Source organism: Phaethon lepturus, unplaced genomic scaffold, assembly GCF_000687285.1.
Source record: "Phaethon lepturus isolate BGI_N335 unplaced genomic scaffold, ASM68728v1 scaffold52736, whole genome shotgun sequence".
In the NCBI taxonomy this organism is placed as follows: Eukaryota; Metazoa; Chordata; class Aves; order Phaethontiformes; family Phaethontidae; genus Phaethon; species Phaethon lepturus.
The window spans coordinates 1841-65042 of NW_010546529.1; the positions used below are offsets into that span (position 1 = coordinate 1841).

Genomic DNA, 63202 nt, shown 5'->3' on the forward strand with positions numbered 1-63202 from the left:
TGTTCTAGATTATTTGTATGCATGAGATGTTACTTACTTTAGAAAATAGGTCTCAGAGCCTTATATCAATGAGAGCTTTTGAAAATCTCAGCAAGTCTTTTAACTTCCTGTAACTGTAAACTGGAATGTTTACACAGATAGGTAAATTAATTTGATTGGTTTAAATCTGAGTTTCTTCAGCCTAGCTTGTACCCTGCTGAAAGCTCAAAAGTATTCCTTCAGGAAGTCACTTGCTCCTTAGGGCCTAAAAATACTACCTATAGTGCCTATAATAAGCCTATAAGCTTATATATATACAAATTTTTCAGATTGCTGAACACAGCATGCATGAGAAGAGGAAGAGAAACCAGTCTAGTATGTTCTCCCCCAAACCTCTAATTCCAGAAAAATACTTTCGGTTTCTCAGATTATACACATTAAGGCTTTTTAACTAAACATTTTAAGGAGTGCGATTTATGACTGAATTGCTTGTCTATCCTTGAATTTGCTTTAAAACTACCGTTCAGCAACTGAAGCTTCAAATTAAGTTATCAAAAATGCTGAGTTTCTTTGAGCCATTAAATGAAGTTGATTAATTTTTTTTATGGCAAAAACTTCCTGTTGGATTTTATTATGGAATATTGATGTGCATCTTGCAGAATAAAAGGCTCATTTGTTGTGCAGGGTTTAATGAATTTGAAAATGAGTTGCTGTCTAGAGCATTCATAAAGAGGATCCTTCAGAGAGCCAGAAACTCTTCATTTTTAAGAACATGATGATGTTTTTCAGAGGTTGGAAAGGGCCTCAATACATGGATGCAAGGAATTTTAGATGTGGCTAGACAAATAGGGTTTGACATTAATTATTAAAAATAAGAGTAAAAATGGACACCTCAGCAAGCCATCTTTCCTGTTTTTGTAACTAGCTTCCCATTTAAAAATGAAAAAGCTTCCTTTCCTGTTCTGCAGGGCAAAACCCTTTCTTTGCAACTGGAGAAAACAGCATGTCTCACAGGAATGGACGCTGACAGTAAACACCACAGTGTAAAATGCCAAAGCAAAAATATGGAAGTTACTTCACTCCTGACTGTTGCTTTTGCCATGTTGGTGGTTACCTAGAAAGCCAAAGGGGAAGTGAAACAAAGGACAAACAACTTAGCAGTTGTACATAGGCATCTTTATCAATATGATGAGAGAAATCTAGTGCTGCAAGGTAATATTAAATCCGTTCTGCGAACTGGCCAAAACTCTGGGTCTCCTGGCTCTAGCTTGCAAGGCAAAGAGCCAGAAGAGGTCTGGCGAGTGTCCTGCCTCTCTGGGCTCCACTGCCCCAGGTTGTTCAGTATGCCTTTACCAGGTTTACTGTCCTTGCATTACTTTACCTTTTAAGGCTGATGTTACATATGACAGCCTAGAAGGATTCACAGAGTAATCCATTTGCTTTCTCATACCAGTTCGCAGTGCTGTGGATTTTTCCACAATAAGAAAATGGTGTAGGAAAATGACATTTTTCTATGAAGCACCGTAAGAAATCAGTGTGCCTCTTTGTATGCTAGTAAACAGCTTTACAGTATCAACCTCTCGGTGCTTTGACTTCTGCTTAACACTGGATTTTTTAATTCTATTTTGATGCATTTGAAAGTTGCTACTAGTATGGCCAGGTGTGATGTGGTTAGGAAGAGTTTTACTCTTGGAGAATACAAGATGTGATGAATAAATATTTCAGGCTGCCTGGAAGTTTTTGGACAGAATCTGAACTGAAGGCTTGCAGCTTATAGAATGCCAGATGGTTTGGGACTGGCTTCACAAAACCTGTTTTGTATCACCGCAGTTGAGATTAGCTGAATTCCTTGCTTCTCTATTTTTTAGGGTGGCTTAAAGGATTTTGTTTGTTTGTGTTTTGCTTGGTTTTGACTGTTTGGTTTTTTTGTTGTTGTTTTGTTTGGGTTTTTTTAAGGTATTCCCTTTATTTGCATTTCAAAGCTCATTCTGTTAGGCTTCAGTCTCCATTATTTTCCCCTCTGCAAGACTGCTGTGTGTAGGTAGTCCTTCTGTCCATGTCTGTGCTGTAATTCTTAATTAGATAGGCAGCCAGAACATTGACTAAGTATCTCCTAATGTATTTTAAATAATTAAACAACAACAATGTTGTCCATTGTTCTTCTAAAATATATTTCTTCCCATAATGCTTGTATGTTGCAGATCAGCTTTGACTTTTTTCTGCCTTCTCTAATAGTTTAAAAAGAAATTAAATATGCCAGATAAAAGTTTCTGTGATAATGAGGAAAGCTGAACTAGGTAACTGTGTAAGTTACTATTTTACGTAGTATATAGAGGCCATAGAGCTGGCCTGGTGGTTGGTTTGGCATGGGCCAGATTCTGAAAGAATTGAGAGCATTTCACTCCAGAGGAAGGAATGTCTCTCTTTTTTGTTAAATGGGAAGTGCATGACACCTTTCTCCTACAAAAAGGTCTTGTATTCTGCTAGCAAGTGACTGCAAACCTTTTATCAATTATTATTTAGGTTGTTATCTCTATGAATGAAGCTGGAAGCTATAAAAATAGCCACACTTCACAGCCAGCATGTAAAAATATACTTTATATATTTGTGTTACTTAAAGATGATGCTCATGGATGTAGTCCTGAGCCTCCTCTCTCGCTTGTCAATGCCACATGAGCAGTGTTGTCCTTAGCTACCATACAACAAACTTGTGCTTTCTTACAGTAGCTTGCAGTGATTCTTATTTTCAATCAAGTCGTGCTAATGAAGATAATGTCTTTGTTCAAGTCTGTTCTTGTAGATACAGTTGCTAAAACATGATCTTTGCTGTCTGTTATGTTGTCTTTTTATTTCACAGATCTGCATCTTGTCTTCGTCTTTCTTCTCCCTTTGCCCTTGTGCTTTCCAAGACTGTTACCTGAATTCTTTGTTTGCTTTGTCAGTAGACAGCAATTTCTTTTTACACTTAGTGTATTAAATGGAACATGCATGTTTTCTTAATTGTGTGTTTCTGCCTATGGAGAAATTTACTTTCTGTGTAGGAAGACTGGCTTTTTGATTAGTCACTAGTCCTTTTGATTGAGGTTTGTTATTGCTGACTAAATTCCATAACTGGAACATGTTGAGCTTCTATTTATGGTTACTAAAATTGAAAAATCTATATGCTGGCTTGACAAAATACATCTTTGCTGGGTGAGACTTTTTCAAGAATTGTTTCCTATTGGTGGAGTCTAACCACTGATTATGAAGAGGCCTTGGAACCAGTCTCTGTGGGACACCTAGGGCAAATTACTCCTCGTGTCATTGCTCATTGCAGACTGACAGCTGTACAAAAACAGGATCAGATGGAAGAGAACTAAGTTACCTCTTGCTCTTCCCAGATGCTGTGAGCCAGCTGTGATGTTCCTGCTGGAAAGGGAAAATTTAAGTTGTTGCTGAAAGTAGATGATTGCTCCCTGCTGTATGAACCATGTTTTGTTTAATTGGCATGGATTTATTTAAGTAGCAAGAGAGTTTTCAAAGATGACTGCTTCTTATACTCTCTGGCTGCTGGGAAATAACCCCTCAGGAAGGGTGCTGTGCCCAGTTGCCTCTTGGTTGGTATTCTTCATGAAGGCTGGTTCCTGCATTGCAAATGATGCTTTTAATTTTTTTGCTGTGATCACTCTGTGCGTGGATGTGATTGCCCTTTTACCTGGTTCCAGGGTGCCTGCTTTAGATTAAATGAGACACTAGTCTGTGATGTTTTCAGCTACGTGCCTGGAAGTTTTGGGGTTTGTTTTATTCCTACTCCCTCCCCACCTAAACTTCAAAGTATTCTAGGTCCTATTAAAGGCTTTTGATTCTCAAATATTTTTAGATGTAGGCACCTTTATTGCTATAGCAATCCATCAATTCTGCTTTTAACTACAGGATCCTTTTAAAAAAATTTTGATTAATGAAAGAGGAGTAAGAGCAGTTAGAGCTTATTCTAACTTAAGTGGCTAGTGACTATCACCAAAAAGGGGAGGAAGGAGACAAATTACTGTAAGTACCACAGAAGTATTTTCTTTCTACTGGAAGTCTCTGGCAGTTGTTACCTTAGACTCTGTTTTGAACTTGCATATGTTTTAAATTAAATATATATAAATAAATGTTGGAAGGACACGTTATCTTTAGTACTTTCTGTTCTGCAGTTGAAAAAGCCTAAGCCTTTTGCTGTACATAATTTTAGTATGTAACTAGAGTTCTAAAAACATTAAAAATGAAAACAAAGCATGAGCTGAAAATTTTACTGTAAGTGGAAACTATTGAAAAAAATGGTGAGGTGGCTGCTTACTGTAAGAACTCCAGTACTTTGGGGAAATCCAATTTCCTGTCTCAGAGACATGGTCTGGAACTGTCAGAAGCTCCTGATTTCCCAAATGATAGACTCTGGTAGCTTTTACAGATTGCGAGGAGTGAGTCTTTCTATGAATTTTGTGCTTTCATGGGAGGCTTGAGCATGTTAGAGAGAGTGTAGATTGGGACCTGTAATCTTATGCCATTAGTCCAATGAAGTTATTGTGAGCTATACTAAACTGAATGTGTGCAGGTCTAGACTATGCAGTGCAGTAGAATGTGTGCAGTACTATTTGTCTCTGCTGCCTCTTAAACACTCGCTCTTATTTTCAAATGAAATAGCTATTCTATCTGTGATTTTTCTACTTTGTGTGAACTATATTGGATGAGGGAAGGCTTTCACTGAAGTTCCAGTGGTCATAAAAAAGGAAGTTTGTTCATATAAATTAAAGGGATGTTCCAGGTACTGCCTGTCCAATTTTATTCATCATCATTGATGTTGTATTGTCCCATTTTGGTTAAATGCTCTCATTTTCTTAGCATGAACAAAGAAAGGACAGTTTTCTGTGACAAATCTGACAATACCGGGTTTATGTGTGTATGAGAGTAACAGAGATGAAATTCAGGTGAGTAAGAGATTCTGCCGACGCCTATAGTAAAACCACAAAGGGATAATTTCTGCACATGGAGTTTTTTCTCACCCTGTATCTGTAGGAGGCAATTCAGTGAGCTTGTGTGCTCTTTTGTTTACACAGAGTAAAGGTAGATTTTAACCTACCTTTATCAGGTAGATTATCAGCAAGCTTGTATCCCCCTGCTACTTTATTCATAGAGCATCAACCTATAGTGTTCTGTCTTCTTGCCAGAGTGAATGTTAAAGTAGTGTTTGTACAGAGATGCTTTTCTTATAAAAATGTACTTTGAAGAGACTGAAGATGATAACTGAAGTCAAATACTCAAACTGATTTAGCTTTTATTTATTTCCCTCTTCCTGTAGGCTACAGTTCTGCATTAGTCATTTATCATGGAATGAAACTGTGGTTGCCACCATGGGGTTGGGGTTAAAGTAGAGGAGACTTTGGAGAAGAGGAATTGATATAAATTTGTAAGATATTGCTTGCATAAATAACAGAAAACAATAGTATTTATACCCTCTCATAGCACAGTTACCTAGAATAATACATACAGTAATACTATGGTATAGACATGGTTGCCATTCCACTATACATAGCTGACTTGTTCTTCTGTTTTATCAACTTCATTCTCTGTGAGCAGCAATGTATCCAACAGAATGGCCGATGATGCTTGTATGGGTGAGCTCCTCAGCCTCATTGGGCTCTGGTACATAATGGGGTTAATCCCATTTCTCATCCCATGCATGACAAAAAGCTTGGAATTTTCTGCCACAGAGCTTCTGAAACAGATCCTGCTGGAGCGCTTCCGAAGGGCCTTGATAGGCTTTGATGTCCAATAGTTGCAAGTGATATACCTGCTGAAAGCCTCCCTAAATGTTTTGTTGAAGAGTGTATAGACAAGAGGGTTCACTCCTGAGGATACATATCCTATCCAAACAAATATCTCCATAAGCTTTTGAAAAACCTTCTTGTTGCAGGAGTTGCACAGAACCGAACTTACGTTTGTTATGAAAAATGGGCACCACATCAACAAGAAAAGAAAAAATACGATCCCCAAAACTTTTGACGCCCTTTGTTCGTTGGTTATCGTTTGCATGGACTTCCTCCCAATCATAGACGTTCTGCACATTGGCATATCATCCTTTCTGGAGCCGTTTAACATGGCCACCTTTTCTGGTGAGGAGGCAGGTGTTGTGTCACGCTGAAATACTGTGGACACCGTTGACCAAGTGAAACGTGGAGGTGGCTTGTTGATCAAATAGGCCTTCTTGCGTAGCACTTTGATTGTTAGAAAATAAGTGACTATCATGATAGTGAGGGGAATGAAGAACGCAGCCACTGATCCGTACAGAATGAAGTCATGAAAACGATCAGGCATCAGGACACACGTGATGTTTGTAAAGTTGCCATTTCCATCTTCAATGCCTCTGATAGGGATCGGAATAGCAATGCCTACAGGAGAAAAACCAGGTACTTCAGCATATGGTAATCACTTGCCATCTCCTTTTTTGGGGCCTGAAGCCTCAGGGTCTCTAAAGAAAAATAGTTCCTGAGCTCTGGAACAGGCACAGTGTGATGGAGAGAACATGAATTGTTGAAGGCATCACGTGGGTAATTGGGCAAATAGTACTTTGTGAGACTTGGCAAGCTCAGCTTTAACGGAGTGCCCTTTCTAAGGAGACTGGGCCTAACCCTTAGTGATTGAGGAAGCAGTATAAAGTTGCCAACTTCTCAAGTGTAGAACACATGAATTGCTTTGACTCTACTTGTTAGAATTAGTATGACTTTTCCTCCAGTGAAATGTGTTTCCCTAATGCCATCTGCTTTTTCTTTTTTTTTTTCCTCTGGGGTAACCTTTGCACTTTTTGGAGAGTGGTTCTGTAAATACATAAAAAGGATCTTTCCCTCTTAACTTAACCACATCAAGTGACTGGATACAGCTGATTTTTTTCAGCCTGCTTCATGCTCTCATATATACAAGTAGTTAAATAGATGCCAGAATTGTGCAATGTGTTTGAGATGGATTTGTTGTTTAAAGTCTCTTGCATATTTAAGAGTGTTTAAATGAGGCTGGCTAGCTCTGTAATTCACCACTCGTTTAAAAAAATGTTCACAGTCTTGTCTTCTAAATGAATTTTTTATAACCACTACGTTACAGTCAGCACTTCATTTGCCGGCAGTCTGACATGACAACAAAAACAACAGGTTCCTTGCTGTCTGGTGAAGGTTATTTGTGCTGTGTTTCCTGATACCACTTAATGAGATCTAGGGATTTACTGTATTCTTCTGCTACTCTGCTTACTGAAGTTGGTTGAAGTTGGTTGAAGCAGCAAGGGCAAAACGGTTTACCCTTCAGCCACTTGATCCCTTTCTTAATAAGGGGTACACCTTCAGATATGGCAAACATTTAAAATGAGGATTGAACCAAATTAACCTTTGATTTGAAGAACCCTGGCTCAGCTGCAGAGTACTTGTGTTAGATAAAAAAAAAAAAGAAAAAAGTACAGCACTGATTAATAACAATAAATCGGGCATTAAAAGGTCAACTTGTAAGTGTCTTGTCATGCTAATAGTTTCCTTTGTGATAAAATAGAGATAGCATCTTTTCTCCTATCACATCACTTCTAGAATTTTTTTCAGGTTGGAATTTTTGGGTTTAGGCATGTGTGCCTTGGCCAAGAAGTTGGATGTGCCCATTCTCCTATGCGTTGTTGGCCTTAGTAATCTAGAATAATTTTGTTCTTTCTCTTGTACACAGGGCATACATCACTATGCCTATGGCTGCCTGTAGCACACCTTAAGTTATTTGAATTAAATGTTTTCACCTCCTTAGCTCATTTAACACATTTTTTTTAAAGCATTAAAGACAGGTGAGGTGCCTCCTGCATACCACAGAGGTGCTAGTATAAAAGTTTATACATTGGCATCCTTTATTAAAACTGATCAGAGTTTGGGGTTGGTTTTTTTTGTTTGGAAATTAGCTTTTCTATATGGCCAGTGCATCTCAGTTTTCAGTGTGAATGTTACCAGCCACTCACCTTTAAATTTTTGATGTAAGTAATTAACCTTTTTTTACATGCTTCATGGGTCAATTGTAAGGCACAGATTTTAGCAGCTTAAAATTGTGTTTGGGACAGACTATACCACCACAGGAACATGAAATCTTGCTTTACCCAGGGGACATGCTATGCATGCAGATGTTGTCTTCTGATTTTTGGAGTTTTAGGACCATGAAGAAGAGTGATGATTATCCCGACTCAATCTTTGCCCTTTCTGGTAAGCCTGATAAGGACCGGCAGTTCAGGCAGATTTTTATTATGTAGTTATGTATGATCCAAGAGGTGGACTTAGACCAGCCCAGGTGTTAGGGTCTGCTAACCAATAGTACTTGGCCAGATTTTTCATTTTGCTCAGCTTTCACCTAATGTTTTGGACATGAAAAGCTTCTGCATTCCTTTTACAGTCTCAGTGTCTCACATACCTATTGAAATGAGCCAAACCACGATGATTTTGATGATTGTTGTAGCCCATGAATTGTACTGACTAGCCTGGATTGGCTTTTTAATCGCAATATAGCGGTCTAGTGAGATGGCGCAGAGGTGCATGATGGAAGCTGTGGAAAAGAGGACGTCAAGGAACAGCCAGATAGGACACAAGGCAGCTGGAAAAGGCCAGGCATTGTCTGAAAGAGAACAGAAAACTCGTTAGAATCTAAGCTTTTTGAGAGTTTTCAGTGTGTGGTTTTCCCCTGGCATCAGTACCTTTGAGAAGTTTGTAATACTACAGGAACCAAGCTTTTCCACTGCTTCAGCTGGATTCTGTCTTACATTTTAGTTAGCTCCTAACTGGCATGGTTGTTGCCATTCTACTGATGAGGCTGTTTGTGTGTTATAAATCTTTCTCTGTTTTTTTGTCCTTTTTAGATCATAAGCTCTTTGTGGCAAGAGCTCTGGATAAAAAAAGATACCTAAAAATGGGCCATGACTGTGCTTGGTCCTTGTGCCCTGCTGTTAAATGATTTTTTGCAGCTATGTCTCCTTGATAGTCCTGTGATTCAAGGTTGTATTAAATGGAGGAGATAATGGGGCAGAACCACAGATGAATCTTGGTGGTGGTCTTGAAGAATCTAGACAGTTTTAAAATGAGTTTACTCTGTCACTTGGCCAGATGCAGTTGAGCACTAAAAAATTAAAGGGCTTTCATGTGCGTCTTAATTTCCCTCTGCCCCAAGAGCAATGGCTTGGATTTTAAGTCTGGCATCCTGTTTCTTACATTAGTTATCTGTCCTAATGCTAGTCTTTATAGCGAACATGGGGTCTGTCAACCGCATTGTAGCCAAGATAAAAGTTTTGTAATGTTCAGCTCTTCAAAAAGGCTCGTATTTTTGTGATCTGTGTGTCCCCTATTAACGTTTACAATACCAAACCAAATGAACTTTAATGAAACTCCGATTATTTTTTCTCTTAACTGCTTTATTTTCACTCACAAGTAGTTTATATTGTCATCCAGTGCTAGCAGTGTTCAGTTTGAGATTCATCTTAGTGTTGTGTGTCTGTAAGAATGTTCTGTAGTCCTAGGGAAGAATGTGTGAACATTTTTTTTGTTTTTCTGTTTCTAATGGTAGAAGCTGATGTACTAAACATATTCTTCCGTATAAAATTCAGATGCACTCAATCAGTAGGCACATTAATAGTATTGCCAGAAAAATCAGTTCTTCATTGAATGATGATTGAGGGGGTGGGGGGGAAGACATTTCTAACAAATCAGAATGGTTTTAATCTCGTTGCTCTCAATAAATAGATCTGCGTGCTGAGAATCCCAGACGAGCTGGACTGTTGTAATGCCCAGTCTTATCAATGTAGTAATGTTGCAGTAGTTTGAGATAAAAACTTTTTTTTCATAATGTGAATGGTAGGTGGAAATGATAACGGTGCTGCCTTGACTTGAATTATAAACTCCAGAGGATGGAAAATTTTGTAAAGTCAGACATAGTACGTACTTGTCTGCACTCTTACCTGTGTTGGGAAACCTCCCCTGTTAAAGAGAACAGATGGATGGAGGCCTGAACTGAACCTCACCTATCCCCAAAGCAGTGGACCCCAGGTGAGGATGATACAGGCTGTGAGGCAGAAGGAAAAGAGGGGGTCTCTTTTCAGATCATTAACCAGCAAATTTTAGTATCCAGCTGCATATTTCCTAAAATAGATGTCATGATTGAAAATATGCTTCAAAAAATTACTCTGTCAGGCAGGTATGAGAAAGTTGTAATTAGTATATTATGAAGCTTGCGGCTCATGGAACCAGCTGGGGGGGGAACTGAGAAAAAAATACGGTTAAAAGAAATAATTTACTTGATGGGCTTTAAATATTTTTGTTTGCTTCAGAAGAATAAGACCACTTCTTTTGACTCTGTGATGAAGGATTTAGTTCAGCTAAAACATGAACAACAGAAAGTGTATTCTACATTCTGAAGCTTGGCAGGTAACACCGCTGGATTTCAAGTCTTTTGAGAGTATTTACGTGCTGCTCTCTGGATTATAACTTCTTTGCTTTCTGGAGAATTGCAGTGTGATAAATTCTTCCCTTTTGTAGTTAATTTACTGTTTGCAGAAGAAAATCCTCAGATATTTTGCAACAAAAAGCTCTTTCAATGCATTTAAACAGCTATTTGATGCAAAGCAACCTTGTATATTTTTGAGTTGTAAGAGGTTTTGTTAGTTGATGAGTGCAACTGAATGGAGGAAGCTTTGTCTTTATTTTTGTCTTATTTTGAACTGGCTGCAGAAGGCAGTAAGTTATCACATTCATGATTATGGTGTTATGTACTATTATATTTGTGTATGTGAGGTGAAGTTTTTTATCCAAACAAAATCAGAGTAGAGTTTAAATGCAGTAGCTGATAAGAATTGAAGAATATGGTTATTATTTAAACAAAACAAATATTGTGAAACTGATACTTTACAGAAGAGTTGTGTAGTTGTATAGGCTTCATACTGTGGTGCATTTTGCTTTTACTTATTTTGATTTGTTGGTTACACCTGTGTTAGAAGCTCTGTGCCTAGTGTTTGAGGGACTGCTCTGGGCTGAGATTTTGTGCTTTCCTGGTGGTAGTGGTGGTGTGTATTCTGTTGGTTTGTGAGTACAGAAAAATGGAGTATTTCCCCTCAGGAGTCAGAAAGCATCTCTGGCCCTTGAACCTGATGGTGACCTGCTGGTTTGTTGTCCTGCTTTATAATTCGGACTGAAGGTAAAATGAGTGTGTTCTGCCAAGCGGTAATACAAACCCATTAGTCGATCATGCTTAGTTTGGATGGTTACAAGATCTGATTATCCCAGTGTAGATCCACATCGGTGGAGCAGACCAGAGCATTTACCGGGATGACTGAGATTGCCCACCGTTTTTTCCCTTGGGAGTTAAAATGCTGATTTAAACAAGCTAGCAGATTGGATTTTTAATTTTTCTTTTTTAAATGCCTAGGTTACATGACAAACGTGCCTGCCTGAAAACTTGTCTGGTTTCTCCAGCTGTCAGGTGGTATAAGATAAAAAGGTATTCCTCCTTCCTACAAACCTTGCCTCGGATCTTCCCAGCACTGCAGTAGTGCTGCTGTTGCAGATTGTTTTCCTTATTTTGAGTGAATACAAGATAAAATACATGTTTTAAGGTTTGTCTTGCACCCCAAGAGAAGCAAGATGAGCTTTTACCACAACTGTCTACCCTTGATTAGTGTTTATTTAAGAAAAGCTTTATTTATAGGAAATACCTTGGAATTGTGTAGTCTTTAAAACAAAGTACAGTATAGAAGAGCTGCTCTTGCTGTAAACCAAAAAGTTTTTTGAAAGCTTGGGAGAAAGTACTGCTTGTGTACATGTGTAAGCATGATTGAGAGAGATCTTTAAATAGGTTTGGAAACCATTTGTTCTTGTGCTATAAGGGCTGCTGAAATGTGTTGCCCGTAAAGAATTTTGTTGCTCTTAGATAATGGTGCTTTTACTGAGATGGAAATTGGGTATTTTTAATCACTGGCTGACTTCAGCTGAGGTTTCAATCTTCAGACTGGTGTGTGTGTGTCTGTAGCCTGCGTGTGTGGTGTCCAGCTTCATGGACTGCCCAGACCTGGCGTTTCCAGGCTGCTGGCTTGCTGTTTCACTCCTGTGGCTGCATGCCTTTATTTCCCTGCTACAATTATAGTTTCAACAGTAGTTGTATGCTGCCATGTAGGTTTTTTTAATTTAGCAAAAGGAATTTTTTTTTTTTTTTAATTAAAGTTGCTTTGCAAGGAATAAACCTTTGTTCTAGATTTTGAGATTTTTGGAAAGTAGCCCTCAATTAAAGCAGTTTTCTCTGGTAGTTTTCACAAGCAAGAAGGGAAGATTTGCTGTGGTTCGTAATCAGTGATGGGGGAAGATTAAGACTGCAATTGCATATGATAGATTTTAAAAATAATGGTTTGCAGCCTAGGACAATCAGCATTACTTTCTGATTTTATGTGGATGAATATCAGGGATAGAGAATATATTTTAAAAGATGGTACATGCACTGTCTGGAAGTAAGTGCTTGCCCACCAAGCCGTGGACAACAGACTTCTTCCTGCTGCAGGCTTTGCAAATGCAGGGATCTCTCTTAAGTTTATTTGCTAATCTCACTATCTGCTGAACAGCAACATTTTTGCTTTCCTTCAGTATTTGAGTGTTAGAAATTTGGATGACTCTTTTGAAAGCTAGATTTCAGAGAATGCAATTATTTGCTAACGTGCCCTCCTGTTTTTTGGAAGAAATGACAAGAATTTAGCAAGCCATAAAAGCAATTACTTGTTTGTATATTCTCACACTAGCGCTCCTAAATGAAAACTGCAGTGTATATTTATACTAGAGTACATTTTGGTCGCTCTGCTGAGAATAAATAATCTGCTTGTGGTATTATACCTGCGAGTTACAGATTTATTGATTTATTTATTTGTTTAAAAAAAGGGGCAGCTCTTTATTACATAAACAGTCTACTTCTGAAGATTTTTGTGTAAGCATACCATCAGGGCATGGAGCCAGTATCTGTGGTAGGTTTTTAACTTTGAACGCTCTGTGACACATCAGTTTTTACAGTCAGGATCATTTAATATGACTGCACCTTAGTTCACACCTTTTCCCTCAAATATTCTCCAGATAATTACATATCGGTCCCAAATCGGAAGCATAATATTTGTATTCTGTATCTAGAAGCTGCACCCAGCTATTTCATCGTTATGCAAACATTCCTGTGTGGAAATGCCAGGAGGCTGGATTTAATTGTCTCTCTGGCTATCAATGATTATTCTATGTTCAAGCAGTTATCTGCCTAATGTAGCTTCAAGATTTAGACTTGTTATATATTTAAATATCTGTTCCAGCTTCATTCCAGTAACTCCTCATGTTTTGCTCATGCTTTGAACTTTATCTATAAACACCTCAGCATCTTCTCGCGGTCAGTGAAGAGGCAAAGCAGTTTTTCTGGGTGCCTGCCAGAGAGAGACTTGCATGCAGGAAATTTCAGTTTTAACCACTACTATGTGAAAGACTGGTTGCAATCTCAGTTAATTATAACTAATTTTGGTACTTTCTTGTAAATTTCTTGCAACATGAAAGATGCTTTTGTTTGACTTTGAAATTAAGATTCCTAGCATTCCTGACTGTTGTAACCAGGGTTTAGCACTGGATTAATGGAGAGATTAAGGAGCAATAGCCTCTTTGTAAAGTTAAAAAGAAAATATTTATTAGTCTAGTAAAATGAAAAAAATTTAAAAATCCAAAACAAAAAACCACCACCACCACCAAGAAACAACTCCACAAAATCCAGAACTTGGCTTCCCTTTGTATTGATTGCTATTCCAATACTAGTAGTTTTTATGGTTAGTAATTTCATTTTTATTATTAATGTGGCCTTTGGCAGGAACTAAGCAGTTGCAGTATTTGTGTGTAAGTATGTATATACATATGTTTCTTCCCTTTACACACAGGTGCACATATGTGACATACCAACTTTTTTTTTATAAGTGACTGTAGTGTTTTTTCAAGTTAGAAATCACTGTCCTGGTCACATATGTTCATTCTTTTTAGAAAATGTTGCTTGAAAAAGACTATATTATGATCTCAACACTGAATTCTGACTTCCAATTCATGCTTCTGTTTAGGGAGAAGCAGTCTGTAATATACAGAAATTAAGTCTCAAGGCATTTAGTGAATAAACGCATTTGTTAATAAAGTGATACCAGTCTTCTGCAGCAAACAAAAACTACTGATGGCCTTTCTGAAATAAAGTTTATGATTGTGTTTGCTTGTTGCTCGGGCAACTCTTAAAGATCTAGCATAGGAAAAATGAACTGCAGCCTTTCACTATACAGGGCCCAATGGTAGCTATACCTTAAAGATAATTGTGTAAATCCGTAAGTATTGAAAAAACAGTCTCCTTGATTTTTTTCCCCATTTGTATGATACAAAAGTAGACCCTTTAAAATGTGTTCTTAAAGAAACTTCAGGAGTAAAAGAGACTTTCCTGCAGAGCTGCCTCTGATTAGTTGTCAAAAGCAATATCTGAAATAAAGCTGGGCATGAGGGAATATGCTTGTTCTGTAAGGACTTAACCAGAAAGAAAATGTCGCACACAGTATATGTTCATGTAAAAATATCTATTTTATTCCATATGAACTAGACTAAATGATAAATCTGAGTCTCAAACATTAGGCACATGGATTGAGGCTCCCTTGGCTTGACAGATGAGTTAATTCTTTGGGATGCTTTATGAATCTGCTGCTTTCCCCAGGGTGGGAGAAAATCAGTTTCTCTGAAAGTTTGTTGTCACTAGTGCCAGGGACCACCTCTGACTGTTCATGGAGCTTGGAGTCAATACTAAGGTAAAATCAGGTGTCTGACTCTTAGTAAGTTCAAAACCTGGTCAGTGTACTGAACAGATACCAAGTTTTTCTTTCACCTTTTTTTAAGAGAAGACTGCCTGCAATTAGCATAATAACCAATAGAACAGATACCAACATTGTGCTGATGTTGTTAAAATAATGTTACACTGTACAAAATGTAATTTCCCATGTCCAGCTCCAGTTTAGTACCAGTTCTAAGTCTCAGGTGATTTTTGAATGGTCTGTTTCAAAGGAATGAATATCTGCAGTGGGTATACTTCCCATAAAGACATTAAGCTATATTAAGGTGAGAAGGAGAGAAGATTTAGCAGCCCTCATACAAGTGATTTTTAAAATTGGAATGGTGGAAAGCAAACCGTTTTTCTGTTTAAATTAGACCTCCCCAAATTAAACCTCTCATGCTAGCCTGATGAAACAAACACGCTGTACTTACCAAATAATATTATGAGAAGGGCAATCGGCATCACAAACAGACCCACAAGCAAATCTGCCACCGCCAAGGACGTCAAAAAGTAGTTGGTAGCATATTGCAACTTTTTCTCCAGAGACACTGCCAATATGACAAGTATGTTCCCCCCAATGGTGGGGATTATCACCAGGAGGATCAGTAAAGCTGCCCAACGCACTTTGTTTCCTTGTTCGTCACCTGAGTAGTCCTCCTTGGGCTCTCCTGTTACTGAGAGAGGCGACAAAGATCCATTGCCAACTCCAGACCCGTTCAGGGAATGTAAAGGATAGGACATTTTTGTGTCCAGCAGTATGTATTCAGGAGCTGTATTTTGTGCAGGAATTGCGTATGGTGTGAGAGTTCACTGTTCGTCTCTGGTTCAGGATGGTCCTGAAGAAAGGCCAGCATGGTCAGTATGGTAAACTGGTCATCTGCTATTTTGAGATACAGTAACCATGTCTGAGCTGGTATCCAATTTTTTTATCCTGTGCCTTGCTGGGCGTAATTAGGTCTTAAAAATGAAAGTCCTGTCTTGTGTCCATCTCTGGTTGGTAAGGTTCAGTGGTCTGGTCTCCCCTTTATAGCGAGGTTCAGGTTTCAGGAGATTGTAGGAGACAATTCAATAGAAGTGATAAGCAGTGCATTAGCTTCCTTTGGGGTTTTTTTGGTTTTTCTTCTTTCTACAGCAGTAAAAAGTGATAGATTAATTTGGATGCCAAATGGTTCCTTTTTAGATACAGTGTACGTAGATTTGTTCTTTGTAAGTACAAACTGATGCAAAGGCAGATGCTCGCGTTGTGTATATGCAACTCCTCCTCTCCCGAGTGTCTGGTCTCCAGCAGCGTGTGCGTAGGCAGACGGCAGTTCCCATATTTCCCCTTATTAAGAATCCTATTTCTCTGCAGAGGGTCACCCCAAAAATATCTTCAGAAATGATGTATGAGGTTTCCGTTTTAATGTCTACAGTTGGTGAGGGTCAGGAAGCTGTAGACAATAAAACACTGGTGACAGTCTCAAGGGGACCATAAAGATTTATGGAACTGATACATCTAAATTTACCCATTACTGGGTGGGTGGGGGGGGGAAGGGGGTGAGTAAACCGATTGTTTTTATAATCTGAGCAGGGCTTTTATTAAGCACAGCCTTTTCTCTCCCTCTCTTTCCGTCTCTCTCTGTCTTTATCTCTCTGGACTCTGCTGAAGACTTAACACTTACATTTCCCCCTTCAAGCAGAGACTAAAACAGCTGTCACAGCATTAAGCTGAACGACTGCTCAGTTACTGAGAAGATTTGATGGGTTACAATTTTCAGGTCAAGAAAGCCTTACCTTTTTCTCTTGCATTTTAGTAGACTTCACTTTGCATCCAGGAAGATCCTTTGCAATTTTCTTTTTCATCACATGATGGGTTTTAAGATACAATTTTTCACTACTTTCTGGAAAGCAAGTTGTTAATTTGGTTTTGCTTTTATAATTTTTCTAAAGCTTGTCTCTGTGTGTGCTTTTGTTCAGCACTTAACGTTTCTTCTAACACCAAGATTAAGAATTTCTATTTTGGGAAAACGATATTTCTTACCCAGGTATTTTCTCCAACTCTTGAATGGAGGAGAAGAATCATTCTTGCCACCTTTAAAAGAATGTAGAAATAAGGTTGTGGTGTTCTTTCGCTGTCCTTTCTCTTCCATTCTTTTGATTATTTTACTTAAGTAATTAGCAGAGTCTGTGCAGTTTTCTCTCTGTTCATTAGCAAAGCTTGCAGTCTGCTGCTACCCTTGTTTGCTGATTTGACTCATTCCAGTGTATCCAGCTTCAGTGCTTGAAAAGCAGGGAAGTAAATGAGTGGGGGTTTGGCTGGAAAAGAGCCAGAGAGGGTTAGTTGATTCAGTGCTCCAGTACTATAATGTGTGCTCCTTGTAGCTGTATCAGTGTGTGCAGATCCTGTAAATGACCCTTCATGCTGCAGTGTTGTAGGTATACGCACCATAGTGTGTGTATGCCTGTGCGCTCGCTCTTGCTCGCTTGCTGTCTGGACGGAAGCACGGTTAACCCTAAAAAGTTCTGCTTCCCTGTAAACACTCCAATTTTTTCTTGACTAATTTTATAGAAGTATTGTCTAGCACACTATTTTAAGTGTGTGCACTGTTGCTTTAAATCTTTCTTCATGCAGCTGGTTTTTATTATTATGAGTGTTCTCTTCTATTACCTTCCAATTTTGTCAGATGCCTGTATGTCTTATAGTTTCACATTAAAATGGAAATAGAGTTCACTTCCAAGGACTTTAGCTGGACAAGCGTGTAATAGTCCTTGAGTTTCAGACCGGAAGAGCCCCTGAGATCATGGTCTGACCCCCTGTGTGTCACCATACATTCCATGAATTGCTAGTGCTTACCAGGCTTGAGCTGGGAATGAGGTCTTCACTGAACTGTGAATCAATTTATATGTTTTAAAAAATTAAAAAAACCTTCATATCTTTACGATACAGCTACTTTGGGTCCAAAGAGAGAAAGCTATTGCCAGGAATTTATAGAAATACTTGACTTAAAAGTGTGTTCAGATCATACAACAGAATTTCCAACAAAGTAGTTTTCACTTGTTCCTTATTGTTCCTATTTAAAGGAAACTTTCGGTAAGATTCTATGCCGTTCTCATTTGCAATGGCTTTTGATATCTTTATTCTTCATAAAAGTATATATTAGGAAATAAAGATTAACCCAGTTATGGTAATTCTGTTTCCTTATCTGACCACCTCCCCATTGTCACCCCTGACGGTACTGAGTAGAGCACATGAAAACATACAAAAAGCAGAAACCAACAGAGTATGGGCTAATGAGCATTTGGATTCTGTTCTCCTTAAGCTCAACTATGTCTAATCAACTTCTGTTTTATTTTATAAACCTTGAAGGCTCTCCTGGCATTAATCTAACTGTACTTGAAGTCTTTACCGAAATTTCTGTTGGATTAAACGCAGCCAGTGTTCACTCTTTCTGATTGTACAGACGAAGCTTGTTTTCCTTCATCATTGACACTTGAGCTATTTTTTTCCTTATTGAAAGGTGGCTTAAATTATTACCGCTTTCTGGAGATAGAACTATTGGCAATATGTCTGAATCATAAATGGGGGAAAAAAAAAGTTCCAGAGTAAAACTACCAAAGTATAGTAAAAGATAGATTAATCCTTTAACTTCAGTGGTCTACTTGTGGGTGTATGCCATATGCAGATCTTCATGTCACAGAAGAAAAGAACAAAATGAAAGCTGGGGGTGGGGGGAGATAGACAGTGCATCTGTAAGAACCATCTGCTAATCATCAGCATCAGTTACTGATCAAGCCTGTGTTGGAGCTGAAGCATTATCTTGAAAGAGGTTTTTGGTATTTTTTTCTTTTTCCACTTTTCACATTATCTCTTTCACAGCACGGTAGGCACTATACCTCAATCACTTCAGTGTGTGGGAAGTATCAGAGTTATAGAAGTGTAATTTTGTCAACTTGAGTTCTGTATTACCTCTTCATAAATCTTCACGGATCTTACTATCTGAGAAGCATCACTGTTGGTTACTGCAGTAAAGAGTTGTTTTAGTCAAAGTAAAAAACAAGTGTTCCCACTTCTCTGGAATGCCTCAGTGGATGTTATTATGTAATTTATATGACAAAGTCATCTCTTTAGCCACTCAAATGGCTCAAATAAATTGGGAGGGGGGAGGTACCTTGATGAAGCACCAGCTGAAGGCTGTACTGTTGCCTGCAGATTGCTCTGATGAAGGCTGTGTAAACACATTCATATCTAAATGAAAACGAAATTGGTTTTTTTTAAATACAGATAAAACCAGAGTTTTCTAAGGAACTCATAGAGGAAGATAGGAGTTCTGTTGCACGTAGGCTTGCATAGTGTATATTCCTGCTTGGTGCATTGTTTCATTTCAGATGGCTAGAAAACTTATCTGCCTCTTGTGATATTTTTTGAACTTCCCTACATTTGAATCATTTCTGAGAAACACACCCTCCTGTATATCTATTGCAGATCTGCAGCAGGTTCTTCACTGCATGCTTCTGGTCAGGCTTTTTGTGCAGGCCACTGCCCTGCCCATGTCCAGCTCTGCTCCTGTGTTAATGGGTGTTAAACCTTAAATCTTGCTAGACCCCGCTCCTGGTCCACCGTAACCGGAATATTTGAACCACGCATAGATTTTTTTTTTTTACCCCCTACCCCTGGCTGTTATTTCTGTTTTGAAATTGCCAATAGTATTTTATTTGAATGGAGCCATGTCTACATTACACGTGAGCTGACACTGGTGACAGTGTTGTTCAGTTGGTGCTTATCCCTCAAGTTCCTCCGCCGTGCCTGTTGGCAGCACTCATGCTCATCCTCCTGACAGTGGGAGGCCTCCTAGAAGTTCGCATTCTTCAGCAAGTCTTGCTTAGGCAACCAGGAGGCATTTCAGACAAAAACACTGGGGAGAAGGAGGCTGTGTTGCACATGAGAGAGTTGCAGGACATTCCTGGCATGGGAATAGCTTGGATCCTTTTCGTTGAGAAAGAGATGGGCTTTGCACCCCTGCTTAGTCTGCTGAAATATGTCAGTTTGTTGCGTTTTCTCTGCAGGTCTTCCATCTTTGATGTTTTCCCCCCTCTGCTACACACCCCCCCTTCAGAAATGGTTGCAAGTTGTGCAATAGGTATCTGCATTCTTCCTTTATTAACTCATTCATGGATGAAATTAAACTTCGGTTAAGCTTTTCTCTTTTTTTTTCATCTGTCACTGCACTACCAAAGCAACTGGTGAACATAGTTCTGTATCAGATGATTAATTCATGTCTAATAGTTTAGAAAGTCATAAATATTTAGAATCTTTTGAAATATGACTGGGGAGACTTAATGAGGAATTTAAAAGATATATTTGACATTGTTCTTTAATAATCTGACATTTCATTTTTCAATGAAAAGTCCTTAAATATTTAGACTAAAAAATAAGTGTATGTTAGTGATGCTTCAGACACTTCCATTTTTAGTCTCAATCATAAGAACAGTGTGGTGGTTTATTTTCAGTATTCTGTTTATTTACTTGTTGAGGCTACCTTATATACATATACGAGGTTCATGTTTAAATATTGAAATATAAGGAGAAAGTCCTCTAACTTTGACGATGTGCAACTTAGAGAATTGGAGATAAACTGCGCAAAGGTATTTGGATGTGATTCGAACTGGGCTGTGATCTAAGAAACTTAAGTGGAATGTGCTTCAAGACATGGCAATCTGAGTTTTTAATTTGTCTTGTGGTGGTGTTGCATACCTCTTGGGGGAAAAAAAGTGGATTGTTAAACAGAGTCAATGTACCTAACAGTGTTCCTTGACTTTCAGTAGCTCAGTAAGACTCTTGCAGGCACAGCCTACTAAGAATGCAACATCTACAGATGTTGCAGTTGTAATTATCTACGGAAAAAAAGCCCAGTTTTAGGTTCCTTACAGATTCCTAATAATACTGCTGTAAGAAATGTTTCATGGTGAAAAGGAAATACAATTTCAGGGTTCTCTGACTGTGGAAGGTTCTCCATAGTTTGCAACATCATGGATTGAAAGGAAAACTCACCACTTTCTGTGTCCAGCTGAGCTGGGTGGTTTTGTTCATATTAGTTTGTGTTGGTAACAATTGACATCCTGGTTTTTTTGTGAATTTTTGCACTGGAGGCTTAAGAAAAACTTTCTTTCCTCTCTTTTTGGAAGTAATGAAGAATCCAAAACTTTCTTTGATTTCTCAGAAATTCTAGGGCACTTACAAGCTAAGTATCAACTTTTGTATAGAGAATATAGCATTTATACTTATATAAATGTCACTTTAATTATATCCAGGAAATTAACATCCACAGGAATGAGATCAAAGTTGAGGCTAAGGCTAAGGTAATTGGGCAGGAGTTAGGCAGCTCCTTTGTGTTCTCTCTGGTTCTGGTTTCCATGAAGATTCAAAATCCTTAGCCACGTAAGGTGTTTGTTTCTCGTGGAGGTTTTGAGAGCAACCAGGTGGTGAGTAAAACTAATAAAATGCTAGCTATTATGTTTTGCTGAGAATCTCTCATTATTGTCTTGGTGCGTTTTTATTTTTCTTTACATTTTTTTTAATGACTTCTGAAACGAACCAAACTGGATCTTGAAGGAAGTCCTTCATCTGCAGCCCATATACCACAACAGTAAAATTTATCCTGGTGTAGGGTGGAAACAAAGCTGTAGCTGACTACTGTGTTCAAGTCCTATGGAAGAAACTTCTAGGGTTTTTTGGGCTTCTCGATTAATTTAGTTTCCTGGTAACAGAATAAAGTTGAACCTAGTTGTGATGTTGTTTGGGGTTTTTTTTGTACATGGGTTTGGGTTCACTGACGTCTGTGTTTTGATCACTTATGTAGGAGCAGCTGAGCAATTTTCAGATGAAAATGAAGGAAATAATCAGGCTATTCTTTTGTCGTCGTTTTGCTGTTGTAGTAAAATGTAATTTCAAAAGCAAACTGCTTGATCAAAACCAGTGTTAGGGAAAAAGGAAGGAACCAGTGCAATAAAGATAATTTGCTTTTTAAAAATAGACATTGCCTATCTTTCTAAGATATACAGCCCAGTTTAGAGACATGCCTTAGGCTTTAATGTAGGAATTTTTAGATGAAATTACTGGACTGTGTTATGGGAAGGTCAGACTAGCGGACTACAGCACATTGCTTCTGTCCTCAAAATATACTAAATATATGCCAGGCTTAAAATTTTTTCTATGACTTTTAAGCGGGGAGGGGAGCAGAATTGTGTCTGGAAATGAAACTTCTGCCCGCTAAATCTCCAGATGTTAACTTCCCATGAAATACCAGGATATCTTCTGTGTCTAACTTGTAGTAATAACAGATGTCCATTTTAGGACTGACTAGTCATAGCCTGTTGCCAAGTGTGACTTCTGATAAATCATTTCTCTTTTTTTAGTAACGTTTTTAAGTTTTCTTACAGTCTTCATTTCTTCTCTCCCTCTCTGACCAGAGGTTTCAATTCAGTAACCACATTGATTCACATCAGCACAACAGAATGGTGGAGGTCTCCAGCAGGGAGCCAGGGGGTGGACTTGGTTTGGGAATCTGTGTGGGGCTTGGTACCAGTGGAGTGGAAACTTCCTCCGTCAGCAGCAGGACTGCCCCTCCGTTGTGCTGAATGTTGTCAGCAACTCGTGTGGCTATGCTCAACCTGAAGACTGAAAGCCTCAGGCCTGGGGGAGGAGATGTTCATGTGGTCATGGTTTAAACATATTCCCCAACTGGATTACCAGTTGGAAGTAAGCCACAGGAGCATCATTGCAGCCTGTAACTGCTTATGAGGACTTTCTAATTTTTCTTCTGATCACTTGACAGAATTGTTTTGCCTTTTATGAATTTTATTAAGCGTGGGTTTGGGCTTGTATGGGCTAACCTTTGGCAACAGCGTGTAGGACTTTGTAAAGCATCTCAGCAGTAAAGCAAGCAAGCAAATGTTATTGCTTAAGCATTGATGCCAACAGTACTCTTGTGTACTGAAGTCCTGTTCCTCTGATAACCATTTTTACAAGACACTTTCGTTTCCTGAACCCACTTGTGGTTCTGCCTTCTAGGTCTCCATTATGTGGGAAGATGCTTTTTGAAGATTGCGTGTTCAAGAAGTCTGAGTTACTGAGGAAAGCAGTGGGACCCGTTAAGTAGCTTTAACTCCCAAAGTGGATTTAAAGAAGGCCCCCATCAAAATGTTTGACTGTTTTAAGGATAGATTTGAGATAAGAGCATTTAAAGTAATGGCCACAAATAATGTAAATCTGGCTAAGAATTCTATAATCAATTAGTGTACATTAATCCTGATTTTATACTAAAAACTGTGTTGGAACTTCTAAGCCTGCAGACACAAAGAGGTTAATGATTCTATAAAACCCAGCTTTCTGAACAGGAATTTAATGATTAATGCTTCAAAGTGCATAATCACATCTTTGCCAGAAGATGTTTTTCTCTTCTTTGGCTCACAATCTGCCTGTTTAACATTTGCTGAAGTAAAGCAAACACAAAGGTGTTAAGAGTCTTTGTGCAAGAGCTGAAGTCTTCTGTGCAGCTGAATGCTTGGGCTCATTTATTATAGGATTTGTGACTCCTTATCTACACATCAGCTCATTTAAAAAAAAAAAACAAAACAAAAAACCCCAACAACAGCAAAAAAAACGTTGCCAGCATCCAAGCTGTTACTTGAGCAAGAGACTGACAGGTAGTTTTAAATGTGTCTTTTAGTTTATAGTCTTCATTTCTACTGCTTCCTTGCAGGACAGAATCGTTCCACTTCCCAGCTCTTTCATCTTTCTTAACACTTGTGATTATTGCTTCATCTTAGAGGCAGCAGAGTTTCCAGCAACTTTGTGTTTGTTCCTCTCTTCTTTTACGTGTTGGGTTTTGCTGCTGTTTGGGGGTGCGGTGGGGGGGGTTTGTAAGGTGGTGGTGGTGATAGATGGGATTCTTTCCCCATGCAGGTATTTTAAGAAAAATTGTAAAGAAACAGGCTGTTGGAAGCAGGGGTGAGGTAGGAGATCTGGGTACTTGCTGCCATTACTGCTGAGGAGTTGAGTAGCCTCTGAAAGGTCTTTTTTACTTTTGTTTTCTATGGTTCAGGTATTCATTTAAATAAAACCAGTGCTGGATCATACTCTGTAATGTTTTTTCTGTCTCTTGAGTTGAGTGCTTTGATAGACACTTAATAATCCTACATGATGCTATAATTCCTGTGTACAACAGGTACTGTTGCCACCGTCCAACCTCCATCTTTCAGTACAGCAAATGTAAGAAGGGAAGCTAAAACTAAGGTGTTCTTGGTTCTTCCTTTCTATGTTTCAATCTGAAATCAGTTTATAGTCAAAGTAAGTGGCTTGCAAGACTGCTTTTAGGATTGTGAATGTGACAATTAAAAAGCTAGTCTGAGCTGCAGGACACAGTGAGGTGGAGTGTATAACCAGATGATGTGCACTTTGAAAACAGGCATAATAATCACTTGCAATTTATACTTTCCCACCTTTCTTTTTCATGAGCATGTATGTGCCAGCTGCATTCCTGCATCGCTCTTGTGTTCCTGGTGTCATGAGAGTGGGTAAATTTGACAGATTAGCTGTGATGGATGTACTTGCAATGCCTATGAATTCAGAATGCAGACCTGCCTGATGCAGAGATGCTTATTTTGCAAACGTTTCTGCCTTTGCTGCATTAGGGATGATGAAATTGGCAGTGTACCATATTATGAAGTGGTTTGCGTGGCATCAAAATTAATGGAGTGATAAATATGAATGCAAAGACAGGAGGGAAATTAATATATCAACACCTGTGAGTGTGTTCTGCCTTCCTTCAGAAATACTCAATATTCACAAGACTCTTTGCATTAGCAACATGTGCTTCTCGCTGTAGGAAATTAAGGGTTCCCTTTCATCTCATCCAGCACTGGGCTAGAAGTTCTGTTGCTGTAATGACCAACAGGACACTGGTTCCCAGCAGACAAGGCATGGAGCTTACACTTCTGTTTCACATCTCTTAAAAGGCAGCATCACAGCATGATATTCTAAGGAGGCAACGGTAGACATTGCTGGTAAACTGATTGGAAGTGTGTGCTGTATCAGTATTTCCTCACATGCTTTGATTTACAGCAGTAAGTGGGGTGAAGAAAAGTCAGCAGAAGCAGTGATTGCAAAAGGGAGCTTTGGACCCACCAACCTTGAAGGTTGATTGAATACTGGAGTTGGGTTTTGCGTCTGCTGATGGGAGATTTAGTACTGTGTGTCTCACGGAGAGTAGACCTCTGCTAGTGGAAAGTCTGTTACAGCAGCATGATTTCTAGAGATAAAGACCTCAGTCTCAATAGATGAGTCATTCTGATGGTTAATCTTTTAAAGGTAGAAAATATGCACTAAAAGGAAGACTTTAGTAGTGGGAGCAATGTGTGATATCTGCAGTGACAGGGAAGTTTATTCATTTGTGCACTTTCCTGTTTTCCTCCTAGTACATTTGTTCCACCCCTCTGGTTACGTTTTGAGAAATGCAAATCATGCAGTGTGGAAGGACAATTTTGAATTTTCCAGTATGAACAGAGCAAAGTCTCCATGTTTTGAAGAACAACTATAACATTCCTTTTTTGCCTTTCTTTAGGACTCCCGAGCAGTGTCCGAGCGTGGTTTCTTTGCTGTCAGAGAGCTACAATCCCCATGTGCGTTATGGGGCTGCCATGGCTTTGGGTATCTGCTGTGCAGGCACTGGAAACAAGGTGAGCACCAGAAGCATCCGTTGCCGAGAGTGTTTCTGCTCTCTCCTGTCACAGAGACATTTGTGTGGAAACATCACACACAGAGATGAGATTTCTCACACATGTACACTGCTAGCCACCTGGAGTAGAGCAGTACTTCTTTAAATTCTTGAACTGTCCTGGGCATAGAGATTTTTCCTGCTTGTACAGAATAGATGAAGTAGAAGAATGTTTTTATACATTATTGCTACATTTTTGGAATTTTGTCCTCAAAACTTTTCTTAGAGTTTTCTTACTTGTCAAGTTGCCACTGAATTTTAAATACATGTTCAGTACTCCAAAATCAATATTCCTTTGCCCTTGGAGTTCTCTTACAGATTGCTTTAGGGGGAGCAAGGGGGTGCCAGTGACAGGAAAACAGCAGGTGTTTTGCATAACTTCTAGCTCCTTCTTTCCTGTGATACACAGTTCATGGAAGATCCATGTAGTAAAGCCAAGTGCAATGAAATTTAATGAAATTGTAGTTTCAGGTGTGTAATTCACATCCAGTACATTTTATTCTCACTTTATAGGTGTCAGTGAAGGATAATTCTCACAGATGAGAGCAGGAACCTTTTAGAGTAGAAGGATTCCCACTTCTTCTGTGTGAAGTGAGTGCTCATGGGGACAAGCAGCAAGTAAACTTGGGGATAAGCTTCCTCTACTTCACCCACATATGTGTATAATCCGTACTGGTACTGAATCACAGTTTCAAAACAGGTGCACAGACTGTCCATGTGGAAGTAACACTTCATGCTTCCAAGTCTTTGATAAATCTTACGCTTATCTGTATTAACCCCTCCTCAGCTAGTATTAAACATTTGGTCCGTGGCTCTTGCAAGAGAGCACTCCCCAGCATGTCACTTGTGTTGTGAAATGCACGGAGCCTGATGTGCACTGCCTGCCGTCTTTAGTATCCAAAGCACGCAGACTTGAAAGCAAGCTGAAAGTCCTATTTTTATCCAGGTTGCTTTATTCTCAAGTGGAAGGTGGAATCAAGGAGCTAATTATTTTTAAGCTGCTGCATCTGACAAGTTGATTTAAGTGGAAATGCTTTTAGTCGCACAGAGGAGTCTTTTATTTCCAGATACATTGTGTGATAAAGACCTAAGCCATCTGATTACATGCAGACATGTCTTCCAGAGCTTATATTAGTAGGTTTTGAAGGCCCAAATATATTCAACTTTGGAGATCAGAAAGTTCAGCTTTTTGTCATAGCGGATGTTCCATACATGGTATTGAATGTGTGCCAAAGAACGAGTGAGTCACCTTCAGGTGGAGCAGCACAGCCTCCAAGATAGCTCAACTGGCAGAAGCAGTCTAAGCAAAGACATGATATGTTATAGAAGAGGTTCTCAGAAATAGTGTTTTGTATAAAATCAGCTTGTTTTTAAAAGCCTGACCCTGACAGAAGTAACACTGAGAGGGGTCTGTGCTGGGAGATTCATGCACTCAACTGCATTTGCTCGTGTCCTCAGTTTAAGTACGGACAGGAGAGAGCTCCGTACGAGAGACTGCCAAGTGATTCCGTCTGACTGCTGTAATCAGAAGATCACATAATAGATTAGAAGAGCTCTTTGAGCTTGTTATGGTGGATGTCTGTCTAACTGTTATCCCTCCTGTTCCGAAGAGTATCTAACAGCTTGCTTCACATGCCATTTCAGAGTGCTTTTAGAAAGTCCCTATGTTGACACGGACCAAATTCATCTGTGCAGACCATGGCTGTACAAACTGCTTTCTTAAGTTTATTCTGCTTAGATCTGAAGAGCGTGGTTGCTGAAGGCTCACTGAGCCTACTAACAACTTGCTGCTGTTGAAATGAGTGGTCTTGATCCCTACTGCCACCTTTTGCTCTGTCTCATGTCCAGCTCCCTAATGAGCTGATTCAGACACAAACTTACAGAAAACTGACCCAGATAACCAGAACAAAAAAGGGAACAGTTCTCTGCTGAATTATCGAGCTGGAAAAACTCACTGAGAGGTGATACAAGGGCTACAGCTAGCACAGGGAAAGGCGGGGCAGGGGGCTGGATAGCTGAAGGGAAGTTGAGGAAGGAGAGGGATCTCATTTTCATAGCAGTGAATTTAAATGAGTTCAGTTGTCTTGTGTAATGTGCGCTGAGGACCTTGTATGGTTAGAAATTAATTTGTGTCTCTAATAATTCTACGTATAGTTAAGTTATGGCTTGCAAAGTGGCAGAACTGTAAATGGAGATTAAAAAATGTGCCTAGAAGAGATTATTTAGCCTGAGGTACCTGCAAATTGCAAATTGCCCATGCTGGTCTTGGGTACATCTAAGCAGCATTTATTACAATAGACTCTCTTACGGCTTTTCATAATCAATGGTATTGAAAGGAATGATTATTGATAGGTCATTGTGGATCGTGTTGCTGTTGCACTTAGCTGGGAAGGTACTGAATTTGAAGAAGCAATAGAGCATTTTGAAATGTTTTAAAAACCTAGATTTACTATATGGGTGCTCAGAGGCAGCCCCACTTTATGTAGGCTTGAAATAAATGCTTTTGTGTGATGCTAAATGTTTCAGGTTCTAATAATAAAGTGTAAGGCCAAGAATTTGGGACCTGGATTGTTTTACCATCTCCTTTTCTTACCTCCAACATGTTGTTTGATATCTCTGGTTCATTTGTACCTTACACAGAAAATGAAGGTAACACCGATGTATTTTGTTGAGAAGAATGGTAAAGCAAGTGTACGAATAATTTATGCGTACTATTTAAGGCATGTCAGTAGTTCTAATGTTATGAATGAATCTGTTGCTTACAACTGTTCTTTATCTGCTGCCCTATATCTGCAAGTAGATCTTGTTCCATCCATCACTTGTTTTTTGTGTGGTTTTTTCTTCCCTGTTTTTAGATTAAAATCCACAGAAATACAGATTTCTGCTTCATTTACCAAGGACAGGCAAAATATATTAAAAAGTATATCTGATAGCATCAATCTGATAACCTTCCATTAGAATACTGAATCCTGGGATACTAAAAATAATAGTATTAACTTTGTGACTGCTTATTTCTTGGGTGTTTTTTTTAGGAAGCAATTAATTTGCTCGAGCCAATGACAAATGATCCTGTGAACTATGTACGTCAAGGAGCTCTTATTGCATCTGCCCTTATCATGATCCAGCAGACTGAGATTACCTGCCCAAAGGTAACGTGCCATACCTTACATACTGGTTTGTTAGGTGGAAAAATGGTCTTGGATGCCAAATCTTTAGTGCTTGGCACTGCACATAAGCATCAGCAAGAGAGTGTACGTGCCTTGTAAAGAGCCAGAGCTGAAGCACAGCAGGAAGCTCCTGCAGGGATCACAGCATGCACTTTTGAATGGGGGAGCGATGCATGCTGATGGAAACACGCCTGATGGAAGACAGCATTTTTACTCTGGGTGTTACAAGAATACATGCTCTTTCTTAAAAGGTCTAAAAGCATCTTGTAATGAATGTTGGTTTGATGGTTGGACTTGATGATCTTAAAGGTCTTTTCCAACCTTAGTGATTCTGTGGTTCTGTGAATGCTATGAAAGTGACTGTCTTCCACTAACATGCACTGAGACCTATATGTTCATGATTTATGTGAACACCGTTATTTAGTAAAGAAGCTGGTTTTGATGATAGTAAACTTAGTTTTGGATGTGGTCACCCTGCAGCAAAGTCCGGTTACAACTGTGTTTCTTTTGTAGCTGCTTCTCTTGTAGTCTTACACTTTTCAGGGGAAACAGTTTCTGCTGTCAGAACTGCCTTAGTAGCTTTATAGCAAATACTTATTTTTCTAATGGAGTTTTTCTTTCTGGTCAGAAGGCAAAAAGGATTGCATGTGCTGTGTTTAGCTTTTAAAAATAGATTGCCCTGTGAATGTATGACAGGTGATGATATGCAAACATTTGTACAGACTAAAAGTCTGCATTAACAGAAGCTCTGAGGTTCCACATTTCATCTGCTCTGGTGAGTGCTGAGGCAGAGCAGTAGCTGGTACTTTGCTACTCATCTGTCACATGAGTTGCTTTTATTGATGTCATTTTAAAAATTGAGCTGTGATAAAAACAGCCACTTTTTACTGCATTTGGATGGAGAGAAAGAAAAAAACCTCTTTGTCCAGTGGAAAATCTTACTTGGGAAAGTCAGCAAAGGAAATCTACAAATACAGGTGTTTGGGTATTTCCAAGTCATGGAACATGAAGATTTGCTGGCAGACAGTTTGTTCCTTTGAATTATTTAAAGAAAAAAAAAAAAAAAGAAAAGAAAACTTAAAAAAAAAAAAAAATTAAAAAAAAAAAAAAACAAACCACCCCAGTTAGTTTTCACTGAGCAGAATCTGGGAGCGTTGTTCATACTATCAGAATTGTAGTTCAACTGAATAAACCAGTGGGGAACACTAGAGTTCTGTTGGATCCCCTCATCTTTCAATATACAAAGTCTCTGTAATATAAAGTCTAATTATCTTTCTATGGAAAGAAACTGCTTGTTTTTATTGTCTCTTCCTTGGTCAGGTACTTGGAATGCCAGCCCTCAATATAGATCAGGTTTAATTATTCTACATTCCTCTAACATTGGAGTTAGTATAGATTGTATAACAAATTGTATAGATCCCCTGTGCCGCAATTTCCCACATGAAAGAAATAAGGATAATACTGTCTTCTACGAAAGGACGTTATGAGAATAAATCCATTTTAGTTTGCAAAGCACCCTAATCCTCTTGGGATGGGAATTGCAGACTGCTCTGAATCAGACATCCAAGACTGTTGATTACTGTCTGAGTCTGTCTATTGGAGTTTCAGTCTTCTTGAGATGATAGGTGAAAGAGTCTCTGTGTCCTAAAGAAAAGTGCAGGCAGGAAAACAGCTAGCAAAAATACAGATTGAGGGGTCTAGTAAGTCAGATCTCTCTTTCCCAAAGAGGCTGATAACCTTGACTTCAGCGGTATGTGCAATACCTAGGCTTATTAAATGGGTGATTGAAATAGTTGGCTAGCAAATACGGGGTGAGGTGTATAGTCTGGGGTTCAGTGGCTTGTTTAAAAATGGGGAGAGGAACTGGAAAAGCTTTATGTCAGAGCCTTGTTTGAGCCAAAATTTGTGTAGTATTACATAATATAGCTACAGAAGGCAATTAATTACCCAGTCATAGAAGCACTGCAGATTTTAAAAACACTCCCCCCAAACTATAGATTATAATAAATAATCCCTGAAATATTCTGTTAATTTAGGAACTAAACACATAATATAGAAATTTTACTTGTTTTGAACACCCCAGAAGTTAGTTATAACCATCATAGCTTCTTGCTCAAAAGTAAAAGGAATATTTTGAGGAATATGCTGCCAATTAAGTTATTTATTATCCATGGGAAACTTTTTTGGAGCTCTCTGCCAGTCTGAAGAAAAATTATTTTACTCTGATGTGAAAGGATGGAGTTCAGAAAACTGGCCATTTTTGGATTACAGTGACATATTTTGATCTGATTAGATTCCTAAGGGGCACACTGGTGCACTGTGTGCCAGTGTCTAACCTGATGTATGTGAGTATTTGCCTTGCTGGATGAGCAGCTAGTAAGAGGAGCATGATGGATTTCATTTCCCACAAGCTGTATGTGTGGTCTTGATGGGGTTACAGAGCAACTAAATTTTACGTATCATCATCTCACTTCTGCTAAATACTTCGTGATGCTTTGCATGTGCGAGATGGTGATTTTAATAAAGATTATGACGTGCAGTCTGACCAGCTTCCTGTCATTACTTTTCAGTTTTGTCTGTTCTGGGATTATTTTTTGTTGTTGTAAACTTCTCGGTTTTGAGCTTCGGGTTAGAACGACTTTAAATTCTCTGGTGACAATTTGGGATGAAGATAGTAGCAAACAATCTCCTTTGAAGAGATTTAGATTTTTCAGGAATAAAATAACTTCAGAGTTTGGAGAACTGAGTGTTGCAATGCTGAAATGCCAGCAATAAACAGAGGTTTAAGAATCAAAGTATTTTGGTTTAAAAGAAACCATTTTTGTTATGAGAGAATGTAGATCTATGCCTTTGAATCATCTTTGCCCTCTTTCCTTTGTATTCGTCTTCCTCTTTGTTGTGCTCACTCTTTATTTAAACAAATAATTTAAGAGTTTAAATTTAAATAAAGTGTTTAAATAAAGAACTGTCATTATATGGAGGTCCCTTGAACTTGCAAGTTGCTTAGCTGCCAAAAGGGGTAGCAAATGTTATGTAAAGCTGATTTGGCTTCTTCAGACCTGAAACGCAATTCCTCCGTGTGCAGCCAGCATGATTTTTCCTGACCTCTGTTGATACATTTAAGAACCATATTAGTGCAGGATATGGAACAATAACAAGTTTATTTTGTGAAATGGAATCCTAAATTATAGATGTGATGAGATCATTGTAACAGAAATCAATGACAATTTCATTATGCATTTGTGACCTGCAGGGCAATTAAGACAGCAATTTTGGAGACAAACTACATGCCTAACAACTTGAATTGAATTTACTTTTTCCTGTTTTTGTGTTAGGATAGTTATCTTGGCAAAATGAGAGGATAATAATCAAGGTCAAGGCTTTTCCTAATCTTCCTTTGATCATGTTGGCCTATTATCTTTAAGATGTTGTAAAGAAACCCTCCCCCCCCATTTAGATGAAATGCTAGGTTTTGCAAGGATGCAAGAATGATTTTTGCTATGTTCTAGTAGCATCTTCACATTCCTTCATGTAAGCCTGTTACTGTTAGATACTTCTGCATACTGTATGCCCTTTCAAGAGAACAAGCATACACAGAATAACTTCAACTTTTGAAGAAGATAGAAGATGCAAACAGTTTAAAACCTGTTTTATTAAAAACAGATTCCTAAATACTCTTGTTCTTAAGACCTTGCATTTGCAAAAAGCATCATGCACATCACCTGCCACTGTTTTCCGTAGTTAACTGTTTATTAAGTCTTATTCTTAACAGTCTCATGAGCTTCATGTGCACGAATGTTGATTGGTGGAGGGAGAATCACAGAATCACTAAGGTTGGAAAGGACCTTCAAGATCATCAAGTCCAACCATTAATCCACTGCCACCATGTCCCCTAAACCATGTCCTGAAGTGCCACATCCACACGTTTTTTGAACACTTCCAGAGATGGCGAAGTGGTAAACAACCTAATAAATGACCGCACCTCGGGTTTGTGTTAGGAAATGGGGCTGTATCATTCTCATGTCTTAAAGCCTATGTTGTTTCCTCCGTGTTTCCAAGGTTGTGCATTTGGCTTCATTTGAAATCAGTGGCATGTCGTTTTGGCCAGCACTAATTATCAGAATGGTGTGTGTGTATTGTTAGTAAAGATGAAATGAATCACTGCCTACATTTTAGTGTTCCTCCTGGAAGTCACCCAAATAAATTTCTTGATAGCATTTCCAAATGCTGTAGAATTTTTAAAGTGCTTGAAAATTTCAAGGGAGAAACAAGAGCTTGCGGGTTTCATAGCATAATAAATAAACCTAGTCAGTAGTTCGGGATGCGCTTGTTGCTGTGGTTTGAAGAAAAAATATTAGCACATTAAAGGGCTCTACTAGACAAACTCTGGCAGATTTTTCTTCAACAGCTTAAGAAATTACTGTCTGTTGACTTCTTGCTCCATTCTGCAGGAGGTGAGTTCCCCAACAGTGAAGGCAGAATGCTGAACTGAGTTTTTGTCTGTACCTTGCTTTCTCCAAAGAGATAGAGCAATGACTCCATGTGAAGATGATTCATTCCTGAATCGCTACAGCTAGAGCCACCAAAGCAGGCTTTCCCCAGCAGCAAGGAAGGTTTTCAGCTGGGACCTGATGCAGTCAAAAATCCCATTCCTGTGAAGCATTTGCTTTATAGGAACAGCCTGAATAAGCGTGCAGGCCTCCCGTGCATTTGAGTGTTGAGGCAGTCCTTCGATCTGGGTTTGCCTTGTCCCTAAGGCCAGGAGGGGTAGTCTCCCACCCTTTCATAGAACAATTTTGCTTCCACTGATACTAAAGTAAAACTTTGGAAAGGGCACACTTGCTCAACAGATTTTCCAGGGTTGGCAGTGGTCTACGGCTCACAATGCACAGGCATGCAGAATTTTATCTGAAAGCAGAACGCTCATGATATGGCACTACATATTTTGTATTTTTAGAAGTAGAGGGTATAAGGACTATTTCTTATTGTAGCTGTTCAGTGCTTGGTCATTGAACACCTGCTCTGAGCTGATTCCCAGCTGTAACCTGTCTGTGTTGCCTGGAGAGGTGGCAATTGATCCACTGAGGTTTAGCAGCCATGTTTCTGTCCCTTGGTCCCTTGCAGTTGCCTGTCTCCCAGTTAGCTCACTGCTCTACACGATGTCCCTGTGCCACAGCTGGTGGGCTCCTGGTGGGCTTTTTGCCCGAGTGTTTTCTTCGTCTGCTCTGTACATGTGAATAGGAGCTGGCAAAGGCATATTAGAGGAAGGGTGCTCACAGGGGCAGCATGCCATGACCAGGAGAGGTGGATGACTTGCCCTGCTAGCCCTGCCTCGCCTTTCCCGAGCAAGGTGTTTCTGCCCTCTGTTCCGAGGTGCTGCTCCGTCAGACTTCAGACGCCAGAGTGAACATTAGCAGTTCTGCTGAATGTCTTCTAGCTTCACCCAGGGTTTCGTTCTCTGAAGATTTGATTACGGTATAAATTCCAGATTACAGTCCACCAAACGAGCTTTGTAACATCTGTCTGTTTTAATAAATATTCCAAACCCAGAAGCTGAGCCCAGAGTCATGGGAATGATATGTTCTAAACAGAGGCACTGCAATCCTACTGCTCAGTTCAGCCAGAGGAATAGTTTTACATGTTGCTTCTGTGTCTCTCTGTGTCTGTCCCAAATAATACCTGAAGGCTTTGGTTCACCTAGTCTGCATGTGGTTGCCCTTGATACTGCATGAGGCTCCGTTCCAGGTTGCAAATGCAAACTAAGGTATTTTTCCAGTGTAGAAGAGGTCAGGCATAAGAAACAAACTATTTATATTAAATGTGTAAACCTCAGTGTAAGCTTTTATAAATAAAAATTGGGAGAGCGTGAAAAAGCATAAATGGAGTGAAGCAACAGCAGCATTTGGTCAGTATATCCAGCATAAACCCTGTAGTGTGTGTGCAGTGTCTCTCTGCCACACATCTGTCTTGTGTGGCTGCCCTGAAAATGCACATTGCTCTTTTTTCTTAGCTTTAATAAATGAAAGGAAATTTAAGTCACCTCCTTTTGGGGACAGGGACTAGTAACTAAAAACTTTTTAATGCAAAGGGGAATTGGTGAACAGAGAACTAATATTAGCACACAAATTGTCAGACTTGCTTAGACTGAAAAATGGAAATAACTGGTGTTTTTTCCCCTGTCAGTTTTAATAAATGCCCCCTGCTCTACCCAAGAAGTGTTGCTTTGTTTAGCTTCGCTGCTCCTGTTTAAAAGTGTCTGGCTGCTCTGGTGCACTATCCATTTGTGTGAAACAAATAAAGTAATTTTAATGCAGTCATGTTTAGCAGGTCATGATTTACTTGTGTGAATGTCAGTGCCTTTCGCTGTCACAGACTGGTTTGGATCTCACCAGGTTAGATGCCATCAGCGCCGAAGGAGTTGAGGTGGCAAGTATTACAGCTGTGTTAGTGGCTGAAAGAACAAAGGCAGGAAAGGTGTTGACTGGAGAGTGCCCGTTCCGTTAGGGCACCTGTGTTTTAAGTGGTGTGATGAGTTAATGTGCATTGAGAATCATTTTGCAGAAAGCATGAGATCTTAATCTGAAGGGTTCACTATGTGTATAGGGCTGCCAAGCAGCCTTGTGGCTCTTGGCTATAATGTTCCTGGGTTGGAGCGGCAACTTCTGTCTTCTTTCCATCCCAGACATTGGACATAATCTCTTAAAGGTAGAGTCTCAACTTCTTACTGCCTCTGGTCAAAAATTCACATGTGAAATGTGGTGAAATTTATTGCTAGCATTACCTTGGCTGCAGGATTACCTCATGGCTCTGATGTGCTTTTACTGGGGAATCTGGTCTCGTGTTTGCTGAGAAACCCTGCAGTTTGATTTATCCCCTCAGTCAGCTCTTGGTTCTGTTTTGATCTTTTTTTTTTTTTTACCTTGATGAATCCCAGTTTAACAAAATGTTATTCCCAGCACTGTTCTCATGTCACTCACTCAGTTGTATGAATGGTTGGGGTTTTTTTTTTACGGGTACGAAAACTCTTTCTGTAAGTGCTTTGAGATTCCCCAGGGCACCCCAAGACAGGCCACATGTGCTAGGAGTGATGCCTGAGGGCTGCTCCTGGTGCTCAGTGCTGCCCACCCTTAGCACAGCTCTGGAGCTTGTGGTGTCCTGCATGCATGGGGTACTGGGTGCTGTTATCAGCCAGAAGGACCTCCTGAGTGTCATAGTCAGTGTTGAAGCCTCCTTCACTGGTACACTTAGGCTCTGGGAGCATCAGAGGCTGTGCAAATGTACATTTCTAGTGGTGGTGTTGAAGCTTGGCCTCTGCCTACAGCAGACACTAAGTGTGTTTCACAGCTGAAAGGTAGGACCTTTCTTCAGACGCTTATCACTGAGCAAATATCACTGGTGTCCCCGGAGAGGCACACACTCTTTGGATGTGAAAAGCGGCTAGGGCGTTGTCTGGTATTGGGGTTTTAGACTTGGAAACTTGAACTGTGTTTGCAATACTACTAACTGCTCTGTGTCTGGTGGCTGTGTCTGGCCTTACTGCCTTGAGCTAGAAGTTGTCCTCTCATCTGTGGCTGCAGGTGTAGGAAGAGGACTTGGAATACCAGCAACAAAGGGACTGGTAGTGGGGAGAAGCTTGTTCAAGACATCTTGGAAGGAGTCTTTTCAAAAAGACCTCCTTTGCTTCTGAGCATTCAAGTGAAGGCTTAGTATGAAAACAGTAAAAATGAAAATAAAATGTCACACGGATACCTGCATTAAAATTAATTTAGGGAAAAGGTACGGAAGATTCTTCCAGATGTGCTGTGGGTGGGATGCAGCTTCACAAGTTTTGACTGGGATGCAGATCGGGATTTCATGGTCTGCTTTTTCAGCTATAAAAATTACTTAAGCTGTATTGTTGCTTCACTGTATATATTAAAAGACTTTTGTGATAAAGCCTTAGATATTGCTGGATGTGATACTGTTCTATCTCTTCAACACTTAGTGAACCAGTGAAAGATTAAGCTGTTTGAAGCAATGACGATAATATAAGTAAAGGTTTAGCAATTTCCCTTACGTGTGCTTAAGATATTGTGGTGAACATACCATGGTATAAACTGTTATTTATTAAATATTTTCATTAATGATTTTTCACTTAAAAGGTAGGAGTACAGTAGCAAAATCTGCTGATGACACACCATAGGAGCATTATCAATACAGTAGAAATATTGTACAAGAAAGGGGAGTAGGTTTGAGGTTTTCAGCAGTAGTAATTGGAGGAAACTTAATAACGTGCAGTGTCATGCACCTAAAAACATAAAGTAGTTCTTGCTACAAACTCTTCAGTTGGTCTTTTATTCTAGTGACACTCCAGAGATTCTCAGGCTATTCCTGTAAGGCCTGCAAAATGTAGTTTGGAACTGCATGCCTACCCTGACTATTTTAAAATCGCTATATGGGTATCTTCAAGTGGGGAAAACCTCTGTAATTAATTATTAGTGGGATGACTTGTAACACCAGTGACTGAAGCTGTTGAAATGACAAATGTTGTCCTAGGATGCAGAAATCCAGGATGCTTCCACTAAAGACAGAATGTTTGACTCATGCAGTCAGTTGTATAATACCTCTCTTTTTTCCTTTTTTCCTTTTTGTTTTTGTTTTTTTTAATCCAGGTCAGCCAGTTCAGACAGCTCTATTCCAAAGTGATCAATGACAAGCACGATGATGTTATGGCAAAGTTCGGAGCAATCTTGGCACAAGGCATTTTGGATGCAGGTAATTCCCCAAACATTTAAAGCAGTCAAAATTTCTTAAACTTGTTTGGCTACAGTAGCTGTAATAGCAAATTTCATTTGGGAGATGAAGTGCTGGCTTTATGCCTATTGTGTAATAGTAACAAGAAATCTGAAATTTGAAGTCATTTTAGCTAATTGAAGAAGTAATCCTGTTTTGTAGTTTCAGCTTGTATCAGTGTGCTTCTGTTAGGAGAGACTCAACCCAGTCATTGGGGCAGAATTTGTGTCCAAAAGTCTGGACGAATATGAACTTTTTGCGCTAAGTCTGTTTTGTCACCTTGAATGTTGATTTATAGTGTGGTAGGTTGCTGCTTTATTTTTCTAAGTAAGCACCTGCTCCAGAAATGTGGAAACCTTGTGGTATCCAGTCCTCATACTTTGTTTTTTCTGTTAAAACTTGACATAACCAGTTTAAAAAAATGTATTAAATATGTTTTTAATAACTAGATTTTGCCTCTTTCCTGATTATTAAGAGAGGTGTTGCACAAAGAGGAAAGCATAGTTAACTGCATCCGTGTTACTTCAGAAGACCCAGTTAGTTTCACAGACCGCTACCTTTTTCCGGCAGAGGAAACATCATTTCAGGAGTGTTTAACGGCTAAATGTTGAGCCAGGGCTTCTCTGAAGGCATTAGCATTTCACAAGGGCTGAACTGCAGGGCCTGTTAAGGAAGGTTTCTGTAAGCAAAGAGGACAGACAATGTTTTGTTTTGAATTTTTCCTTCTGCTGGAGTTAAGACTTGTACAGTGCTGTGTGTGTCGATGGCACCCCGTTTCCAAGTTTCCAAACACAGTTTCTTCCATCTGGTGTCTCTTGCTGTGCACCTCCTTATTCCCCGTGGCAGATAGAAACAAGGTGGTTTTCCCTGTACTCTTGAGATCAAGGTTAGTTCTGAAGTCACATAAACAAAGGAGTCTCATGTATTTGTCTCTGTGGCGTGGCTTAAGCACAGCACCACGCACTGTGTTTACACAGTGTCTGTATGAAATTACTACACCTCCAAGCTTTGTGATGCAGTGAGAAAAACTTAGGGCTCCCTGCACCTATCTGCGTGGAACCATGCTTAAAAAGCTCTCTTCCTGGTGGGCATGGGGCAGTCAGGCTGCTCTGTGCGCTGTCTGGGGCTACTCAAAGAAGAAAGCCGCAAGAGCCATCTTTCTTGCCTCCCAGGTACCCCTCCTGGATCTCAGACTGAGCAATATTCTTTGCACAACAGTGTTAGAACAATTTTGGTCATTCCCATACTCAAATGGTGTTGCTGGGAAGCCAGAGCCCAGCTGGCTCAGATTTTTCTCTTAGCAGTACAGCTTCGAATTCTGACCTTTAAGATTAAATCATAAAAATCCAGCTAGAACCTTATTTGCTTCCTGTGTCACTCATGTATTGTATAATAACTTGGAAACCAGAAGCATCCAATTTTAATAAACTACATGTGAATTTGTGCCAACTTTAACCTCTTTATTTCTTGCTGAGCGGCTGGGGGAAGGCTGTGAACTACCCTTTCTTAACCTATTGCCACTTTCATTAGAGCCTCTCAAAAGAATAAATTCTTTTTATCTCTCCCATACAACTACGAGTACTTATCTGAAACAATGAGCTATAGAATTTAATTATCACTACCAGGAAGAAAAGGTTCTTCGTGTCATCTGCCACAGTTGGGGCAACTGAGTTTGGGTTTTTTTTGTTGGTTGGCTTTGTGGTGGTTGGTTGGTTGGGGCGGGGGGGTGGGGGGAGAAAAGTATAATTGTTTTCTGATGACAGGCTTTGATTAAAAGTGTAAGATTTCCAGTGCGTAACTGGGAAATGATGCACTTGGAGGTGAGGGTTTTTTTCGCTCTGACAATGAGGCATTCATTAGACTGGTGGTTTCATGGAAGGAGCAGGGAGCAGGGTACTTTAGGAGCACTGAAGTTAAAGTAAAAAATTTGGTCATTGTCTAATTATTAAGCCCCAGCAGCTACATTTTTACTTCTTTAATAAAACAAGAAAAATGTAGACACTCTAAATTTAAACTTAGGGAATTTTTTTCCCCCAAAAATCTCTGAACTTTTATAATGCTCCCTTTCACATACTAACATGCTCTCTTGTTCCAGGCTGATGACTCTCTGATCTTTGCAAAATCAATATGCTTTATTTTCTGGACTATGTGTTTGTAAATGTGAGCTACTGATCTAATTAGAGGTCAGCATTTTATCTGCTTGAAAACTATTTTGCCCTCTGGGCTCTAGGTATCTTCCCTAGTTCCTAATGCCACATTTCTCAATCAGTGAGAAAAAAGGAGGAGTGGCAGTCACTACTCAAATATCTGTGTAGTATATCTGGAAAATCCTTTTCTTGATATTTAGGAAAGGTTTGGGTGGGGTCAGCAGTGCAGTGCGTTGGAGACAGAGTGTAGCACTGGGCAGTGCAGACTGAAGCCAAAGAAGCTGTTGACAGCCTGATGGTGAATGTATTGCATTCTCCACAGTTTGGAGACATTTGCAATGAGTGATGAAAAAGAAAGTGTCATCCAAATTACAGAGGAAAGGCTTGCCTATCTCCTCATTGCTGTCTCCCCAAATATGCATCTTGCATGATGTGCTATATTTTGGATGTTAAAACACTTTGGTACAAAAATTAAGCTTTGATGCATAAGGTCTGCTCTCCCATGTGTTGAATTTGGTGCTACTGTTTCCCAACTTTCTCCTGCCTGTCCCTGTTCGTGGGCTTTTCATGTAAAGTTGGCTCTAACTCTCTGGTAGTTAGGAAAAAAGCCATTATCCTGTGCTGATGTTTTTGTCCATTAGAGCTACCTTGTGTTCACTGCCCATGTGAATCAGGTCACTGGCATATGGTGAAACCAACTCTGCTGGGGTTTTGATGGCTTGTCCTGTGAGATTTTGACTTTTCTGTGTTGCTGCCAACAGTTCAGGTTGTCTTCATTCACTACATAGATGAGGCAGATTATAAGTCTTTGCTGGTAGAGAAAGAAACAGTACGATACTGTTTGAAAATAGGATGCTGCCTGGGCCAGGGTTGGAAACTAATTTCCAAGGTCCACAAAGCGTCTTTATCTAATGACTATTGTGCTGGTGTGTTGTCCTGTTCTACGCTGCCAGACTGTTACCAAGTGCCACCATGACTGTGTAAAGAGTGAGTTCCTCAAAGTGTATGAATCATTGGTGTCTGCTTGCTGCACTCCCCCTCTTGTTAACTGACATTAAACCTGAGCCAGGAAATTCTCATAGCCGTTAGAACAGCCTCTTTAATTCCAGCAAACCTTGTCACAGTGGTACTGTGAATTCTGGGAGTCGGACCTTATAGTACTACCCAAGGAGCCCTGAAAATTTTTCTTGTGTGTTTTTTGAACTTTTTTTTTCCCCCAGGCGTCCTGTCACAGCTTTCATCCATCCAGCCAAAGATCTGGAATGGGTTCCCTTCCAGGCTGTCAGGGCTGCTACTTAATCATGAAAATAAATCACAGTTGTGCAATATTGTGTCTCCCCACCTTTCCTGCTCCCTGCAAAACCGGGGGAGCAAGGGCGGGCTGTGTGTGGGTGTAAAAAAGCAGAAAGAAGTAGCATGGCAGCATCTTTTGAGTATGAAATCTGTTACTCATCCAGGAAATTCCAGAGATTGGATAATACAATTCTAAAGGTTAAATACATTCTGAAAATTAAAGTCCAAGAGTTTGATAAGACTAGTTAAGCTGCTTGTGCACCATTCACCGGGCTGCTTGATCCAGAATATCTGCATATACTGACCTGGCCCTTGTACAGTGATGCAGTGAAGAAAAGTTCAAACTAAAGATGGGGGAGAAGACCGGAAGTTTGAGTGTGCAGTGATTGACATGTTTAAGGATAGCACAAGACCTCAGGCAGTCCCTCCTTAATGCTGTGGCAAATTCAAGTATAACGGCAAGAGATTGGTATCGGGGAAAATAATGAGAAGCAGAGCAAGACGAGACCGTTATCATTGCCTTTCTTCAAAGAGGTGGCTGGAAGGAGTTTTCTAGTCAAACAGCAGGAGATCTATTGCTACCACAGAAGGAAAAGCAAAGAGATAGTATGTATGCAGAGTATCCTACATGAGGACATCAAAATCCTCCATCTTCCACTGCTTCTCCTGGGACTAATGCTGACAGATACCTAAGATGAGATTACTGCTTCATTCAGGGCTTTGATTAGTTTTGGCAGCAGAAATTAATTTTGCTTGTCTGTAAAACTCAGACAGCTCCATTGCTGCCTGGCCCTATCGAGGTGGCTCTTTGTGCGAGGCAGGGGAATTACTCCTGTTTGGGATTTTCAGCTACAAAGCGCCCTGAGTTTGCAATGAGTGGGTGTTTGTATTTTAACAAAGTTAACGTCTCTGCACCTGGACTTGCCTGGTGCCCTCTTCAACTCAATTCACTGTGTTCATCAGAAGACTGAATATCAGATTAACACTTTCTTACTCTGTCTGCAAGCCCAGTCTTTCAATTTGGTTTTGAGCTGGATGTTTCTGCGCTACATCAACATATGGAGTTGTTTTGGCCTCTGCTTTGCAAGTACAAAGCTAAGACTTGGTTGTCTGGCAGCGATGTAATTTTGCTGCAAAAGAGTGCAAGGAGCTTGTCTCTTTGCTGCTTAGATTGATAACCTCTAGAAGCAGCTTCTGAAGTTGCTGCTGTTTGCATTTTTTTCTCCTGAGATGGTGTAGGATAAAAACCTAGGCATATTTCTTCTGAATAACGGACAGTTCAGGGAGGCAGCCACAGAAAGAAAAGTTTCTGTATGCACTGCTTCATGTGCACTATTTCCCTTGTGAGTCTTGTCATGTGGATCATCTATGCTATCTTTTAAAACTGCTTATGGCAAATGTTTGCCTTTTTCTCCCCCTCTCCCTGCCTTCTGCATTGTACTTTTGTTTAACTTGTATCCCAGCAAAATGAGCGTGGAAGGGCTGTATTCATTGTGTTTGGGCAATATCTAGCAGGTAGAGCAGTTTGGTTGTTACGCTGTCCGCCTGTTTTACCGTGTAAGCTGAGATCACAGTGAAGGAGGGAGGTGTGTTCCAGAGCAGAAAGCTGAGAGCGTTTTGGCCTGGCTTGCGCCTTGTAGCCCCTTCACAAGAGCTGTTTTAGAGGTGAATTGCTCAGGTGTCTTTGTGGAGTACCCAGGAATGCATTCATTAACTTCATTTATGATTCCTTACAGGGGGCCATAATGTAACTATTTCACTGCAGTCGAGGACAGGACATACTCACATGCCTTCTGTGGTGGGGGTTCTGGTCTTCACCCAGTTCTGGTTCTGGTTCCCCCTGTCACACTTCTTGTCGCTGGCTTTCACCCCAACCTGTGTCATTGGCCTTAACAAGGATCTTAAGGTATGTAATGAGCAGAGAGAAGAGGTGCTGATAGCTGCTTTGAAGAGCACTCAAATGGTCTGGGAGGGATGTGCACGGATTTGTTGGTTTTCTTTGCATGTTTCCACCTTGTTTGTGCCAGAAAAGGCACTAACTGAAAAAAGTCTGAAAAGCAGGCTTAAATTGCAGAGCTGGTGGTGAGAGTAGGGACAAGAAAAGAGCAGACTTTGGCAGCTTTACTTCAGAGTAGCTTACAAAGAAAGGAACTCTAGTGTAGTACATGTGGGCAGAGACCACCCCATTATCACTCCAGAAGGTCAAGGTTATTCTTTTTTTTTTAAAGTGTGGTGCCCCCTGCCCTCCCAAATAAATTATGTGATACTTTCCCCTAGGAAAGCTTGCAGTGGGAAAGCAGGATTTGTTTGGATTCCTTGGGGAGTGAATATTAAACCAAGCAGTCCTGGGTACTGCACTTTTCTTGTACATCTGTTCTTTCAGCTGGTCAGTTGTGGCCCCTGCAAGTTCTGTACCATGCTGGGTCTCCTGTGCGGAAGAACTTGGGTAGTAGCTTCCACAATAAAGCTTCTGAATGTGGCAGCACAAGGGTGTGCAGTCCTCTCCTGTCATTGCTGCAGGCTTACTCTATGATGCACAGAGTATGCATAGGGCTGGGCTGCTCTCGGAGTCCTTCTGTGGGATTGAGCCAGCTTGTTATAAAACTTTATGGCTCTAGCTTGCTCTTTTCCACCTGTCTCAGGTTGAGCATCAATCTACAAACAGCTCAATATTCTTGCTCTGTTTGAAGAGAGAGGTTTGCATGAAAATGCCTCCCCCCGCCCCATCCTGAATACTTCACAGAGGTCGCATTGCTGCTTGTCTCTGTGCTCCTCAGTGGGGATAGGCTCAGCACCTTCTTGGCTGCTTGGCTGTACTGCCATCTTGACTCCCTCTCCCCATCTCTTAGAGTTTCCAGGGAGCCTAAACAGCCATAGGTGAGGTTATGTTTTATAACTTGGCTTGAATACTAAAGCCAGCTACAAGCTGGATGTATGTTATGGGCTGCACCACACCCACCTTGCCTCCTCAGAGCAGTCCCTGTTCTTTTGTTGCTCCGTGGTGTGTCATAAAGGAAGAGAGTTGAGATACTGCAGGAATTAATTCAGTTTAAGAATTTGGATTGGCTGTCAAAAGATGCTTTCTGCCCTTGCTTAAGTAGACAAGAGTAAGAGAATATGTGACATTGGTAACCCACCCCCAAAATGTACGGTCCTTTGCAAGAGGTGAATGTCAGGCAGTGCTTGGTTTGCCCTAGCGTGCCTTGACAGACCAGATCTTCACTTAGATTAAACCAATTTTGTGTTAATGCGAGCAGGCACAGCAACATCAAAACCACAAAAGCTTTTAAGCAATGAAAACAAAGCATGGTGTGAATAGCGTGGACTGTATGGAGAAGGCTAGGAGAGCTTGCCAGAGTCGAATTATAAAATAATTAAATAACATTGTTCTAGTTGAACTGTTGCCACTGATAACAGTTTCTTAGCTTCCGGAGGGGGAGAAAGGGAAGCTTGTATTCTTTAGAGGATCTGCATTTGTCTCTGCTGGAAGGAAAATGAAGCTAAAGTAATTACTCTGCTGTGGTTTGTTCCCCCCTGCTTTTCTTCTCTCTAACAATTCTTTTAACTGTTTGTCTTAGATGCCAAAAGTCCAGTACAAGTCCAACTGTAAGCCGTCCACATTTGCCTACCCCCCGCCTCTTGAGGTACCAAAGGAAAAGGAGAAAGAAAAGGTATTTGGGCTAGCTTTCTGCGTTGTAAAGACTAACCCCTTCTCCCTCCTAGTATAAACATTGACTTTGGTGGCACTAACCGGGAATCTAAAGAGCAGAAGAAAAATTGGCAGGCGCTATTGTCTCTGAAAGAGAATTCTAGCTATTTTTTCCTGCTGTGTCTGGGACTGTAGCTGGTCATGGCATACAAGTGCTGTGCTACTGAGTTTCTGGAACCTCCCTTGTTTCCAGTGGTCAAGCAGAAGCATTGATTAATAAAACTGCTTTCCATGCCCTACTGATTTGCATGCACGTATATCACCTTTGTGCAGCACCTAGCACAGCAGGGTCCTTGTCCGTGCCTTGGGATCCAAAGTGCTACTGCAGTACAAACGTTGAGAATATTAGGTGAGATGCTTCTCAAATAGTCCCATACGGAAGGACAGAAGTGTACCTGGTCTCAGGGCAGTGGGACCATGTGCTAGAATAATAGCTGTCAGGCCCATGGATTGCCCGTGTGGAACTGAGAATACCTAGGTATTGAAAAGGAAGAGATGAGACCTATGGGATGACAAGCGGGACAATAGTAAAAACAATTTGTCTCCTGGCATAAGATGGTAAAAGCCATTGAGCAGGCCACAGCAGCAGGCAGAGCAGCCCTTAGGGAGCAATTGCAGCAGTGGAGACCTCAGGCATGCCATGCTGATGAATGACGTTGTGCGAAAACTGTAAAACATTTTACCAGAATTGAATGCTGTAGAGGACAGATTTCTGAGCCACCGAGGAACCCAGAAATGAACTCTGATGAAAGGCAGCTGCTCTCTCGCCTTTGCAATAAGATGGGAATTGGACAAATCTTTCCTCTTTTCAACTTCCCTGGCCAAAATTAAAACAAGCCATGAGCCCACATGTAGCCTAGAAAGTCTCACCAGGAGTGTGACAAATGCAGTTGTTCCCTGTCCCTCTGAGCAAGTTGCTGCCTTACAGGGACAGTTAATATGAATAGTGAGATGTGCTTACTGGAAGGGAGACATGCTGAATTTTTGTATTCAAGTGTTGCTTCTGGGTACTTTCTGGCTCAGGAGTGCCAAAGCCTCCTGAAGTCTTCTCCAGAGGGAGGAGAATATCCGCTTTTTTACATCAATAAGAAACACAGCTGTCTGATTAGGACAGTGGAACAGCTTTAGGTAATTCTAAGGAGTATCTGTATACATGTTTCTTTACCTTGGAGACTCTGGCAACAGGTTTCCTGTAACAAGAATTCCATTTGTTGCTCTGTTAAAAATAAACAAACCAATCTCTCATATAGAGACCCAGATGTTAATCTCTCAATTACGAAGTTTGCTGTCCTGCATATTCAGGGCATTCTTCTGTCCCATCTGTGCCATTTATTTGTTTTGACGGTGGTGTATTTGTCTCTTAAACAGAGCAGTGGGTAGGAAGTGGAATTGCTCTTATTGACACCTGCACTGAGAACTGACCTAACACTGATTTCCCTCTGTTCCCCTGCCTGGGGAACTGAAGCACAGCGTACAGTGTTGCAGCCATGCTGAATGCCTCCTCTGTTGACATATCCAGGTTTCCACTGCTGTGCTGTCCATCACTGCAAAAGCCAAGAAGAAGGAAAAGGAGAAGGAGAAAGAGAAGAAGGAAGAGGAGAAGATGGAAGTGGTGGGTGCAAACATTGAAACTTAAATGTCTTCACGCCCTTATAAATGTGGAAGGTATATCATGAAAGCTGGCACCTACATAATGCTGTCCCTACTGCCACCTGTGTTAGTTCTGAGCAAAGTATTAACACACGTTGCAGTGTTCTGCATACTCTGGTTAGCATCTTTACTCAGTGCATGTATGCACACTGTTAAAAGCAAGAGGTAGTATTATTTGTGAATCCATTATTTCTGCGAAATAAATCTTCCTCAATGCTGTTAAATAACTGACTTCCTTAAAGGCAGAAGCTTGTTTTGACAAATTTGTGTCTTTAACTACGTGACCCTTTTGTGCTTTATTTTATTGCCTGCTGTTTCTAGACCAAGAGACTTTAATCTCTTATCTGTGTACTTTTCTTATTAATGTGGAAAAAGTCATAATAATTTCATGTCCTTGGTACCTCTGACCTTTTAAAAAGAACTCAATATTGTAGCAGTCACTTGGTGGTGTCTCATGCAGTTGAGAGCACTGAAGAGTTTAAACTTCCTGGTTTTGCATATCCTTAACCCCCTATTCTGAAGTGTTCACCTTTTTGGCAGCAATCTCTTATGTGCTTTGCCCATCTATCCAAATGCCAAACATCTATCCATACCCATCTCGCAACCAGCTGAGCCCTGAGCACAGGATCCATATGCTGCTCAGTAGTTATGGTGATTGCTTTGGTCCTCTGATCATTACTTTCAGCTCATAGACCTGACACTGGAACTTGTCATCCTCATCTATGAATAATGTTGTCATCCTGGAGCAAGCTGAGGGATAGAGATATGGCTGTATAATAGATTCTTGGTGGTTGCTGTAATTTGGAAAACATATGGCAGCTGAAATTCTTACTGTACCCTGACAAAAGACCCTTCCTTTCGTGCTCTGCTAACGGATGCAAATATGCCAAGAACAACTGTAAGCTGAAAATGTGTTATGCTGACAAGTTCAGTAGAAACCTTCTGATTCAATTTTTAACATCCATGTGAGAAAAGCAGCATGGTCAGGGAATTTTTGGCCTCTTTAATTTTAAAAAGAAACATACAAATGATAGGTGAAGGAAGTGTGGTGTAAGGTCAAAGCTGTATGTGTGAAATAACCTTCCTAGACCTACCTAAGTGTGGCCATGTTGTAGGCACTGAACTTTAACCAGTTGGCCCAGAAAATGAATTATCTCCTGTGTATAAGGTAGAATCTCTGGGTTTTGTCTTTTTGCTCCTTTATCAAAGTTTCCTTGTCACCAAACATTGCCTTTTCTTTGAATTATTCTTAGAACTCTATATACTAAGCAAAACATGCTGAACAGATGCATGTTTCTTCTAAAATTGCTACAACCTACAGTGAAGTGCAGGTGTTGAGAGGAAGCAATATATCAGAAGAGATTCATGTGTCGTGTCTGTGTGTGTGTACACTCCAGATGTCTGAAGAGTTTTCTTGGCTGAATCGAGCAGAGAAACCAGGATAGTAAAAAGGGAGCTTGCTGCCACCTGCTGTGTTTTAATGTTTTGCCATTGTCCTAGTGTTTTAGAGGTATAATTGCTTTCCTGTTTTTCTCTTATGCCTGTTATATGACTAGTAATCCAAAGCTTCCAAGAGATCTGCACAGCAACGAGCAGTCACCATGCCAGAGAAAGTCCTGTCGGCTGTTACAGGACGTGCCATGCCTTCAGTGGTGTTGCTGATCATTTCCTATTGTTTGTTTCCATCTTTTCTGCAATCTTTTTTGTTTGCAATTCAGATGTTCCTGAGCAAGAGGGAGAGCATGATCTATGTTCTTAAGTATGTAAAGGATGCTGTGTTTTTCTCTTCTGAGCTTTTGCTTCTAGTTTCTGAGTCATCTGTAAAGGCAGGCTTAACTGCAATTCCCTAGGGAGCATCTGAGGTCGAGTCGTTTTGGTTGAGCTGCTGTCACTACCAGTAGTGTGAAATGTCTGTGACAGCTTTATAGCTGCGGAAGTACAAGGACAGCTTTTGGCAATTTTCATATGCTCAGTAACGATATCAAAGAATCTTCAGTTGTGAACAAAAAGCGGTGAGTGAGTTTACAGAAAAAGTATTAGAAAGGGAAGCCAGAGGTAAACAGTTCCAGTACTGCCTCTCGTTGAACTTTCACCTACAGTTGAGAGTGAGACATTGCCTTGATGAGAACACTTAGATCCATGTTGGCAATGCCTGTGCCAGCTGATAGATATGTGTTAGCTTGTTCCTCAGCAGAAGAATTGCTCCCTGGTTGTACCTTACCCTCCTGAACTGTGAAAGAGTTAGAGATTACTGTTAAAATCATGTTGATGTTCTCCCTCCTCCTCCACAGGATGAGACTGAAAAGAAGGATGAAAAAGAAAAGAAAAAAGAGCCTGAACCCAACTTCCAGCTTCTGGACAACCCAGCCAGAGTTATGCCTGCTCAGCTCAAAGTTCTCACTATGACAGAGAGCTGCCGATACCAGCCTTTCAAACCAGTGAGTGTCACCTTCCTAGTCCATGTGTTTGACAGAGCGTTCCCACTGCTGGGCTTGTGCATGAGGACCCAGAAGTTCTGTGTGTACAGGAGAATGCTGCTCAAACATCACTGTAATGTGTTAAAGAGATTTGCAACTTCACTGTTGTCATATTTGCTTTTTAATGTCCCTCTCTCCAAAAGATCATATGCAGTTCTAGTTGGAGGAAAGCCAGAGCTGCTGCAAACCTTTTCACCATGCTAATGCTGCTTTATTTTTCTTTCTTCTTCTACATAATGTCAAACACTGCAACATGGAAACAAATCAGACATACTCTGTGTATTAATGACATTGCTGGGGACATAAAGACTGAGCCACGATCTTTACAGTGGGCTAAGAAGTTGTACAGGCTCATTGTCAAAGCAGTGAAATACATTAGGGCTTGTGCTGGAGCTTTATTATGCTGCGGTGGGATTTATACCTAAATGGAGGGATTTTTTTTTTTCATTAAACATTTCCTATTCAGTTACATCTGACCTTAGAAAAGTGCCTTCATCTGCTGTTAACATAGAGAAGACTTAGCATGTGATTGTCAAATGGAGAATGAAAAAATCTTTCAGCATTAAGCTCAGGAGGTAACTAACTTTTCTGTGAAATGCTCAAGTATATTGCAAAGTTAATAAGCTTGCTCTTGACCTCTAAGTCTCCTGAGTCAAATTCTTCTGGCCTTTATTTTTGTTCAAGAAAACACCCTTGACTTCCCCCTTTTGCAGGATTATGCATGGGAAAATGGTGTTCAGAAGAAGTAATATTTTTTCCAGGAAAATAGTCATGTTTTTAATAAATGGATTTCCTGGAACTCCATCAGCACATTGGAATTCTCTGTGCATTTGTCCCCTTTTGAAACGTCTCATTTAGCAAAGCTGTGGAAGGATTTTTTAGTTTCTACCCTTTAAAAGAGGAGGGGACCAAACTGGTGTTTGGATTGGGAAATCTGCTATGTGGTCCAGTAAGTGTTCACTCATGCAGCTGAAATGTGGACGTATGTAGCAGTTTGCTTCAGTTTCAAAAGAAGCTGAGTCCTTGGTGAGGGGAGTGCAGTTTCCTGCCTTAAACCCCCATAAACAGGTTTTGCAGAGAACAGAACAGTGCAGTTTTTTGCTGGGATTAGGGTGTGGAACCAAGGAGGTTCTCGAAACGGAGCTGTTCTGGACCTTTGCTCTGCTTTGGGGAATGCCAGAGTAAAAGGCCTCTTTGAAATGCTGTTTATAGCCTGGAATCCTGCTGTGGTCAAAGCCCTGATCCCAGCCAGGTATGACACAGCACTGTCTCTTCACACCTTGTGTTTCAGTCCTGGGGACGCACAGATTTGCTTCAGCCTGCCAGGATGTTTGGTTGTGATCTTTGTAATTAATTCCCCTTTGTTTTTACGAGGTTCTGCTAATAAGATTCCTCCGTTCGTGGAAGCTGGTGATCAGATTAGTCTCTGTTTCGGATAGCCTCCTGGGAGGCGGCTACACAGAGAGGCTTCACTAAGCTTTGTTGCCCTGAAAAGATGAGCCTTATAAAGCAATTATGGTTTAATTAGTTTTCATGTGGAAAGCCCCAGCCTGCGACTGGGGTAAAGCTGTGAATCCAGATGCCATTTTTCTATTGAACTGAGACTTAGTGGAAATACAAAAAGTAGCCTGGACAGGCTCTGTCTGTTCCATCCCCTTACCAGGCAGGGATCTGGGTGAGTGTCAGATGCTTTGCTCTCTGAAACCCATTAAGGATGAACACTGTGGCCACAAACAGTCTGCCACAAGGCAGAGGCAAGCAGCTGTTAATGCTTACTGCACTTGTCTTGCAGCTTTCCATCGGAGGCATCATCATTCTGAAGGACACCAGTGAGGATATGGAGGAGCTGGTTGAACCTGTGGCAGCTCACGGTCCGAAGATTGAGGAAGAAGAGCAGGAACCTGAACCACCAGAGCCCTTTGAGTACATTGATGATTAAGACCTGAGGTACAGTGTAGTGTGCAGTCACCTTTATTAATCTCAATGAAGGAAAAACCTCCTTGGATCAACTGAAGGAGTTACCAGCACCCAGCACGCTTGTTTTAGCTCTTCGATGGCCTCTGTGCTAGATTCAGAAACATGCTCTGTCCCGATGTGAAGAGTGTGGCAGCAATAAAAGTCCACTCTTCCGGATCAGGCCTGACCTTGTCATACTGGATCTGGTCTTTAATCTCGCAGGCTTGGCTACTCTTGAGTAGAGCCCCGCTGAGCAGGGTTAGAGCAGTGCATGAGGTCACAGGCAACAGCTGAGCTGGGAAGAATCAGCTCATGAAAGATGGTCCCAGAGGGGCAAGTGGTTTATGTTACAAAGCTGTCATCTACTTGACCTCAGTGTGGCAGGATTGGTCGAAAGACAACTCCTACTCTGCTTTCTGGGGTTGTCTTGTCTTTCCAGCAGTTCTTAGCAGAATTTAAAGACACTCCAGTTACGGGCTCTGTGGTGCTCTCTGAGCCTGACATAACGATACTTGTAGATCTGTTCCAGGCAACGAATGGTGTGGTTCTCAGGTTCCTTGGTTTAAGTGCCTGAACTGATGTGCAAGTTCTCACTAAGAGGCAGAAACCCAGTTGCTTTATTTCCAAATATGGACTGGCATGTTCCAGTGCTCCAAGAGCAAACATTATGCACTTGAATTGGTGGATGGGCAGGAAAACAAACTCCTTGCTGAAAACTATAAATGTTGCGTCAGTGGCAGGCTTGGGTGAGTGTGTGGGGCCAACCACAAGAAGCCTTAGTTAAATACGTTTGCTTTTCTGGTTTCTCTCTCCCCCTCTTCCAGGATCATGTCCTCTAAAGAAGACACTATGCTTGATATCAGAAAGACAGACATGAAGACCTTCCTATCAAGATCTGCTGTTCAGTGCATGCAGCCCCAATCTGTGCTGAGCTAAAGCTGATAGTCCGTGTTTTATGGCTGAAGAACAGATATATGCTATTTAGTGTACTCTTTCACAAAACTTTGTTTTCAAATAAATATATTAAAAACTCTTGACAGAAAACCTGCTGCTTTAAAAAAAAAAGGAAGCCTAGCAACCTTCTTTTCTGCTCACCCCAAGTGTTAAAAACTAGACCAAAGTCGTGCATCTTCCTCCAGCAAAGCTTGACTGACTCTGCTCCTGTGTCGAGTCGTTGGCATCTGTGCACATCTCTGCTTTCTCTAGCACTCCTTTAGGCTCAGCAAAGTCACCAACTCCAATCTGGCCCAGCCGTAGCACTGATGCCACAGAGAGGGCAGATCTCTACCTGCCAGCAGCTGTCCACATGAGATCTGCTTCCAAATTACCTCTGTGATACTGACTGTGCACTGATCTTCCCCCTTGCTCATCCTGGTATCTGTGTGACAGTGTAGGGCTGACAGAGGGGCTCTGGGTGTTAGTGATGGGGAAATGAGGGCATGTTTCTCTTTGTTTCACAGAATCCCTTTTTTTTTCCCTGTGTGCTTTGACCAAATATGAGCATAAGAGCTGGTGTGAGCGGGCGGCTAGAAATACATTACAGGCCTAGATGGGGTGAATCCAGACATGCAAGTTGTTACACTGATGTGCATCATTAGCCAAGCAGGCATTTACAGTCAAGGGTATGGAATGAGCAGCAGTCAGAAGGAAGGAATGCTGCTCCACCGTTCACTGTCCAGCCGGCCCTTCACCTGTTGGGCTGTAATGCTTCAAAGGGTGCGTAACCGGTGAGCCAGAGACTGCAGCCCTGGCCAGCTGTAAGCCAAATGCTGGGCGAAGCTCCATCATTTGAAACAGCACTTAAACAGAATGAGGTTTTTATTGTATGTATGTCAGGACTATTTTGCTCCATGCAAACATACCAATAGCTCTTGTGCATCAGTAATAATGGAAGACAAATCTTGCATGTAGTGCCTGGGAGCTATTCCAGCAGATGGTTTATTTTGGTGAACGTTAACTTCTATAGCAGCAGAATAGTCTGTCTTTGTTCTCTGTAAAGCTTAAGCAATACAGAACAGAGGTATGGGACTCTCAGCCAATTTTGAGTCCTAGGCTTCAGTCAGAAGTCCCTGAAGTTGAAATGCTGTCTCAGTAAGGGTGCTGGTCAGAGCTCGCAGTTCTCAGCGTGACCCACATCTGTTCTCCCATGGAACAGAGCCAAGAATGAACCTGAAATGGCTACAGGCAACGTTACTGTCAGCAAAACTGGAAACAAAGAGGGAATTGCTGCCCCGATCTCATGCTCATTCAAAGTGAGACCTGGTATTGTGGTGCAAGAAACCGAAGCTGGACAAATGTATGTTGTGTGAGTCTTTCTGGTGCTTGGAATCCCTTCCCTTTGAATCGGTACTGGTATTCCTTACTCCTGCATCTTCTGCTGATGCCAACCAGTGTGGCATGTAGTGTTATTCAGGTAATTTGTTAGTAATGCCTTGTGTCATCTTAAAAAATGCTGTGTAGAGCGGGGGACATTGGAGGAGTTGGGGGGTGGAATTCACTTCAGGTAATTCAGCAACCTGCTGGACAGCCAGATGTGCTGGGAGATTTCTAGAGTCTGAGTAGAAATGCTGGGAATAGCTGGTTCAGAAGGACCTAAGTCCTATATTGGTGCCTTGGCCGAGGTGTGAACAGTCTGCTTCTATTCAGAGGACTTTTTGCTGAGCCTTCCATACTATAATGGACGTTTCAGGGGAGCCAGTGTATTCCTGGCGCTTGCTACAGGTTTGGCTCTCAGTGTGGCTGTGTAAATCTGTACCCACTGAGCAGTTCCCAACTGAGCCATGTACTGCCTGGGGCACCATCCAGGAGACTTGATTCTTGTGCTAAATGATTTTCTTGTTCCTGTAAGACCACTCCTGCCTCTGGTGGTCATGTTTCCCGGACCTCCCTTGGCACAAGCAAATGTAAAAACCTCAGATAGCCCCGAACTGATTTTTGAGCTGCTAATCTGGGGCCACATGGTAAGGTTACACTCGGGCAGTCAGATTTTTTAGAAGAGCTTTTGCTGGTTGTGGAAGAAAAAGCACATGTGTGCCAGGCTGGGGACACCAGGAGGGACATGTGGGCATTGGCCTGTCCTTGCTTCCCTAGCTCTGCTCACTGTTTGTCTCCACTGTGTAAACACAGGTGGGAACATCATAGTTTAGGATTGATGCCACAGGGAGAATGCACACAGAAAAGCATCTGCTGTCCTGGCTTTCCCCTCCAGTTGCTCCATGTTTTCCTGCTTGGGAGAATGTCCTGGACAGGAGTCCAAGGAGGAGAAAGAGGAGCTGGAGGAGCATCGTGAAAGGTGGCTGCTGGTTAAAGGGCGAAGCAAACAGATTAGTGGTGTGAAAGAGGAGAGGTGATGGCTGCAGCACAAGTTTGAGTTGCTGTGAGCTGAGCAGGAAGGGGCAGTTCAGTGGGATGGTGCTTGGGGGGAGGATCAACCATGAGGAGTATTTTCTAGCAAGGGCAAATTAGCCTTTAGCTGGAGGGCTGACAATTGAGAAGTGGCTCCTCTCTTGGCTGGGGTACGCATGGTAAGTGTCTCCCAGGGGTTTCAGCCTTTTTGCACCTCTGTCTGGAGAGAAGGCCATCCACGCAAGGATGCTGGTCCTGTGCCTCGGTCAGACGTGCGTCTAGCTCAGGCTGGTTTTGCTTCAGAGGGCACAGCCTAAAAGAGTCTAGGCAGCACAACGACAAGAGGTCCTCTCATGGTGAGTTTATGAGAGTTTGTGGTACAAAAAGGTGTGTCCTTTATAGAATGATCCAATATATGGGATTTTTTTCTAAACCCTACATATTTCTTCAGTTCCAGTCAGGCTGCTGAGGATGCCACTCTGCAACTGCCTGAGGCTCAGAAGTCCTCCAGAGATGATCTAGAAAGGTACTAGAAAACCTCTGGGAAGGCTCTGGATAGAGGTTAGAGCACTCACTGTGGGTCAGTTGGCAGCAGCTCTGTGCTGGCCTGGGTCCCCTTCCATCACCTCCCTGGGCTCCCTGGCTTCTTGTGGTGGATGCCAAGACCTCTTTTCCCCTGCATCAGGCTCTCCCAGGGTTTGTGCATCCCTGTGAGATGGTGCCTGGCAAGGGAAGTACTGAAAATCAGTGCAAGCGCTGGATCTTGCCCCCACACTAAGGGGCCTGACCAGTTTCCCTGGGGACAGATGGGGCCAGTCACTGCAGGACCTGCTCAGTGCTGTGCTCAGGGGCCAGAGGTTACTGCTGACTTTCTGATCTCCAGTTTGGAAAATGCATGGTGGGAGCCTGGAAACCTTCTCTGCTGCTTTAAATAATGCCATTTAGCCACGGTGAGTCATTAGTGCTGATTTTCTAGGAAGTACTGCTCTCCTGGGCCTGTCTGGGGATGCTGCGGAGGGACCCACCCCTGAGGTGTTTGCCAGGGGCTAATTGGACCTAATGCTCCTGGGTTTGCCAGAGGGAGAGGCCAAGGTGGCAGGAAGCGTGCTTCGGTCCCTCCTGACTAATGGGCCTCATCCCCCTTAACCCTGGTGAGAAATATATCACTTCAAAAGCTGCTTCTGACAGGTCCCAGAGTTCCTCCAGGAGGCCCTGGGCATGTTCTCAATCCCCACTTTCTGATGGTTAACTCAGGTACAAGCCCCCTGCTTGGCACCGCGCTGGGGACAGAAGCAGGGATGAGATGTTGGAGGTAAAGCTCACAGGGTAAGGGGTCTTCAAGGAGGGGGCTGACAGTGGCAAGCGCTCGGCAGATCTTCTCCTCCCACCTCTCCCCGTCGCAGCGGTGCCGCCCTCCCTATCTCTCACCTTCCTTCCAGGGCCAGGCGAAGCTCTTCCTCCTTGCCGTTCAGCATGAAGGTTGGGCGCCGCTGATAATGTTGACAACATTGGCCATTTATTTCCCTGCATCCTGGAGGCTGGACCGTCCCCCACCCTCACCCCTGCCAGACCCCAGCCTGCCCTGGGCTGTTCCCCTGCCTGCTGCTCTCGGAATTGGTGATGGGTTCAGTTTTCAGCCCAGCTCTGGGCCCACCTTTACCCTGCAGCAGTGGCAGGATGCGGGAGATGGGGAGCACAGATATTGCAGGACTGTGCAAGACTTGTGGTGTTTGCTTGCAAACTGATGGGACTAGTCTGAAGGCCAGCACCCGAAGGTGTTGATCTTTCCCCAGGATGGCTTCTCATGGGAGCAAGGCTCTTTGTTTCCTCCGTGAAGATAACTGGTTTTGGCAGATCTGGTTCAATGTGTTTCTCTGGCACTGGTGGGACTGGGCTGGCCTGTGCTCCCTGCTTTGGGAGGAGAAGCTGCCCCAGCCCCTGCTGTTGGGCTCCAGCTCAGGACAGGCTTGACTTGGCCTCTGAAATCCTGCTCTGCGTGGGCAAATGGTCCAGCTGGTAGCAGCCCAGGCCTGAAGTTTTGTTTTCAGGTCTATGTTCCGGTTCCTGGCATTGGCTGCACAACTAAAGCTGATTTTTGCTCAGAAGAAATACTGTGCAGGTACTCAGGTGAGCCATCAGCCTCTCTCGTGCTGAAGAGTACGGGGGAATCAGCATTACCCACATATTGCAGAGAGGTGACTTGAGGCAAATCCTATTTCTGCCCAAGTCCTTTGGAGACCGGCTAATCGGAGGTCCTGGAGACCATAAACCCCAAACATCCCAACCCTGTGGAATTAGTCTGATGGACCCTGCTGCCCTGCACTTGCATGCATGTGTGTGTTTAAGCAACACGTATGTCTTTTTTTAATTGTGTTTGCAAAGTGTGTGCAAAAAATGGATGGTGGAGGGTCTAGACTATAAAGGTCCAAGTGAAGCAGGTCCTGGTGAGAGGGGAAGGGTGCATGGGGGGACACCCCAGGGCTTGCTGCCCGCAGCCTTGGTACAGGGCTGGCTCTGGGGTTGGCCAAGGGGAAGGGCAGTCATTCAGTGGCAACAGCATCCCTGGCCAAGGGTATAAATAGCTGCTCTGGTGACCCAGAGAAGAATTGCTGCACAGGCAAGGTTAATTGTCAGCAGAAATTATGGGGATATTGTTCCTCCAAAGATAACCTGCAAGGGATGAAGCATGGAGCAACTTTTTCCCTTTCAGAGTGAAGGAAAAAGAACTGAAATATTGGTGCAGTGTCTTTGTTCTCAGCTTTAGGCTGGCTCTCCCATTTAATTGTTTTTCTCCATTCCATGTCAATGAGAACCAAGATGGATTAGCTTTTTGTTTCTCCACTATGTCCTCCCAGAGGAGAAGCTGAGATAACTCCTGTAGGGCTGGGCAAATTCTCTATTTACTTTAACTTCAAACAGAGATCTTTTTTATTTTTAGTTTAAGCATGAAAACTGGGGTTCAGGGATGAACAAAAAGCAGATGAAAATAATTTGCTGGAAACATCTGCATTGGACACCAGAGTTCATGGCTTCATGCATAGATGAAACCTGCTGTTTGCTCCTCTTGTGGGCCTGGCGGTTTTGCAATTTGTCTCCGAGTGATCAGGCAGGTGGCCATCGGTCTGTCGGTGGTGTGGGACAGGTTGCCATCGATCTGTGTTGGTGGCGACATCAAAGCTGTGCTCATGTGATGAAGGCACTGAGACTTCCTGGATCTGTCGCTGGAACTGGGGATGTTTCTCCTGATGATGATGCTCTCTGTCCTGCTGTTTCTGTGCACCCAGTTTCCCAGATTATTTTCTCCTTTTTTTTTTTTTTTTTTTAATGGAACATCTCTAGCTCTTCCCTCCTCCCAGCCCCCTGCCATTTTTGACTGGAAAACCTTGCTGTTAACTGCAGGCCAAGCCCTCTTGCACGTTGGTGTTAACTTTGGTGGGGGCTTAATGACCTGTGTCTTGAATGTGCACATGCTAGAAAGCCCAGCTGGGTCCCCTTTGGGTGCCAGGCACTGAGCTGCTGTCAACCCCCATGGAGGTACCCCCGCCCCACAAAGGCAGCCAGTCTTTCCTGGTTGTCTGCACTGTCCCTGTAGGGATCTCTGAAGGGTCATCTCTGGTGCCACGGTTGGAAAGGCACCATGGACTGAGCTATTGGAATGGAGGAGCAGAGAAAGTGCTGGAGGACCCCCTCCTTCCTCCAGCCTGGGCTGGGCTTTGGCCAGCCCTCACCAGGGTGGTGGCAGTGGCAAGAAGGTTTCGTGGAGGTTGGAGAAAGCAGCGTCTTCTCTCCAGGTGGTCACTTGAGGGATGTGGGGGCCTGACATTGCAGGATGATATGTTGAGCCCCGACTGTTCCTGTCCTCATCTGCAAAGGCCTGCTGGGAGAAAAAAAGCTCAGACTCCTTCCACACTGGACTGCAAGATGCCTGGGAGCCTCCACCATTTTGCAATGGAGCTGAAAGGAGCTTTTTGGGGACCCACTGGCTAGTGTCTCCTCCCTTCTTGCTCTGTGCTGAGCAGGCCAAGAAGCTTCTGGATCTCAAGGAGAGCTGAGTTCACCCTGTTGCCTCCTTCATGCATCCCATGGCACAAAATCAGAGTCTCCATTGTGCCTCTCCTGGTCAAGGATTTTGGTTACAGGAAATTGCTGGAGAAGGGTCTGCATATAAATAGCCTGGCACAGGGCTGGCTGCATCCTTCTGGGGAGAGGTGAAACTCGAGGCTCGGCAGCAGTTAAACATGCTCCACCCAAGGGAGACAGAGCAGCTTTATGATAGTCTGATGCTGAGAGGTTTTGCAGTTCCATTGCCTCGGTTTTCCTTGCTGGGGGAGCATTGCTGTGTAACTCGGTACGTGAGCAGCATCTGAACTGCTGGGCAAGTGCCCTGCCCGAATGCAGGATGCTGGTCCAAGCAAACCCCTCTGTCTCCCAGCCAGTCCCAGTAGGAGCCAGTCTGTGCTCCAACGCAACCAACAATAACGTGCCATCAACTAAAAACTCTAATGACTTCTTATTTATTTATTGCCTAAATGCACCTTCAAAGTATTCACTGAAAATGCAACCCAAAATCTTTTTTGGCAACTAAAAGCTGAAGTTTGTCTCAAAAAGTAACAGGACCTTTAAGCTTTGAAAAATATCCCCCTCTTGCCTGCTTGCTTTTATTTTTAATGCAACCACTTGGAAAGGCTACTGCAAGAAGACATTTCCTGCAAAATCTTCCACTTGGACACAGAGAATAGCCTTCTGTTTTTCAATCAAGCAACAGGTTATGATCCAGTCCAGAACCTGCAGCTGGTGGAGTCGGTGGCCCAGCCACAGGAATGCTCAGCCCCTGGCAGAGGTGGCGGTGACATCTGCCCCGAGAAAAACCTAAACTATGGAGCTGGGGTGATGCCCCAGGCGATGATGGATGTCCTCCCTTGGACACACGGGCCAGCGGAGTCCTGCTTTTCATGTTTGAGGCACAAGCTTTGTGACTCCTTGACCTTACCCCAGGTGCTGGCCAGCAGGTGGGTGTTCACCCTTGGGCAGCACCTCCCTGAAAAGGTGTCTCTGCCCAAGCACCTTAGGGGTGTGGCAAAGCCTGTGCAAGGCCATGTGTGCACAGCAGCCTTGCCTGCCTGCTGGAAGGGGAATTCTGCAAGAATGGGAGGAGAAAAAGAAGAAAAAAATGTGATCAAGCAAAGCCCAGATCCCACACAGCCCTTCCCACCATCCTGCCCAGAGCACGAGGTCAGTCCTGTTTGGCTGCTCAAAGGAGAAAGCCAGCTGGATGCACATCATCCTGATGATGGGAAAAGGAGAAACTCGGCATAAAATCTGTCTCTCTTTCCCCACGGACAGTGCCTGATCACCACCAAAGCAAAGCAGGAGAGAGGGAACACAGAGAACATTGCAGCTACCTTTGCAAAGGAGGGCAACTGCAGCTGCTCTGCTCCAAAACATTGGGACTGCTCTCTAAGAGAGTCTGTTACTCCTTTAGAAGGTTAGAGGGACAGGTGACAAACAGCAGGAGGGGTTCACAGCCCCATTGCCTGCCTTCAGCTGGAGCAAGAAAGGGGCCCAGAAGGCTGTACACACAGCGGCGGCGAGCGGGCTATAAATGGTCAAGGGACCCGGTCCTTCCTTCCGCTGGGGATGGGCTAAATGCCTGATAGGCTCCAGCATGGTAAAACTCAACATAATTTTAAATAACTTTAAATACATATTTAAAGTTTGCTATTGTGAGATCTCCATAGAAGCGTATGCAACAGAAAGAGGAAACTCTCTTATATATGCCAAGTATACCTACTGTTTGTATTAAGTGCAGAAGTTTCATGTATATAAATGTTATGTTTGTTTATATACATAGAACTTTGGTATTTAGTATACAAATCACCAAACTCAGAAATTCCAATTACCAGCTCAGTTGGGTACTACCTGACCGCTTACCAGTGCACGCAGTAACTACAAAGCCAATTTGAATGGCTTTGGTTGCACCCGCAGTGAGCAATGGGAAGGCAACCTAACGGTCAGAATAGAAATCTCCCATTGCTTCCTACGAATTCACCCGTTGCTCTCTAAAAATATTGATGTGCTTCCTAGAAATTTCAATGGGCTTCCTGCGGATTTTTAATGGGCTTTCTAGGAATTCAGACTGGACTCTAGGAATTTTCCCTTACTTTCTTTGTTCTTTCCGGGAATATTTTTGTTCTTTCTAGGTATTGCAGAGAACTTTGCAGGAATTCCAGACTGGAATTCCAGGGTGCTTTCTGAGCAGTTTGATGTGCTTCCTAGGAATTTCAGCTAGCTTTCACATGTTTTACTTCCAATGCTTTCCAGGGCTTTCCTCATGGTTTCTAGGAATTTTCAAATGCTTTCTAAGAATTGCAGCCATTTCTAGAAATATCTAAGTGTTTTCTAGGGATTGCAGAGCACTTCCTAGAAATTTCCCAGTACTTTCTAGCAATTCTCCATTGCTTTCTAGAAATTGCAGACTGCTTTCTAGGCATTGCTGAGTGCTTTCTAAGACTTACAGTGTGTTTCCTAGGAATATCTTCTACCCAAACTCCAGGCTATCAACATCCTCCAAGAAGCCACAAGGCCACAAAAATTTCTCTGTAGTGCACGGCATCTGTTTTTTTAAATAGATAGAAGGGGGCCTGCCTGTCTTTATCCTTGAGCAGTGATGCAGTGGCAAACCCTGGAAGCATAGCAGTCCGTTGAGCTGCCATCGTTTTGTCATGGTCCAGATGTTTTTGCACCATCTGGAATTATCAACACAAATTAATCCAAGGATATGGCAAAGCAGGGAGTATCTAGAGCGCTTGAGCAGGAGAGGATGTCCCTGTGAGTGAAGCTGAGGTTTGCTATAGCAATATATCTGCTCAAGGGAAGGTGGCAAAGGCAGGTGTTGAACAAGGTGTCGCACAAGGTGTCAGATGCTCAGCTTCCCTTCCAGAACAAATGCTGCCCACAGTCCTGACCAATTCCTTTGTCAGGAAATCTCACGCTTGAGTTTAGCATTGCTAGATAATTCACCCTGGGGCTCTTCTGCCCACGTTCAGCCAACACATTACCATTCTGTTTGTAACAACCCCAGAGAAGCAGCCAGCCTCCTCTGCCTGGGTCCTTCTGGCTTGCAGCATGACACACTGACAAGCACCAACCCACCCCGCTGACTCTGTCCCAGGCTATATCTTTGATATCTTCTTGCACCATGATGCAAACCACAGTGCCCTGCAGACTTCTCTGCGATGCGCTGAGAGTGGTGAGGTCCTCACCGGGGTTTCGGGAATCTGCTGTTGCCTGTTGTTATGGGTGTGCTGGAGGAAGGAGGGAGCCTGAAGAAAACTGGTGAGGTTTCTCCTGATTTCCTGGAGAAGCTCCTTTTCTAGCAGGATTTCTTTAACTGAGAACATCCTCCAGACATGCTGAGTTGTGGAATGAGATGTTTTCAAGGGCTTCTGGCACAGACAGAGGTGGCGAAGTGATCTGCTCCTAGCACCTTTTCATCCATCACACGAAACACAAGTAACTAAAAACTGGGCAGTTTGGCACAACCCTGGATCAAACCATTGCTCTGTCCCTTACAGGGACAACCATAATTTGAAGACACAAGGCATGGGAGGGGGCATAGATTCGTCAAGGCTGGCCATGGAGCGCTGGTGAAATAACTCCCATGGGTTATGGATGGAGTGCTAGTGCCTGCTCACTATCTGTCATAACTCTGCTTCCCACCGCCTCGCTCTTTCCAAATGTTTCACCTACCAGGCTGATAATTTTAGGTCTGGCAAGAATGTCCAAGGGTGTTTGTTTTTTTCCTGTTCCTTAATTTTTTTGCATAAGAAGAACACCCTTAGATCGCAAGCCAAGGGGAGGTTGTGCCCTGAACTGCATTCACTCACGCTGGTGTTGGGAAGGTAAGGTTTGGCTGGGAAATGGCCTCAGTGGAGAGCAGTGCCTCTAAGCTGGCTGGTGAGATTAGCTTTTGGGTTTTGTGAGGTTATTAAGGGTCAAATATCCAGGGTGGGGGGTTGGAGGGCAGTTGCAAAGCTCTACATCTGGTTTCTGCTTGCCTGCTTTAGGAGCCTTTTAAAGGAAGAAAGATGGTGCCACGTTGTGTCTGGTTGTGGGATGTGTGGGGGTTGTGGGTCTTCTTAGGTGTTCATGGGGGAAAACAAAGCTGCCTGGGGTGAGACCAAGACCCTGGGCAGGACTGGTGATAGAATGCCGTTTTGCTATGTCTAGCAATTGCTTGCTAGAAACTTGGTGTTAATGGAAAGGCATTCATTAACACCACTGTTAATTAAAAATGGGACAAAACCTCGTTAAGGGGCTTGGCCAGTCCTCCTGTTTGTTTTGGTCAGGCTTCCATGAGGTAATGACATGTCAGGTGTGTGCCTGCCGGAGTTGTCCGAGCATGACCCACGGGGCTGGTCTTGGCATCCCTCACTCTGGCTGCAGTGGCTGTGATTCAGGCTCGTCGTGCAGTGCTCAGTCTTGTCAAGACTCTGCCTTTTTTGGCCGGCATCTTTTTCAAACGAACCTTCCAAGCTGTGAGGTAAGCGGAGCAGGCGCCCTTGGCCATGGGCTGTTTTAACCAGAGCAGGAATTACTCCCAGCGCTTCCATCCCCTCAGACAGCGCAGCACTCAGTGGCAGGTGTGGCAGGGGCTAATACTGCTGGATGGCTGTAATGACAGTAATTAAGAAATTAAAATTACATAATTGTGCAACTGAAGGCTATGGCCCTATGGACAAGCACACAGTGTGGTGTGCTTCTAGAAGACTTCTGGCCTGCCCAGGATGGCAAGGGGGTACAAAAAGATATGTTAAGACAGTAGATAATTTTAAAAAACGAACGTGATTCCCCACTCTCTTCACGTATCGTCAGAGAGTGGGAACGGGCAAAATGGGATTCTGCATAACCAGCGGGAAGCTGCAGCTCTCCCCCGGCCCTCCAGGGGGCGCTGCTTGCCGGGACGGTGGAGAAACCCCCTTTGTCACGTGATGTGTCCTTCCCAGCCTGGGATTGGCTGAGCAGGATCATGTGCGGCGGGAGGGGGCGCGGCGTGGCGGGGAGAGGGCCGCGGTTGCCAAGGCGACAAGAGGTG

General features: G+C 42.1%; 2 protein-coding genes across 2 annotated transcripts; one reads left to right on the plus strand and one right to left on the minus strand.

Annotated features, from left to right (window-relative positions):
* Window positions 1–5268: 5268 nt before the first annotated feature.
* On the minus strand, window positions 5269–15582 carry HTR2B (5-hydroxytryptamine (serotonin) receptor 2B, G protein-coupled). Its single transcript, XM_010289317.1, has 3 exons — window positions 15273–15582; window positions 8416–8616; window positions 5269–6386 (listed from the first exon to the last, which is right to left on the minus strand). The coding sequence occupies exons 1-3, from the start codon at window positions 15580–15582 to the stop codon at window positions 5521–5523; spliced, it is 1377 nt and encodes a 458-aa protein (XP_010287619.1). The 3' UTR covers window positions 5269–5520.
* Window positions 15583–25426: 9844 nt separating this feature from the next.
* Window positions 25427–51807, plus strand: LOC104622507 (26S proteasome non-ATPase regulatory subunit 1-like). Its single transcript, XM_010289318.1, has 9 exons — window positions 25427–25554; window positions 28625–28741; window positions 37411–37513; window positions 42708–42877; window positions 44550–44642; window positions 46200–46292; window positions 48622–48768; window positions 50600–50754; window positions 51588–51807. The coding sequence occupies exons 1-8, from the start codon at window positions 25516–25518 to the stop codon at window positions 50744–50746; spliced, it is 909 nt and encodes a 302-aa protein (XP_010287620.1). The 5' UTR covers window positions 25427–25515; the 3' UTR covers window positions 50747–50754; window positions 51588–51807.
* The last annotated feature ends 11395 nt before the right edge of the window (window positions 51808–63202 follow it).

What these genes read in the sequence shown, in the direction of transcription:
- HTR2B (XM_010289317.1), bottom strand. Translation starts at nt 15,582, where the DNA reads ATGTCCTATCCTTTACATTCCCTGAACGGGTCTGGAGTTGGCAATGGA. An exon ending in CCTTCTCATAATATTATTTG is followed by an intron (nt 8,617 to 15,272) that starts GTAAGTACAGCG and finishes GTTCTCTTTCAG; the next exon opens with ACAATGCCTGGCCTTTTCCA. An exon ending in GGTTTGGCTCATTTCAATAG is followed by an intron (nt 6,387 to 8,415) that starts GTATGTGAGACA and finishes TTTCTCCTGTAG; the next exon opens with GCATTGCTATTCCGATCCCT.
- LOC104622507 (XM_010289318.1), top strand. Translation starts at nt 25,516, where the DNA reads ATGGCTTTGGGTATCTGCTGTGCAGGCACTGGAAACAAG. An exon ending in AGGAAAAGGAGAAAGAAAAG is followed by an intron (nt 44,643 to 46,199) that starts GTATTTGGGCTA and finishes TGACATATCCAG; the next exon opens with GTTTCCACTGCTGTGCTGTC. An exon ending in GATACCAGCCTTTCAAACCA is followed by an intron (nt 48,769 to 50,599) that starts GTGAGTGTCACC and finishes CTTGTCTTGCAG; the next exon opens with CTTTCCATCGGAGGCATCAT.